The sequence below is a fragment of the Jaculus jaculus genome, chromosome 1 (genome assembly GCF_020740685.1).
Source record: "Jaculus jaculus isolate mJacJac1 chromosome 1, mJacJac1.mat.Y.cur, whole genome shotgun sequence".
Taxonomy (NCBI): Eukaryota; Metazoa; Chordata; class Mammalia; order Rodentia; family Dipodidae; genus Jaculus; species Jaculus jaculus.
Window position 1 is genome coordinate 131530057 of NC_059102.1, and position 71502 is coordinate 131601558.

Here is a 71502-nt window from a genome sequence, read left to right on the forward strand (position 1 = left end):
GGCACACCAGGACCTCCTGCAGCTGCAAACAAACTCTAGATACATTTTATTCGCCTGGCTTATGTGGGTAGTGGGGAATCAAACCTGGGCCAGCAGGTACTTTTTTTAAAAAAATATTTTTTGTTCATTTTTTATTTATTTATTTGAAAGTGACAGACACAGAGAGAAAGACAGATAGAAGGAGAGAGAGAGAATGGGCGCGCCAGGGCTTCCAGCCACTGCAAACGAACTCCAGATGTGTGTGCCCCCTTGTGCATCTAGCTAACGTGGGACCTGGGGAACCGAGCCTCAAACCAGGGTCCATAGGCTTCACAGGCGAGTGCTTAACCGCTAAGCCATCTCTCCAGCCCCCAGCAGGCATTTTTAAGCAAGTACCTTCAACAATTAAGCCATGTCCCAGGCCTCTGTTTAGTTTTTGTTATTGTCATTGCACATAGCTAGCTTAATTGAGTCTCTTTTCATGGGAAGGCATGGTTAGGTAGAAAAATGAGTATGTCTAATATTGTTGACACTTTTTCTCCTCAAACATTCTTAGAAGATGGTCTGTGAACACTTGACAGTCTCTGCTGTTCTGTACTTGCATAATTCCATTTCCTAAGCTCTTTGCTCGCAACTATATTGAGTTGTTACTGGGTAAAATGTGATACCATTTGGTTGGCCTTTGCAATATTTTAAGACTAGGACCCAAAGGCAAAACATACCTAAGGGAAACTCATACCCACAAGGGTGGACTATGCACACCTCAGCCCTTCAGGACACCTTTCCCACATATGGGCGATTTCCCCTGGGTCCCTCCTCTCCAAGAAACCAAGCCAGAAAACTCACTTTCCCACTATTAGAATGGGAGACAAGCTCTAGCAACCAAGAATGAAATAAACATGCAAGTACAGGGAGCAAGAAGCAGGTACCAAGAGAATTCATTTTCTGATAAGGGTAGCTACAGTAGGCTACCAGACCTTGGGGCCCTAATCATGGAGTTTTGGCATCACAGATACAGTTTGAGATGCCTGTGTCCTGTGGCAGTTACAGAAAGCTCTTCTCGGGATTAGAGGCATGCAGTCTCCAAGCCTGGTTCTCTGATCTAAGAGCCATGCAATCCTATAATAAATTCCTTCCTGCTGTCAAGGGCTAGAGAGAGTTCTGTTGTTTGCACTGAGAGCCCTGAATGAATGGCCCAGTAGAACAGTCAGAATTCACCAGAGAAACAAAAGCAACAGCATGTAAGTGTGTTGTGTGGTATATATGGGGGAGGGATATCTTTATCTTGTGGGGGATTGGTTCACACAGTTGTGGGCATTAGCAAGCTTGAAATCCAGAGGTAGGCTAGCAAGCCAAAAACTCATCAAGCATTGATTCTGCAAGTTATGAAGCCAAATTGTTTTTCAAAAACCCTCAATTTTTGTTTTCAAGGCCTTGTAACTGATTGGAACAGGCCTGGCCTCATTATCAAGGGTTATCTTTGGGGACTGGGGAGATGGTTCAGTGGATTAAGTGCTTACCCTGCAAGACTAGAGTTCAGATCTTCAGCACCTATATAAATGCTGGATGGGCATAGTGTCTGCCTGTAAGCCCAGAACTTGGGGGATGGAGATGGGATTTCATTGCAAGCTGGCTAGCTAGAAAGGATAATCAGTGAGCTCCAGGTTCAAGTGAGAAATCCACCCTCAGCAAATAAAGAGGAAAGCAATCTGGGAGAATACCAGTCAACCTCTGTCCTCCATACACACATGCATGCCCACCCTTACTCTCATGAACCCACACACATACATGCACACACACACACACACGAGCCAAATGATTCAAAAATACACCTAGATTAATGTTTGATAAAGTAACTGGTCCCAACAGCCTAGTCAAATTGACACATAAGACCTACTACATCATACCCACCAAACCAAAACTGCAGGAATGAGAGCTGATCCTTCACTGTGATGAAGCCTTCTTGGTACATCTGACATTTAGCATTGGAAAAAAATAAAGTGTTGGATACATACTAAGCAAACTCTATCTAATCTAAGCAGATGAACTCACAAGAGAAACTCCCCTTGGAACTCATCCGACCCGCCACCCCCACAGTCCTTCACCTGCCCCCAGCTGCCACCATCTTTTGGTTGGACCTCTATATCCTGCTTGTCCATTTTACTACCCATCAAGAAGATACTCTTGGGCTGAGGAGATGGCTTAGCAGTTAAGGCATTTGCCTGTGAAGCCTAAGGATCCAGGTTTGACTCCCTAGTGCCACAATAAGCACAAGGTGGCACATGCGTCTGGAGTTTATTTGCAGTGGCTAGAGTCCCTGACATGCCCCTTCTCTTTCCCTCTGTCTGCCTTTCTCTCTCGCAAATAAACAAATACATAAAATTAAAAATAAAGATACTCTTGAGTTCAAGTCAGAGGTCATGTCTCAGTAGAGCCCCACAAGAAGATATTCTTTCCTAAACCCTGGTCTGATTGTGCCTCCCCTGATGGAAAGTCTCCCCAGGGCCATCAGAGCCTTCAAGCCTGCAGCCATCAAGGTTTTGTTATAAACAACTGACACCAACTTTGATGTAAGCCGAGGGACTCCTGGTACAGCCCACAGCGTGGAAAGAAAAGCTAAAGTCTTGAGAAGGTCAGCAGTCCAGACTGCCTGGAGATCAGCAAAGCAAGAATTAATGGAGAGTCTTCTCAGAGCCCAGCTGTGGCGATGAGTCAGTCAGGCCTCTTTATCTCCATGGAACACTGCTCAGGGGTCACTTTTAAAGGGCAGGATGTCTGATTGCCTGGAATAGATTCACAGCTTCACCCCTTGGACAGGTTATGTTCCCAGTAGAATTAAGACTGAAATTAATAAGAAAGGACTAGAAATTGACAAAGACGGGAATACTGGGAAGGGGGAAATAGATACTTGCCTAGCAAAGATAGGACACAGCCAGTGCATGGTCCTGCTCAGCACCCAAAATGAACCTCCTATGTCAGAGCAAGAGGGAGCAAATAAGTGTTGCATTCTCTACATCCGGCAGGGTCAAGAAGAAACAGTGGGAGCATCCTTTAATCCACTAAGTCAAGACTTTCTGGCCTGCAGTAGGCCCAGTCTCAAAGATCCTTAGCCTGAATCCTCTGTTGTTTCTTGGCTACAGTTCTGGAAAAAGGCTAAGTCCAAAGTATGGACTCCAGAAGCTTTTCCTCAATGTCTCGCCTTCACCCTCTGTCTTGCCTATCCTCACCGGCCACAAGGCTGTGTGTGGCCAGAGAAAAGGAACCAGGCTGGGACTGGGAAATGAGGCTGACTGGCAGATCATCGCAGCTCCAACTCTGGTTTCAGGGGTGAATAAAGAGGACATAGTGAGTTGGTGAGAAGGGAAATCACATTCACTCTGCACTTACCTTATTTCATTTCTTTCTCATTTGTTGTCTTATCTGCCTGTAGTGAAATATGAGCTCCTTAGGCAAAGAAGCCTTCTCTGTATTGTTCACTCACTGCTGCATCCCCAAGTCCATCACCATAACCAGCACACAATAAGCATGGAAATAAGGCTGAATGAGGAACCAGCATATAAGGTGGAGGCTGCCCTCCCCTTCCCTCTACCCCGCCATCTGTCTTTGACTTTGGGCCACATGGGCAAGATCCAAAGTCAAACCAAGAGGGAGAAGAGCATGAGCCCACAGTCAGCCATCACTGTGTTCCAAGCTTGGTCATAGTACGAGTGGGGTAGGTGTGCCACTCGCTCCAGTGTTCAGTTCACTCAGTTTTGAAATAGGGTTTATGCCACCAACTTCACACTGTTGGTATGAAAATCAATGAGCATCAAGTATGCAAAGTTGAGACACTAGTGCACTCTTTTCCAGGTGCCCTCATCTCTATTGTCTACTCTTTAAGAGAGGATATACTGTTTTAATCAGTTGTTGGGAACTGAATGCTATACCTCCAGGCCTCAGGAGTTGGCCTACAAAGGCAGTATCTGAACCACAGGGAGAGATGATGCTTCAGAGGTAAAAACATATGAAAGCAAGGCCTTTGGGCTCCTGTTGCACACCTCACTTACAGCTAGGCAAAAAACACCACTTTAATGTTGCCTTTGCATGTAGAGATGAAACCAAAAGAGATATACAGGTAGGAGCATCACTGTGAGTTTGAGGCCAGCCTGGGACTACTTAGTAAATTCCAGGTCATACTGGGCTACAGCAAGACTCTATCTCCAAAAAACAAACAAACAAACAAACAAAAAAGATATATAGAAGGTGACTTTGGAAAGAGGATTTTATTAGCTTCATGAGAAACAGCTGCCAAAAGTCAAGACCTGGGTGTGGAAAGAGCTCTAGTGACTTCCAAGTAATGTTGTGGAAGATCCCACCATCTCTCTACATCCTTAGACCCAGGGTAAAAGTAGGGATCCCAAGAAGACTCCACTTCTTTGTCCCCCATAGTGCAGGCACAGATTCAGGCAGTGTGGTCTTGTTGGACTGGGTTTTTCTGCTCTGTATCCATCATACTGAGCAGGAAAATGAATCAAATCAAATAAAATAATTCTAGACCTTCAGGTCAGGACTGAGCTAGCCTCTGTTCTAGATCCTCAATATTCTGAATTATCAATCAGAATGCCAACATTCTGGAGGGTCCCTCAGATTCTATAAGGAAAAACAAGAACATCCTAACTGTTAAGAATATTTTTGCTAGGAGCTCTATATCCTAAAATGCCAACATTCCAAACCAACCAGAAATCTGATGTTCTATGTTTCCAGCCAAGAGCCATGTTCTGGAAGGTCAGATGAGAACCATTCCTAACATTCTGAAGAGTTAACAAAGAATTCAACATTCTAGAATGGCAAAAAAAAAAAAAATCACAATGTTCCAGAGAAGGGTGAGACCCAAAGTTCTAAGTGTCAACTCCAACCCTGACAACGTCACATGAGAAAACCAGTATCAAAGATTATCAACCTTGGGCCATAGCATTCTAGAAGGACAAGCACAAAGTTCCTCCCTCCAGAATGCTGCCCGGACTTCTGCCTACTCAGAGCTCTGTGGAGGGTCGTGCTACATCAGGCCTGTTGTCCTGGCTGGAATCCGGTACATGGAAGGAGACGTAGGGACAGGTCTTGGTGTTAAGACAGACCAGTTTCTTCAGCGTGGCTGTGTTGACGACGTTAAAGCCCGTCTCACCACCAAATGTACTTGGCCTCCAGTACTCTGGAGAACAGATGGGATTTCCTAGGAGACCCTTGAGGGAGAAGGGCGCCCCGATCTCTATCATACTCTCCCCAAAGATGGAGTTGGGCTGGCACTTTTCAAGAAGCAGCCCTGGGTAGAACTCCAAAGCGTCGATGTCTCCATATAACTCTTCCAACTCAGCTGCCATTTCCGTCTCTCCTATAAAGGGCAAAGTTACAGTCAGAGCCATGGTCTCATTACAGTCAATCAGGAGGAGGGGGGACTTTCTAGATCCAGATGTTTCAAGGTATAATAAAGACTACAGAAGAAAGATCTGGGCAACTGTGTCAAGGTCCTAAAATTGGGCCTTCCTGACACTGGAGGAAGGGGTCAGGAAGGAAAGCAGAAATGCAACTTCTACCTAGACTGAGTCTAGGGAAAGAGTGTGCCACTGAAAAGTGAGTTCAGGGGTTCAGATCTGACCCCAAACAGCCTGTGACCCCAAGCCATTTATCCCACCTCTTGAATTAATTCCCTGGCCATCACAACACACAGAACGCTGTCTATGCTATGTTGCTTCCCTCATGGGCAGATTCCAGGCCCTCTCTTGGTCCAAACCCATTTATTATCCTAGTACCCAAGGATATATATGCCCAAAGACATTCTGTAATAGTCTCCTCTCTCCCCTTATGAACTATTTGCCATAGGATATTGCAGAGTGACAAAAATTATCATTCCAAGATTATGGGGACTAGTCCACAAGGATATGCTCCACCACGTGACACCCATGTGGTCACAGATAATGACCAGGGAGAGGCAGACATGGAATTTCCGTACTCATGTCCTCAAATCCATCACCCATAGGGTACTGTGCAGACTGTTAATTCTGTTGTTATAGGACGATGACATGGCTGCCTGACATCTGGAGATCTTGAGAACAAGTGTGTGTGCTGATGCTGTGCACATGTGTGTACAGATCCTTGATCACCACACAGACCTACTGAAGCACAATTTCTAGAAGTATGAGATTTGGGGGGTATTTTGTTGGTTTTGTTTTGATTTGTTAATGGAATTAAAGTCAATGTCTCAAGCATGTTACCAGTGAGCAACATACCCAATCAGATTTGGTATTTTAATCAGCTTTTTAGTGACTTGTATGCATCTGGCCTACAAATGAGTGCTTAGGAACCAATAGATAGAATAAAACCCAACATCGTGAGCATGGAGACAAGATTCTACCCAGTTTAATGTCAGCCTCCCAGAGCTAACCAACACCTCTAATACAAGCCCTTACTCCAGCTGCATCTGTGACTGTCCTCCTGAATGACACCTACTTTCAGAATTCTTTGTCCTTCTACTCCTCTTGTCCCAAGGCTCTCCTCTCTCTCTTCTCTGCCTGGAAAGATCCTATATATCCCTCAAATGCAGTGAAAGATTACCTTCTCTTCCTAACTGGGTTACTTACCACACTCATCTTACAATACCCACAGTCACAGTGCTGGCTAGGCAAACTGTCCCATTTGTCTCCTTGCTATCTTCCTAACTTTACTGGACATCCCTCAGGGGCAGAGACTATGGCCATGAGGCATCTGCTCACCTGTGAGTTCCTGAAAAGAGGTGTAGGGCTTCATGCCAAATCTCTTGCGATATTCATTGAAGGGCTGCAGCCGCATCTCTCGAGACTCCCTGATGACATCCACAGCCACATGCAGCACGTGGTGATCGATGTTCCTACCCCCACCAATCTGACAAGAGATAAGCACAGATATTGGCCTGAAAATCAAATCAGACTGGCCCAGAGTCTGTGTTACATCCTAGAGGAAGGACTTCAGACCATGAGTCCTTTCTGAGATGAGACCGAGAAAGTGGTAAGTGACCAGCAGCCATGATACTGGGGTATGTCTTTAAATCTGCCATGTAATTCTTTTCTTAGAAGCCCTCAGAGTCTCAGCTTCCTCAATGTTAAAGTGTGCAGTAGGTCAAGAGGTCCTCTCTAGTGGCTCAACAGCTACACTGCTCCCCAGTCCTTTGAGTCACACCAACATGTGGTGGCGTTTTTAGTGAAGAAGTGGGGAGGGAAGTAACCTGGTGGGATAAAGAAGGGGTCGGGGCTGGGAGATAGCTCAGCAGGTCAGAACACTTGCTTTGTGAGCATAAAGACATGAAAGAGCCTGATTCTCCCTGGGTTCAATTCCCTAGCACCATGTAAGCAGCTGGACATATCCATGCATACCTATAACCCCAGTCCTGTGAGGAGAAGAGACAGAAGAATCAGTGAGGCTCACTGGTGAAGCAGTCTGACTGAAACACGCACATGAACGATAAGGCAATAAAGAACCTCATGTTCTCCTCTAGCATGTGCACACAGGGCACACACTTATGCGTATGTGTGTGTGTACATGCTCTCTCTCTCTCTATTTCACACACACACACACAGAGAGAAGGAGAAAATTACTCCAGAAAATATCCCAATTTGTAACACTTAAGGAACATTGGTCTAAAGAAAGCTCTACTTCTTTTGACAAAATAATAATGCTCAGAGAGATCCGTTTTGCTAGAACAAATATAATTTGGACAGAATGAAAAAGATAGTTGAGTGAAATCACTGCTTGAAGCCAAGCAAACTTACTCTAGCAGGTAGAAGCTAGTTCCAACCCCAGATCCACGAGGTGCAAGGTGTGGGTTGAATTGTGTCCCTCTAAGAGGTTCATTGCATTGCTAACCTGCAGCACCTGCAAATATGACCTGATTTGCCTCCCACTTGTTGATGGTTTAGTTTTCCAACTGTCCACCATCAATTATGACCCAATAATAGTTAACAAAAAAATCCAGAAATAAGCAATCTGTAGGTTTGAAATCAAATGCTATTTGGAGTAGCATAATGAAATATAATCTCACTGAATCCCACTCATGATAGGACTCACCCTGAGAGGGAGTACAGTTAGGGTGACTAGACCCCCTGAAAGTAAAAAAGGCGGGAAAGCCTATACTTGCTAGAAATCAAAGATGATCTGAATTGCTAGCTATAGTTTCAACCATTCACTAGTGGTCTTGGAAGGTGGATAAGGGAGAGTACTACTATAGTTTCCCCAGATGGATTGAGGTTAGATAAAGTTATACTTGATTAGGGTAGGCCCTAAGCCACCAAGTGGTGCCCTTTTTACATGAGACTAGAGACACAGGGAAAGTGCCACATGGCATGATGTTGCAGGCAAAGAACTGAGTAACCCAGCTACAAGTCAAGGAGTGCCAGCCACCAGAAGGAACTTAGAAAAAGGCATGGGACAGATCCTCTCGAAAGCCCTGAGAGAGAACATGGCTATGCTGATACCTGGATTTCAGACTTCTGGCCTCCAGAGCAGTGAAAGAGGTCCTGTGGTCTTAAGTCATTCAATGTGTGCTACTTTATGATAGCCACCCTAGCAAACAAACACAGGGACCTCAGGAAGATACTGCAGCTAAATTTGCATTTCCTCATATGCAAAGATGAGGACGGCAAAAGCATCTACCTGATACAGTTGTGGAAAAATAAATGAGATAAAGAATGCAAAGCAGTTGTCACAGTGCATGTCACATGGTAACTCCCCAGAGGGTAGCCATGAATGATGGTTATCAAAGAAAGCCCAATTCTGTTCCTTCTGAGTTCTGTTTTTTAACATCCTGACAGTTAAAACATTTCTGTTGCCAGTTTCAACACCCAGACTTTCCAAAGCATCATTATCTTTTATATATATATATATATATATATATATATATATATATATATATATATATATATATATATATAAAATTTTGGGGGGGGTAGGCAGTTTTCAAGGTAAGGTTTCACTTTAGTCCAGGCTGACCTAGAATTTACTATGTAGTCTCAGGGTAGTCTCAAACTCACAGTGATTCTCTTACCTCTGCCTTCTAAGTGATGGGATTAAAGGCATACGCCACCATGCCTGGCATTTTATTTATTTTCAAGTAGAGAGAGTTAGAGAGAGGAGAAACAGACAGACAAAAATGGGTGCACCAGGGCCTCCTGCCACCACAAACAAACTCCAGGTACATATGACACTTTGTTCATATGGCTTTATGTGGGTACTAGGGAATTGAACACAGATGGTTAGGTTTTGCAGGCAAGTGCCTTAAGTGCTGAGCAATCTCTCCAGCCCCACAGTCATTCTTAAAAGTGCTTACATAGGGCTAGGGGAGCTGGCTCAGTTAGTGAAAGTGCTTGTCACACAAGGAAAAGCACCAGAGTTCAGACCCCCAAAACCCACTAAAATGCCAAGCATGAGGGTGCATGCCTATAATCCCAGTGGCATGATGGGTAGAAAGATCAGTCAAATTGGTGAGCTATGGGTTCAGTGAGAGACTCTTACAACAGAAAAGGTAGAGAGCAATTAAAGAAGACACCCGACATTGGCCTGGCCTCCACACACTCATGCTGATTCACCCCCACACACGTGCATCTACACACACACACACACACACACACACACACACACACACACACACACACAAATGTCCATAGAGCTCCACACAAAGTCTGCTGTCTGTTCACGTCTGTGTCCCCACAAAGAGCAGAGGTCATAAACCAGCCATATATGCTGAGAGCAGTTTGAGATAATTCCAGTCAAATTCTCAGAAGGAAACGTAAACCCATGCAGCGCCACAGCTTCATGACAAGACTCGGGGATGAGGACTAACGAGAAGCAGAGGGCAGAGGATGAGAGGTCCAGCTGGGATGAAGGAATGGGAGCTGCCCACTCCGGAGAAGGAGAGTTTTCAGAGATAGTCAGCAAGGAATTTCAGGAAAACAGCACATATTTTATTGGCCACTGCCACTAAGACAGAGGGTATAAAGTGAGTGGCTTCAACAACAGAACCTTGGTTCTTTGGTTTATAGGTTAGGGTGTCCAGTGTTAGTTCCTTCTGAGTGAGCCCTGTCTCCTTGACTTCTCGATGGCTGGCTGCCTTTTCTTCTGTGTCTACATTGGTCTTCCTTCTCGGTGAGTCTGTGTCTTCATCTCCTCATCTTAATAGGACTAGGGTCCACCCTAATTTCCTATTTGTCCTTAATGGACTTTTTAGAGATATCTCCAAATGTAGTTATATTCTGAGACATCGGCTATTAGGATTGTAGCACATTAATTTGGGGAATGACACAATTCAGCCCATAACAATTATAACTCAAAAATTGTTTTGTGTAGGCACTTGCGTGTATATTACCATACCCTAAGGTCTTCCTGTCCCTCAAGTACCATGCCCTGTGACCCTAAGCTTTCTCCCATGTTGTTCTCTCTATCTGAAATTACCCGCCACCAACAGTGCATCTCTCCATGGGAAATGCCTGCTCACCCTTCCCATTTCTGTCCAGCTCTCTCTCCCTTACCCCTAACCCAACTGACTCAACTCTAGGTCACAGTTTCCAAAGCCCTGTGGCTTTCTGTACTATGACCCTCAGCATGCTCTTAGAATTCTAAGAACACCAGAAAAGCACTTGTTGTGGTCCCTCACACATGGCAAGTGTTCAAATGATGTTAGCTGCTGTATGACTTCTGTGGTATCAGTGCCAAAGGGGCAAGAAGTGAAGGACCACCTCAGTCTTTCTCACCACCATATCCCCCGCATCTGTAGTGATGCCTGTGTTATACTTGGAATCTGAAATGTTTCCTTGCTTCCCAAATGGCAGCCCTATTTTGGGAGGCTGTAGAACCTTTAAGAGGTGAAGCCTAGCTGAAGGAAGTGGGTCACTACAGGAAGCCTTGGAAGTTGATAGCTTAGCTCCTGATTCCAGTTCCACTGCTTCCTGGTCCACTGTGAGGTGAATAGCCTTAGCCCATGTTCCTGCCACCACACATAGAGCCATTCCACCTTGCCTTGGACTGAAACCCCTCTACACTGTGAGCCAAAATAAATCCTCTCCTCCCCCTTAAATTTGTTTTGTCAGGTATTTAGTAACAAATAAGTAACTAATACAGCCTGATATTATCATGTGAACAAAATAATTTATGGACTGATGCCTATAGCCACTCTATAGAAGTGACACTATACTTACTCTACCGATGAAGAAACTTGGGTTTGGGCTAGGTCTATTGGATCCTAGAGCCCACCATGCTGATCCCCACTCTCTGAAGGCATACCTGTCCAGCTCTCTGGTGAGAGAAGGCATCCACCAAGGCCTCAACACCATAGTCCACCAGCATGGAGGTGTTGAACAAGAACTGCTCATAGCTGTACTCATGTGTGCCCACTTTGAAGCTGTCAGGCATGAGCGGGTGCCAGTGGTAGAGCTGGTTGAACTCTATGGCGATACGGTTGCGGTACTGAAACTGGGCTCTGAATAGCAGTTCCGGATCAAACTTGAGCTGCAGGAAGTAGCCACTCAAATGTTGCACATACTCCTCGATGACAATCTTGATGGTCTCGCCTGTGGAAGGTGGAGACAGAAGTGGTGTCAGCAGAGCACAGTGACGTAGACATCCGGTGTGGGAAGCAGGCTGGTTCATGAAAAGTGCTTGCTTTCTGTCTCCTCGATGTTGCTGGTATTCATTTGACTTGGCCACTTCCACTTTGCCTCCTTGCAATGGGATGTGAAAACAACTGCCCCCAGATAGGAGCACTGCTGCTCCAAAGGGAAGCCCTAGACCCAGCTAAGCAGGACAGGCAAGGGAGCCATTCAAGATCTGTTCTCACAACTCTGTAATGGCCTCCCTTCCAGAGTTCATTAAAAGAGGCTGAAGGATCTGGGACAGCAAGGCACAAGCCTATAATCCCAGCACCTGGAAGGCCGAGGCAGGAGAATCACAAGTTTGAAGCCAGACTGGGCTACAATGCAAGACCTTGTCTCAAAAAAAAAATGTTTAGAGAGCACTGAACAGATGGCTCAGCAGGTAAGAGCACTTGCTATGCAAGCATGAGGACCTGAGTTCGATCCCCAGCACCCACATAAAAAGCCAAGCACAGCTGTGCATGCCTGTAACTCCAGCACTGAAAGGGATGGAGAAAGAGGGATCAGTGGGGCTCCTAGGTCAGCCAGGCTAACCGAAAACTAGAGCCCCAGGTACAGTAAGAGACTGGGTCTCAGGGAAATAAGACAGAAGGGTGACAGAGGAGGACACCTGACATCTTCCTCTGCACACATGCACATGCACACGGGGCACACACACACCACACACAAAATAAAAGGTTGCAGAAAGATAGAAGAGCAAGGAACTTAGTGAGGGCTGTTGTTACACCGAACCTTCTGCGAGTGCAGGGCCTTCAAAGAGTCTACGTGACCACAAGGACAGCAGGTGGGCCGAGCCCCTAAACACCTTTTCCAGTGTGTAAGCACTGGAGCCTACGCCAAGTCACTCAGTCTCTGAGGCTCACATTCCTGATCTGTAAACTGTGTTTACATTAACAACCATATTGAGCTCAAATACTAAAGTACAGGTCTCATGAGTGATCTATTCCCCACCCTGACGTACTTGCACAAAGCAAAAGACCAAGTGGAGGCTGGCAACCCCTTCCCGCTCAGGAAAACCTCCCTTCCCTCAGTGAGGTGAAAGTAGCATGAACCCTGACTTAATTCTAATCTCCTGTTGAGTGGCCCTGGAAAATTCACTGACCTCTCTGAATGTTATTTTTTAATATTTTATTTTTATTTATTGATTAATTTGACAGAGAAAGAGGGAGAGACAGGGAGAGAATGGACAGGGCACATTAGGGCCTCAAGCCAGTACAAATGAACTCCAGACTCATGTGCAGGCTAACGTGGGTCCCGGGGAATCGAACCTGGGTCCTTTGGCTTTGCAGGCAAATGCCTTCACCACTAAGCCATCCCTCCAGCCCTCTTGTTTTTTTCTTTTTAATCTTAGCTTTCACGAGGATAACCGCACCAGGTTCATAAGACTGCAGAGTAAGATGCAGTGCTGGACAGGCATCACCTAGAAGGTCTGACTTTGGCCATGGCTTCTTCACCAGCCAGTGTGCTGGGTGGCTTCCAGCCACAGACATACACTTCTCTGGTCAACATCTGTGCAGTACAGCCTTCAGAAGCAGCCCCTCTTTCTTCTCCAGGCTATTCTTACCCCAGAGCCTGGCTCTTCTGGGCTCCAGTGACTCTGACACCGTAATTGGGACGAGCTATGTCCAGTGGTGCCGGGAGGTGGTGACTCACACAGAACATGGTCTGGGCAGAGGTGTCAGGGTCCAAGCTCCCAGGCAGGAAGCCATCTGACATTTTAAATTGTACACCCGCCCCCGTAGGGGACACAAAAATATCCTATCCCTGAGTCACCTGGAAGCTACCAAAACTCCACACAGGCAGAGCCGGGAAAATGGGAGCATTCCTGAGGACCCAACAAGCTGGGGGTCAACACTGAAGTACTGGGGACATCAGGGTGCACGTGGGTGCAACACGCCAGGGAAACTGAGACTTCAGGTGACCAGTTAAATGTACTGAGACCCCCAGGCTTCCCTATTCTGAAGTCCTACTATGTGCTGGGCACCTTCCCAAGCAAATCCTTCCACTGTCCATTTTCGCCCTGGAGTAGATTCTGAGTCTGAAGCTGAGGCCTGAAGGGGTCTGTCTGAGATCTCAACTGTAAGCACAGTAGCCAGGGTCCTAGCCCGCCTCCCCGCTTCTGGGGACGGCCCCTCACCTATGAGGATGAGGCGGGTGGTCTGGAAGAGCTGCTCGTCGTCCCAGGTGGGATGCTCCGCCTTCAGCAGGTCGCACACCCGGTTGTGCTCCCGCAGCCAGATGGTGGCGTACAGCACCAGCCCCGGAAGCAGCCCAAACACCTCCTGGCCCACAGCCATCTGGTTACGCGGCGGGACGCCCGGCGGGTAGCGCATCAACACCTGAGCCTCTTCCACCGAGGGCGGATACACCTCTCCGTTCAGCACCTGTGGGGATGGGGCGCCTGGCAACTCGGGGACCCGAGAGAACCCGTAGCTCACTCCCACCGTCCCCCTGCTTCTGTTCTGCCGAAGGCCCTAGTCCTGAGATTCCCCCACCTCCTCGAGGTCTCTACAGTCACTCCCCTCCCTCCACCTCTGTCACTGCTGTCCTGGCCCATCCCACCCTCGCACCTTCCCCAAGCGCTCCACGCCTACTTTTGCCTAGTGCAATCCTAAAAAAAAAAAAAACTCAAATCTATCAAACACTAGCTTGAAACCCTTTCAAGTCCCCTCTGGGCTCTTGGCAGACGTCAGTCTTTGGCCCCTGCAAAGAGCTCCCCGCCCTCGTCTGGAAATCATTCTAACTCCATCCCTAACTAGGGTTAGCCAGGCCTGCCGCTCTTACCCAAGTCACCCCAGCTGCTTCTCACCCCTAAAATTCGCCCTCTCTAAGTCCTCCATCTCAAGAGCCTCGCCCCTTCTGGCTTCCCTAACTCTTTTTTTTTTTTTCCTTTCCTTTCCTTTCTTTCTTTCTTTCTTTTTTTTTTTTTTTTCTTTGTTTTGTTTTGTTTTAATTTGTGAGAAGAGACACGGGGAGAGAACGCTTGCCTGGTACTCCAGCCCCTGCAAATGAACTCCATATGCATTCCCCACTTTGTGCATCCGGTTTTAGGTGGGTACGGGGGAAACTGAACCCGAGCCAACAGACTTTGCAAGCCAGCGCCTTTATGGGCTGAGCCATCTCCCCAGCCACCCTCGTTTTGAAGTTATTTTTATTTATTTACAAGAGAGGCACAGCGTGCATGGATGCATAAGGGCCTCCTGCCACTGCAAACAAACTCCAAACATATGTGCCACTTTGTGCATCTGGCTTTATGTGAGTACTGGGGAATTGAACCCAGGCCATCAGGCTTTGCAAGCAAGTGCCTTTAACCACTAAGTCACCGCCCCAGCCCCCTCCCCATTTTCCATGAAACTCTCCACAACCTTCCTGGGGAAGCTGATGGGGACTCCAGCCAGTCTACTGACACCCACAGCTTCTGCTTGGTGGCAGTTCTCACCGCAGTAACTAGCTCTCTGGTAGTTTCTTTATCTGTTCGTTAAATATACACTGATTAACTAGATGGCTAATACTTAGTCCTTAAAAATAAAACAGTGACCTTTCTTTCAGCTTCATTTGCTTAGATTTGCACAATCCAATATGGTAGCCACTAGCCACATGTGGTCATTGAGCACTAGAAATTTCACTGTGTGAAGAACTCAATTTAATTTATTTTGATCTTACTTGACCTAACTTGATTTTTTTCTCTTTACATTTTTGGCTTGCGTGTTTAGTATGTGTGGCGTGTGTCGTATGTGATGCACAGTATATGCATGTGCATGGATACTTCAGTTACTAGAAAACCTTTAAGGCTACTTAGAATAACTTTGGCATGTGAGTCTACCTATTCAGTTATAAATTCTATGAAATCTAAATACAGATTAGCTATCTCCAATGAAAATTTAGCATCTGAATTATACATGCATCAGATTTCAAAGATTTTGTATGAAAAAAATATGAGACCTTTTTGTTTGTTGTGTGTCAGGGGACAGCATGTGCGTGCAAGCACATGTGGTGTGTCTATGTGTGTGCTCATGAGTGTGTGGAGGCTGCACGGCTATCTAGGGTATTATCCTCCAGAAGAACACCATGAACCTCTTTTTGTGACAGGGTCTGTCATTGGCCTAAAGTTCACCAACTGGACTAGACTGACTGGCCAGTACCTCCACCTCCTCAGCATCAGGATTACTAGTGCACACTGCCATGCCCTGCATTTTTACATGGGCACTTGGGATTGAACTCAGAACTACATGCTGTGTGGCAATGTGTTACCCACTGAACAATATTCTTAGGCTACAATATCTTATTAATAATTTGTATTGATTACATGTTGAAATAATAATGTCCTGGATGTACTGAATTAAGGATATTATTAAAAATCCACCTCACCTATTTCTTTTTTTAATATTGTGTTTATTTATTTCAGAGTGTGTGTTTGAGTATGGGTGTGCCCAGGCCTCTTGCCACCACAAAGGAACTCCAGATGCATGCGCCACTCTGTGAAAGTGGCTTTACATAGGTGCTGGGCAATCAGACTCTGACTGTCAGGCTTTGCAAGCAATCACCTTTAACTGCTGAGGCATCTCTCCAGCTGCATACCTTTTTTCATTTTGCCTTTGTTTAGTGTGGCCATTAGAAAGTTTGAACTATGTATGTGGCTCACATTATATTTCTGTTCAACAGCACTGGCTTAGAAAAGAACCTTCATGGACCTCACACCTATGGCCGCTGTTGGGCTATATAGTCCCTTGAGGGCAGAGCCCATAACTATGATGGTCACTCTCCATCACTTGTACAAACACATCATGTTGCCCAATCCAAACTGTAGAGTAACTATTTACTCTTTCTTCCTGGCTACATCTCCATTCCTGTGGCTGTCCCATTCCTGCACTCCAGCCATCTTTCCTGGAGAGACTATCGGTGGCCCTTCCCAACGCCCTACCCAGCACTACCTGATACTTGAGTTTCCCATCCTTAAAAAGGCGCAGGTGATACTGACGATCCAGATTATCTCCATAAATGTGGCCCAGATCTACCTGAGGACAGACAGAGGTCCACTCAGATTATCCGAGTTCTGCCCCTACTGGTGATGGCCTGCAGGCCAGTCCTGAGCTCCTCATAGGTACTCACCCCATGGCCCAGGGCCTTGGTGAAGCCAGGACCCATCTTTCCAGAAGTTTTGAAGAACTGGTGGGTGAAGTGTTGTGCAAAGAAGGCAAACATGAGGTTGGTGCCCTGCGGGGCAGGGATGAACTTCCTCCTGAGCAGTAATCGGTCAGCCAGGATCTGGGCATCTGGCAGCTGCTTTTTCCCTGTGGGAAAGAGCAGTCACTGCCTGTGTCTTCCTTCCCTGGGGTCCCTTGGACTCTGAGAAGTCCCCAAACTGGCCCAAGCAGAAAGCCCATCACATCCTCCTCAGGACCACCATGTACCCCTACACACGTTAGCCTGTGTGCCTTCTCTACCAAAAGATATAAAAGTATCTACCATGGAAATGGTATGATATTTGCAATTTGCTTCAAATTTCTCTACTAAGAGCCAGGCATGGTGGTGCATTCCTATAATCCCAGCATTTTGGAGACTGAGGCAGGAAAATCTCTAATTCAACGCCAACTTGGGCTATATAAAGAGACTCTGTCTCAAAAAAAAAAAAAATTAAATAGTGAAAACTGTTCACCATTCAAGCCTTAGTACCTGAGTATGAACCCCAGACCCCATGTAAAAAGCCAGAAGCCATAGGGGCTTCTGTAATCCCAGACCACTGATAGCAAAATGGGACACCAGATAGGATGATTTCCTGGAAGTGCATGGAAAATGCAGCGAAGAACATGAATAGCAGAGTGAGATACAGAGAGACACCTTGCTTCAAATGAGGTGGCAAGGCAAGGACTGACCCAAAAGTTGTCGCTGACCTCACACATACCATGGCGCATGCATGCCCACACTCATACACACATAAATTAATTTTTCTAATTTTAAAATAGATCCTAGTATTTTGAAGGTTTTTGTTTTAAATATTTTTATTTATTTATGAGGAGATAAGAGAATATAGGTACACCCTCTTGCCATTGCATCTGGTTTTGCATGGGAATTGAACCTGAGGCAGAATGCTTTGTAAGCAAATGCCTTTAACCACTCAGCCATTTCCCCATCCATAAGATACATTTTAAAATAAAATAACAAAATAAAAAAGGAAAAGAAAAAAAAAGTAAAATGAGATAAAGTAGGATGGTAAACTGTGTGTGAATGTTGAAATTGGAATGAGACTATATGGTTCATTATCCATTATCCTCATTCTTCTCAACTTTTATGTATACTTGCAATTTTTCCATAATGAAAAAAAAAGGGCTGGAGAGATGGCTTAGCAATTAAGGCACTTTGCCTGCAAAGCCAAAGGACCCGGGTTCGATACCCTATGATCCACATGAGCCAGATGCACAAGGTGGCACATATGTCTGGAATTTGTTTGCAGTGGCTAAAGGCCCTGGCACACCCATTCTCTCATATTCTCTCTCTGTCTCTCTGATAAATAAATAGAACTAAAATAAAATAATTAAAAATTTTAATATAAATTCCATGGCCCTGGAGAAAAATAGCCTTATTTTCAAGTGGCAATGACATTTTCTTTTATGTTGTTTATTAGAGAAAGAGGCACATAGAAAAAGAGAGAGAATGGGCATGTCAGGGCCTCCAGCCACTGCAAATGAACTGCAGACACATGTGCCACCTTGTACAACTGGCTTATGTAGGTACTGGGGAATCAAACCTGGGCCCTTTGGCTTTACAGGCAAGTGCCTTAACCATTAAGCCATTTCTCCAGCCCACAATGCCATTTTCTATGTGAACAGAAATAAGTCATCTCAGGTCTAGGAACCTCAGTTTCTTCATCTGTAAAATAGGACAATGTTACCTATTTCATGCAGTAGGTCAGAGGTTTGTGTGACATGATGGGAATGTGACAGAGAACTGGTAAATCTTTTCAACCAAGAGAATTAGCAATCCTGCAAGCCAGATAGTAAATATTGCAGGTGTCACAGACCTGTAAGCCCCTGCCACATCCGTTTAGTGTTGCTTTCATAGCAGAAAGGCAGTCATAGGCAACAAATATACAAATGAATGTGACTATGTTCCAGGAAAACCTTATTTACAAAACCAAGGAGTGGGCTCTTGTGCAGTAATGCCTATTTTAAATAAGGACAATATTTCTACATCTGGGGTAGAGGAGACAGATCAGCAGGTAAGAGCATTTACTGCACAAGAGCCTGATTCTTCACCCTGAGTTCAATTCCCAGAACCCCCCACAAACAGCTTGCTGTAGGTACACATGGCTGTAACCGCAGTCCTGAGGGGAGCAGAGACTGGAAAATTGCTAGGGCTCACTAGTCAGCCAGTCTGAGTCTCTGCCTCAAGGAAACACATGGATGAGAGATAGAAGAGGACACTGGATGTTCTCCTCTGGCCTGTGCACACATGCACATGGGGAACATGCATCTGCACAGACAGGAGCATACACCACATGCATGTGCCACACCATATATTCTACGAAAATATAGGAGCAATAGGATTTTCTGTGTTTGGGTAAGAGGATCCCTTCGCCATGCCTCCTGTGAGACCCAGTGTTGAGGATTCAAGGTCAGTAGAAACTCTTTAAATTGAACTGGCCAGATGGACACCTCTGGCAGGAAGTAACATCAAGCACCTTGGGAGAAAGCAGAGGGTGGCCTGTACCCCACTATCTGGAGTCATCACTCACTGACGTTGGACCAACTGTTGGTTCTACAGTTTTGGAAAGACCCAGATAATGTGGTGGAGTTGAGCATGCTTTGAGAAGAGTAACAACCATGTAAGTGAAAACTTCAGTGGAGACCCAAGCATGGACCTCAAAACACGTGCAAGCTTGGGAACCTGCAAAACCACAGCCATGGAGTGGTACAGGATGGATGTTCAACAGCGACACCACGAGGCGGAAACTGAAACAGTAGCAGTGTCCTCTCCTGTCCTCTCTGAATCGATGGTGATCATCCCCCCCCACCCACCAAACCAAGTTTCTGGACAGTATGGGGTGGGGTGGGGAGAAGGCCTTAGCAGGAATGCCCCTTCCACTAAGACCAAGTGGGTCTTGGGATGACAGAAAAAAAAAAATGTGACCTTCCATGTACCTACCAGGTGAAGGGTAGCAAGCTACTTACATAAGTAAAAAACAAACTCAGAGTTAGCACCCAATACACATTCCTTCTCTCCTGATTTCACCTTGCAAATCGCTCCCATCCAGCAGCATCTCCAACAGTAGACGACGTTCAAGCGAACAGGTACCAGGGAAACAGGATGGAAAGGCTAGTTGATCTCTGACTACCCATTCCTTCTTCCTCCTATCTTTTTTTGTTTTGTTTTTGTTTTTGAACAGGGTCTCCCAGTGTGACCCAGCCTGACGTCTAACTTGAGATCACCCTGCCTCGGCCTTGGTACTAGAATTACAGTCATGTAGCACCGTGCCCAGCTCTGCCTTTGACTTTCTCCGAGACCTCAGACAAGATCCTTTGCTGCTTCTTCTGTCCTCATCCCTGGTTCTGGACATGAAATCTGTCTTGACTTGGTTCACCCGTCGGTAAAATGGATCAACACTTGCTCTTCTGCTTGTTTTTGCCTAAAGAAGAGAACTGAGCACCTCCTGTGACCCCTGGAAGCGCCTCCCCCTACTCCTTACCTTTGGTCCCCATAGGTGTAGGGCAGCCTTGGGGCACAGAGGGCAGAACGCGAGTGTAGTAGCTCACGTTGGAGAAGGACTCCCAGCTGATGTAGTCATGTGCTAAGTTGTAGGTGGGAGGGCTGGGGATGCGGTTGGATCGCACTGCCGAGCAAAAATAACAGTGACAAGGTTTTTCCCGCTCCTCTTGCACCTCCCTTTCCCGTCCCCTCCTGGGTCAGAGCTTGTTTTATCTGGCGTCACAGAGTCTCCCCATCGCCTGCGTTTATTAAATACCAAGATCTGGCAGGATTTCTTGCTCCCCACATGCCCTGCCCCACACCCACCTGTGAGTACCAGGCGCATAAGCATCTCTCGGATGAAGGTGGCATTCACAAATTCCCAGAACCAGCGCCCGTGGGTGAGCAGGAAATGGACGAACGTGGGGCTGGGCCGCAGAGAATTCCGCAGCCAGGTCCAGAGCTCGGCTGCAGGGATGGTGGGAGCCGCTCAGTCTGGCAGCAGGGCCAGAGCTAGCTAGGGTGGGAAGGGCCCCCAGAGAGCACCTCGGGAGGGGTGGCCAGGATCTCAAGAGAGGGCAGAGGACAGGGAACATGGCAAAGACACGTGGATCAGAAGCAGGAGTTCACGTGGGAGCCTGGGCAGGGTCAGTGCCTTCCGATAAAGAAGGAGAGGGGGTCATGGGTAGAGAGATCAGGAAATGGAGCCTAGAGGAAGAGGCAGGGGAGCAGGAGAGGAAAGCGGCTAGAAACTGGGCTCACGGATGGTACAGTTGGGGCCCGAGTAGCCCGTGCGAGTGCAGTCACACTGGTAGCGGTCGAGGCCGAAGCGGACACAGACACCCTGGTTCTGACACGGGTAGTAACAACAGGGGTTGACTGTAGGGGGGAGAAACAGGCATCAGAGACACCCCCACACCCCTGGAGCAGCCTCCTGATCCCAGCCAGCCTCTGACATTGAAGAGGGGACCAAGAGGCAGCTCTTCTTAAATGAGGGGGGGTAGGGGGAACCCCTCTTGGTCCTTTAGAGTTCCCCTAAGGGCCACCCTCACTTCCACAACCACAGGCATAAAACCCTCTGGCATTCCCCATGCCCTGCCCTGGATCTTGAGCCTAGCCCACACCGGGCCCCTAGGGGAAGTCACCCCTCCCTCCCCGCTGCCACCAAAGAGGGCAGAGGAAGAGTCCAGGCTCCAAACTGTGACGCTGAGGCTAGGAACTCCGTGATAAGACACTGAACTTCTGAGCGCTCACTTCCTGCCTCATGAGGGCCCAGTGGCAAGGGCGAGGCTTGTGGGGTTCAGAAAGGGGACTGGATGCCAGGCATGGTGGACAATGACGGTAAGTTCAAGGCCACCCTGAGACCACATAGTTAATTCAAGCTCAGCCTGGACCAGAGTAAGAACTTACCTCAAAAACCAAAAAAATAAAAATAAAAGGGGAGGACTGGATGGGGGAGGTTTTCTACCAGATGAACTCCTGAATGCTAAGCACCTGGGTACTAGGAACGTGGAATCTGTTACCATCCCTCCATTTCTGCAGAAGGAAGGAAATAGTAGGTACAAATGGGGAAACTGAGACCAGAAAAATGGGAACCAGACTGGTCACCAGACAGTGGTCAGGCCAGATGGATTGTCCATCCTTTCACTCCCCACCCCCCAACCTTACAAGCTCAACAATCAATTCCAGGAAAGAAGTTTTCCAGAACCCTGTGGAAAGACTGTGGATGGCAGCAAGAAAGAGGCGGACTCCAAAGTCTCAGCTACCCTCAGAGGCCCAGACTTGACTAAAGTCTGGATGGGATCTGAACCCTAAAGTCCTGAGGAAAGTTATGGAACAAGGGAACAGAAGTATGGCTGGAAAAAATATCCCAAAATGGTCCATGGGTTCTGCATTGTGCCCTCCTGTCTCCTTCAGTTCCCTCCACAAGGAAGTCCCTCTCTTTGTCTAACCCCAATCCCTCTTACCTGGTACCACCCTTTATTCAATCTGCATGGCATCAGTGACTTTTTAGTAGCAAAGTCAGACACTCAACTCATTCAAATCCAGCCCCTCTTTCACACCCTGCTTAGTGAGGAAACTGAGGCTCAGGGAGAAGTAGAAAGTTGGCCAAGGACACAGAGCAGAGCCAGGCAAATCTTGGATCCTGGAATAAGGTTTCTTTCCTGGCCTTCCATAGAAAATGCCAGAATCCCTTCTATAAGTATATGCCTTTTTACTGAGCTCAGAGCCAACTAAATCTGTATTCTCTATGGGACTGATGATCAAGGGTCAGCCTGGGATGAACCAGTCAATCCTCACAGGAAGGAGATCCGGATCTCCAGCCTGTGACCTCACTTCACAGCAGAAGCCCCACCCCTGACACACACACACACACACACATGCATGCATAAGCACGCACACACATGCATACGCACGCACACAAGCAGTCCCCTCCACAGAGGCCCCCATAGCCACCATTACCACCACACCCAAGCAAAAATCTCAAGAATTATGCAAATAGTTTTGCTTAAGAACTAGGGATTCCTGACAGCCCCACAGTGACATCTATGTGGCCTGGGCAGGAGGCGTAGGAGGGCGGGGTGAGAGGAAGAAGGCTGGACAAAAGGTCTTATCAGGCTGCCACAGGCAGACCTGGCAGGCAGAACCCAGGGAAGGGGCCTGGCAGGACCTCATTCCTCTTCCCCCATAGCCACAGATCCAGAGAGACCAAGGAGGCTAAGGGTCTGGCCTCCAGTTGGCCAGGATTCCAGCCACCCTCCCTGCCCCCTCCTCCCCCAAAACTGGGTCTCTGATCATTAGTCACTCCTACCCCATTGAGCTCAGCTCCCAACCCTGGCGAAAGGCTCCCTTGTACCAACAGCACAGTCCTGCTACTTAGTGGGCATAAGAGGAATGCCCAAGCTTTCTCAGGCCTCCAGTCCCCCAGCACTACCTCACCATGGGTTCCCCCCCCACCAAGAGGTTGCCATGGCCTCTCCTTCAATCCCAAAGACCTTCCCCCAACTTCCTTATGTGTCTCTTCCTAACCCTCCTGACTCTCACCATTATTCCCCAAGATGCCCTCCCTCCTGCTACCTCACCTTCACCCTGGGAGAAGGCCACACCTTCCCCTGTGTTCATCTCCCCACACAGACTGGGCCCACAGTCTGGTCTCTGTCCAAGTCCTAGGGAGACCCAGGCACTAAGGCAACCATGTGGTCGACACAGCTTAACACATGTCTGTGGAATTAATAAGCTGATGTGAGGAGACTGGCCACTCCCTGCTTGGCTATCAGATGCCTTCATTTGGCCAGCCTCCCTCAGAGACTAGTCAGTCACAAGGCCTCCTGCTGTAGCCTGGAGTTCTCCCTCTGGCTGGTCAGGAGCTACAAGCTGGACTCTAGTGGCTGTCCATACCACACCCTACCCCTACCCAAAGAGGCTGCTCCCTCGTTCCCTCCCAACCAGACTTCATCCAGCTACCCCTCCCCTGTGCTCTTCCAATAAACACCAGCTGTCCCAAGGCAGGAAAAATCCTGGGTGAGGACAGCAGCCATCCCAGGAGCCCCAGGATGTCAGGATGGGCATAAAGGAGACTGGGCGCTACTCGCCGATGGCTATGATGACCAGGCTGGGAGAGCTGGGGCTGTTGCTGACCAAGTCTGTGACCTTGCATTCCCACTACTCAGTTGTCTCCATAACAACTGGAGGGTGGGCCAGCTTCCCATTAAGCCATGAGGAACTCAGGCTCAGAAGAGGCAAGGAGAGTTACTGAACCCCACAGCTTCAATGTGGCAGAAGCAACACTTGAGCCTCATTCCATACCTCTATCTTCCCCCCCTTCTAGAGATATCCCTATTCAGCCATGATTGTATAGTGGTTGGTACTCTGCATGTGTGAGATATCCCAGCCTGGATTTGGGGGAAGGATCAGAAAAGAATCACTTTGATTCCCACCCACCCCCCCAAACATACACAACATGATGCTTCATGGTGGTGTCTGCAAACTAAACTTTGAAACTCTTGAGTGAATGAAACTAAGACCTTGAGATGACCATCTCCGGCTACAGCCAGACCTCCAGGAGCTATTCATCCAGAAAGGCTTCCCTTCAGTCTAACTTCAATCCAGCGTGCTTTCATGCTAACCCAGCTCTGCTCAGCAGACAATAGCCCTCTACTGAGACATCCTGTTTTCCTTGATGAAATAAGGAGCCATCTGGAAAGGGACTGGGAGGTATGGGCACTAGGTCTAATTGATTTTGAATGGTCCATACCCTACACAAGCCAAGCACCAAGTAGGAACTCAAAAGAGATGACTTCAAAAATGACTTTCGAGCTGGAGAGGTGGTTTAGTGGCTAAGGTGCTTGCCTGCAAAGGCTGATGACCCTGGTTTGATTCCCCAGTACCCACATAAACCTAGATGCACAAGGTGGCACACAGGTCTGGAGTTCATTTGCAATGGCTGGAGGTCCTGGTGCACACATTCTCTCTGTCTCACTTCTTTGCATCTGTCTCTCTGCTTGCAAATAAATAAATAAAAATATTTTTTTAAATGACTCTTCTCTGCCAGGTGTAGTGGTGCACACCTTTAATCCTAGCACTCAGGAGGCAGAGGTAGGAGGACCACAATGAGTTCAAGGCCAGCCTGAGACTGCATAGTGAATTCCAGGTCAACCTGGGCTAGAGTGAGACCCTATCTCAGGAAAAAAAAAAAAAAAAAGAAAGAAAGAAAACCACTCATGCTGGAGAGATGGCTCAGCAGCAGTGAAGGCACTTGCTTGCAAAGTCTAACAATTTGGGTTCAGTTCCCCAGATCCCACGTAAAGCCAGTTGCACAAAGTGGCACATGCATCTGCAGTTTGCTTGCAGTGGCTGGAGGCCCTGGCGTGCCTATTCTTTCCCTCTCTCTCTCTCTCTCTCTCTCTCTTTCTCTCTCTCTCTCTCTCTCTGTCTTTCTCTCCTTTCAAATAAATAAATAAAGATATTTTAAAAAATAACTCTCCGGGGCTGGAGAGATGGCTTAGCGGTTAAGCGCTTGCCTGTGAAGCCTAAGGACCCCGGTTCGAGGCTCGGTTCCCCAGGTCCCACGTTAGCCAGACGCACAAGGGGGCGCACGCGTCTGGAGTTCGTTTGCAGTGGCTGGAAGCCCTGGCGCGCCCATTCTCTCTCTTTCCCTCTACCTGTCTTTCTCTCTGTGTCTGTCGCTTTCAAATAAATAAAAAATAATTAAAAAAAATTAAAAAAATAACTCTCGGGCTTAGCGGTTAAATGCTTGCCTGTGAAGCCTAAGGACCCCGGTTTGAGGCTCGGTTCCCCAGGTCCCACGTTACCCAGATGCACAAGGGGGCGCACGCGTCTGGAGTTCGTTTGCAGAGGCTGGAAGCCCTGGCGCGCCCATTCTCTCTCTCTCCCTCTATCTGTCCTTCTCTCTGTGTCTGTCACTCTCAAAAAAAAAAAAAAAAACTCTCACTGGCTACATCCTGGAGCAAGTCCCTTCTATACCCTTGTAACCTTGCTTTCCTGTCCATCACTCTGAGAGGGTGCAGGGGTGGCTCAACAGAGGCTTCTATATTTCATCCTGTTCCTTTCTCCCTCCTCTAGAGGAAGCAGCTATCTTCCCGTTGTTACTATCAGTGAGACCCTCCTGCTGTCAACAGACAACTCTACAACTTGCTCTTACCCAGTGCTTGAGGTCAGCTGATCAACGCCTACACTGCCTGCTAAAGGCCAACAGGCCTGCATTCCCACAGATGACCACTTTCAAAAACTACCTGGGCCAGGCATGGTGGCACACGCCTTTAATCCCAGCACCCGGGAGGCAGAAGTAGGAGGATCACCCAGAATTTGAGGTCACCCTGAGACTACATAGTAAATTCCACATCAGCCTGACCCTACCTCAAATAAATAAATAAATAAATAACTATAGTTCCAAAACCTCTGCATGAATTTGGGCAAGAAGTCCTCTGACCCAAAACTTGGGAGTTTGGACTCCAAGCTGAGCATGACAGGGAACAGGTTCAGCTGGGAACACCACGCCCTTCAGGGTGAGGAGGCGGCAAGCAGAAGAGAAGAGAAGATGCTGCAACAAATCTCCTAAGAATAATATTTAGAGAAGTTCCAGGGCCCGGCAGCCAGAGGCCTGAGAAGCTTCGACAGCCTGCAGGCGACTGCATTCCAGGAGCCTCCATAGCAGCCCACACGCTGGCATGGCTGGGGAGGAAGCCCCCTTCCCACTCACCCACCCAGCTGAGGCTGGATAGGAGACAGTGGCACATGCTCAATTGCAACCAACACGCTGGGGTTAGCTGACCTCAGGCTTTCCCATCTGGCATGCAACTCTCCTCACCAGGTCATGCCCTTGTCCTAGCTAGGGAGGGGACGCTGAACCAAACTCAGGGGAGGGAGGAGATGCACTCAGCAACAAAGAACAGCCCTGCACCCCAAGCTGGACCCCATCTCCTGCTCCAAGGGAGGCAGAAACCATCCACCAAGCTGTCTTTGGGTCTCCTATGAATCTGCTGGGAGGCAAAACAGTCTTTGGCATTCAGGTAGCTGCCCAGGCTATCTGGGCCTCGGTTTCCTCACAGACATAGAATAATAAGGCAGCTCAAACCTTCTGCCCTGCACTAACCTATCCTCTGTCCTTTTTATTTATTTATTTTTTTGAGGTAAGTTCTCACTGTAGCCCAGGCTGACCTGGAATTCACTATGTAGTCTCAGGCTGGCCTTGAACTCATAACAATCCTCCTATCTCTGTCTCCCCGGTGCTGGGATCAAAGGCGTGCACCACCATGCCCAGCCTCTGCCCTTTTCTTAACCTTTTTCAGGAGCCCCAGACTGGCTTCTCAGCTCCAGTCTCAATTCTCAATCCCAAATCATCATCATCCATCCATCCTCATTCTCTTGCTCCCAGTGGCACGAGACCCATGCCCGAGACCCTCTGGCCCTGCACGCACAGGCTCTGTTCTCCACTACCCGCCACTTGCTTCCTGGGATCTCAGAGACCAACCTCTCATTGTTTAGAACCTCTCAGCTCAAGGCTACTGCTTCCTATGAGAAAGACCCTCATTGCTCCAAAGGAAAGCCAGTGTTTCCTCCTCTTGCCACATCCTTCAAGGTTAGGTTAAAATGCTGCCACCTCCAAGAACCCTCCATGATTCCTCACGTAGGAGGCACCTCACTTCCTGAGCTCTACACACCCCTGTGCTTCCCTTACTCTCAGCCATGCCTTTCAATTCCCTTATATGACCAGCTAGTTTGCATTTCTCTCCACCGTCAGAGTCCTCCAGGCTCTGAATCTCCAAGCTGCAGCAAAAGACTGGCATAAAACAAACTCTTAGAATGGAAAAAAAAAAATCCACTTTAGTCCATGTACTACAAAAGCCAACAGGAAAGACAAAATGACCAAGACCATGACTTACTGTGCAGCTCCTGTCACCAAGCATACCCTGTCTCTCTGGATAAGGAGGGCCAAATCCAGGAGCTAAAGGGGATAAACTTGAACACTGTGGATGGCTGAACTGAGCCTTGCCTTCCAAGCAGAACTCCATGCCCTCACTACAGGATTCAGCGGCAAGGAAGATAGGTGGGGCAGACTAGGTGTATTCAGAGGCCTGGGTGGAGTTGAATGGGGCCTCAGAGGAGAAACTGGGCTCATCTTGGGACTGACAAGGTAGGTCACTGAGGCTGCATGGTCGGCCTTGGCTCAGCCACCCACTCACACTGCATAGTCTCAGACAGGTGGGCTTAGGCCTCTCAGAGCCTCAAAGTCTCCCTCTAAGAAATGGGTCTAACACATCTCCATGTGGTGAACACCAAAGAAGTAGGTGCCTGCAGCGGACCTTGGTAAACTGTAATGTGAAGACCATGTAAGTGTTCCTCCTCTTCTCCCTACAGAGCAGTTTTTGCTGTTTGCAAAGTCTTTCCTAAGGTATCCCCATCCATGCTAGGACTTCCCCAAATACCTGTCACTCAAAGCCTCTCCTCCAAGAAACCTGTGCTGATAAGTAATTAATGCTTCTCTCTTCTTCGAGCCCCTCTCTCCGTGTTTCTGGGCCCTGTTTTCACAAATAGGAAATGGGGGCTCAGAGAAGCCTGGCCCACACAGTGCCCAGGCTGTGCATGCAGAAAGAGAGAAAGAGAAGCTGGGGGATATGAATTCATTCCTTCCTGGAACCTGGTAAGGCATGGGGGAGGGAGGGTGAAAGTGCAGGGGACCCTGCTTTCCCCATCAAGCTGGGTGATGGAACCTGAGGGAGCTCACGGCCCCTTGCCAGTATGGGGTAAGGAAAACTTTGCAGAGTTCCTGGAGTCATGGAGTCCTGCGTTCAAATCCTGAGCCTACGTGCACATGGGGTCTACTGAGCCTGTTTCCTCTTCTGCTCTAGGGAGGCCTCACAAGTGAGGGTTAAACCCTGGGAAAGTAAACGTGTTTCCACGTCCCTTCCCAGAATGGCCAGCGCCCCTGGGTCTCCACCTGCGGGAGCCTTCTTCACCAGGGACGGGAGTCAGAAAGGGAGAGGCTAGAGACAGCGAACTCGCTGGCCAGCCCTGGTGCCTGCTGTTTCCTTCCAAAGAAGCCCCCACAGGAAATCGCTGCGTTCTTGGAGTTAGAGGCTGTGCCTAGCTTGGGGCCCAGAACAGGTGAGAGAGCAAGAGCTGTACTTGCTCCCCCTGCTGGCTCCGGATCCCAGTCAATTGTCCCAACCCCTAGCCAAGACCACAACCCCGGGGATCTCCAAAGAGCCCCCATCCCCTCCCATCAACAGCCTCAGCACCCCACTTCCAGGCACTACGGGCAGAAACGGGAAGCCAGGTCCACTGGAGGGGACAGGAGGGCGTTAGACCAGGGCAGGGCGTAGGACCTGGGGTCCCAGTGGGTACCAAAGGGGCCGCCTACCCGGGATGGGCGTCCCGGGATCTGCAGGCAGGACCGAGGGCTGCAAGAGCAGGGACAGGAGCAACGGGAACCGGAGCGAGACACCCCTTCCTGCAGAGAGAGAGGGGAGGCTGAGCTTGTCGTTCAAGACTCCTCCTGGGGGGGGCACCAACATTCCGGGGGAAGGGGCGCAGGGTCACTGAGCCCGGACTCACGGCTCATGGCGCGGGGCGGCATGGAAGCTGGACGCGATCGGCCTGCTCCAGGGGTGCGACTCCAGCACTGGCCCCGAGCTGGCCAGCCCGACCCCTCCCACTCATGCCACGGCTCCACCTCCTCCCCGCCCTCCAGCTGTCACCTCGCCGCCGCCTGCTTACTTCCTCTAGTCCAGCGGCAGCCAAGACGTTTCTTTAATTATTGCATGATGGCTGCTAAGGCTGTTTTTCACGCTAGACCCTTGAGGCACTTGACCTTTTAAAATGCAGCGGTGCCAGAAATGAGTCCATTTAGAAGATAGGAAGACTGAGGCTCACAGAGGCTGTGCAAAGCTGGGGACCCCCAGGACTTGGGGACCACAGAACTGAGGCTGGAAGAGTCTGATCTGACACACAGCCTGCAGATTCAGGGGAGAAAGGAGGCCAGGCCTGTGCTTGTGCTTCTGCGTGTGAAACTCCCTACTCCTCAGGTAAACCAACAGGGGGAGCTGACTTCCCTGTGGCCTAGACTCTGACCACTGAACCATTCTGTTACCATTCTGTCCCCTGTGAACTATGAAGACCCAGGGTTCAAACCCAGACTCCACAGCTTGCCATCTGGGTCACCTTGGACAAGATACTTGTTTAGTTTCTTTGGTCCCCAGTATCAATGACCTGGGTAAATCTACAAAAACCATTCCGGGCTCTTGTAAGATTCAAGGAGGCAGAGCACTCAAATCTCACCTGTAGTAGATACTCGGTCATGGAGAGACTTTTTTTTCCCCCCAAAGATCTCCTAACTCACATTCCAAGGCTGACTAGGCCCCATGTTACAGCTGGATGGCCACCTGCCAAATTTATAGGATCCAGGCAACTGGCTCCTCTTGTTCCCATCTGGGGAAACTGAGGTTAGAAGGAGCAAGAGAAAGAACAAAGGTCACACAGTTTCTTGGTCCTCTTACTCACTGGCTGTCTCCCTCAGTTTCCCCAACATACCCAGCTACCTTGTGCCCCACACTCACATGGGAAGGCCTGGCAGAAGGGCCCATAGATCCTGTGTTGGCTCCCAGGCATTTCTGGGTACACAGAGGAAACTGTGCCAGGTGGGAAAGGCAGATCTGCCCAGGTGCCTCTCTTGCCTTCACTCCCGAGCTGCCATGCTCCTCTGGGACAGAAGCCAGCTCTTTTAGGGAGACAAAGCAAGCTAGGGCAGACCAGCGGAGAGACTGGGGCCTGGGGTGCTTTGGTTTTACCCACATCCCCAGTTTCAGTAACTCCTGGTTACCTCCCAAGCAGGCCAAAGGAAACATGACTCAAGCAATTATCAGGAAAAAGGATGGGGTCAAAGAGGAGAGCTAGAGGCCAGATGCCCAGAGGAAAAGAAACTTTCTACTGATGGAGAAGGGAGAAAGAAGCTAGTATAAAGTAGTGCCCTCTATCCCAGGCAGTTACCATGCCTAGACCTCAACTAGTACCCAGAACAACAAAGACCAGTTTGGTCCTAGCAAGAAGGCAAGAGCCTTAGCCTGGAAGTCAAGAAAAGTGAGTGGGAGTCTCACTTGTTCATTGCTGTAACCATGGTCAGGTCCATGGGCCTGTCCGGGCATCTGCTTCCCATCTGAACACTGCGATGACCAGATTAGATGGTTGGTGAGGGCTGGTCCTGTTATGGAGACCAAATAAGCCCTGGCTGTGACCAACTTTGCCATCTCAAGGTGGATACAATGAAGAATGGTGCCATGCAAAGTGGATTCAATGGAAGATGGGAGGACAGGGCCAAGATACCAGTCAAGATGCCTGTTTAGACCTTCAGGAACCTAGCAAGACTAAGAAAATGAAGTAGAGGAAGAGGTAGAGGAGAGAGGTGATGAGCAAAGTACCATTGGCACTCATCTCATAAGGACACCCGAAATTCTCACTCGAAGCCCAAGATAACTCTCAGTGATGGGGAGCCAACTGCACTAAGTGAAGTTTGAGTTTGGTTCGCCATGCAGCTGGATACATAGCAAAGACATATAGGCCAGACCTTGCCTTGGGTTCATGGCCCAAGGCCAGCTCTCCCTATCCCTCTGCTCCAAAGCCAATGAACTAACCTTCACAATAGCAAGCTTCCCCCCATCTGCTTGTGTGCCCTGACATGCCTGCCTTTGTTCTGTCCTGTTGGCAGCTCCTAGCCTTTCCTGGTCACAGCAGTGCTGCTGAATCATGCTGGACCTCTTTTCTTGGTCTTTTCTTTCTTTGTCTTGGTCACCCTGGTCTTCCCAAGGCTATGCATAAGGTCTGACCAGTTATGACATCCAAAGATGCCGGCTGCTCAAAGGAGTGGATGGGGCGGCTGGATGAGATGGCTGCACTGGCATGAGGACCCGTTCAATCCCCACCACACACATAAAGACGCCTGGCAGGGTTGTACACGTCTGTAGCCCAGGCACTGAGAGGGACAGGCATGGGGGAAATCACCGAGGATCCCTAGTCAAGCTAGACTAACCTAAAGTGTTGAGCTCCGGGTTCAGTGAGAGACTCTGTCTCAAGGAAATCAGGCAGAGGAGCAATAGAGGAAGACACTGTGATGGTTAAGTTTGTGTCAACTTGATCTGTTTAGGAATCCACAGACATTCCTCATAAATAGGTCTCTGAGGTTGTTTCCTGGAAGGATTAACTAAAGAAGGAATCCTTCCCCCAGGGTGAGCCCCTCCCCCAGAGTGGGCGGCCCCTGTCGGAGGAGGGAGGCTTTATCAAAAACAGCTCTGGGAAGAAAGGTGTTCCTCTCCCCTCCCACCTGACTGCCGGTGCTGCTTGCTGCTTGCTGTTTGCTGCTTTCCAGTGTGGACTGAAGAGCAGTGTCTCTCCAGGACACCTCCAGGCCTTCAGTGCTGGAACGGGACTGCTGAGGCATCCAGCCTCGTGGACTGAGCAGCTACCAGGTTCCTTGACTCTCAGGCCCATAATCAGCTATTGTTGGACTGTAGTAAAGTAATCCAATAAATTCCCATGTAATACAATTCATTCTATCAGTTCTGTTCCTCTAGAGAACCCTGACTAATACAGTCAATGCTGTCCTCCGACCTCTTCACATGGTGCACAGGGCATGCGTGTCTGTGCGCACATACACTGTGCATACTACACACTCACTAAAAAATAAACAAATGAACCAGTGCCCACGTGTATAAGTGAATGCAGAAAACAACATACAAGTGAGTGAGGGGCCAGGCTCATCTAGAGTAACAGTCTATCCAGCGGCTGTGGTAACCTTCAGAATTGTTATTACTTGCCTGTTTCCCTGCTAGGCCCATTGATTAGCACTCCTGACAATCCTACATGTTCAACTCTACCACAGGCCTGAGCTCCCACCACACAAGGCAGCGAGAACTCCCATCCCCACACCCTACTGGTGACAAGGAGTGAGGTTTTCTCTCTCTGAGGCGCCCGCTCCAGTCATATGCTCTTCTACCTAGCTGGGGCCCACATCTGAATGCCCCTGGAGAGGGCTCACCCTGGGGGCCCCACCCAATATTTGGAAATCCAGAGCTGACTCCTACCTGAATCACTCATGGGCCCAGCCCCACCCCGCCCCACCTCTGCAGACAAGCTCTCAGCCAGATAGAAAAGTGTTGGCATCAACCCAGCAACTCTCCAAATCCCACGTCCAAACCTCTGCTTCTAGCTCTCACTATAACCTTAGACAATCAACTACCTTGTGTGGGCCTCAGTTTCCCCATCTTTGAATGAGGTGAATAAATCCATGTCTGCAAGTATTATTGTGGGGTCAACATGAGATGGTCTATGTGAATATCCCCAGCCTCCAGTGGGAGTTCAGCGTTGGTTCTCCATTGCCCCTCCCTTCCATTCCTGACGTGAGCAGGAAGGTTCCATGGAAAGTTCTCTTCCTATCCTCTGTACTTGCTCAGTGCCCGGCTCCCACTTAACACTGGCTGTGATAATAATAATAGTCTCTGGAGTTTTTACTGTGTACTCATCAAGGGGATGAGGGTTTTACATACATTATCATACAAGGCTTTCTCCACAGCCCTGTGGAGTCCATATTGTCATCTTCATTTACAGACAAAGAAACCGAAGCCCAGAATTAGAGCAGTCTGCTCAAGGTTGCACCAAGAAGAAACAGAAAACTCTGTCAGGTTGATGGAGGGGCCTCTAACTGAGCAACACAATGCAGTCCAGTTGGGAAGTGAAGGACTAAGAGTCACACTAAATGTTATATCTCTTTCTTGTGGAAAACTTCATAACAGCTCTGAGAAGAAAGCATTGGGATGTCCAGAATGCAAAAGGAGAAGCTGAGGCCCAAAGATTCCTCTAGATTGTGAGTGCAGTGAGGAAGGAGAAGAGGAGAAGGAGCTGTAGCCATTGCTGAAGCCCTTTGTAAGTAGGAGGCTTTGGGACATTGTCTCCTTTGTGACTCACAACAGTCCCATGAGTTAGATTTTCTGCTATAAATGAGAAAGCTAGGGGACCTGCTTTAAAAAAAAAAAAAAAGCCACAGGTTATATAGGTGGTGGTGGGATTTGAGCCCTGATTTGTTTACAACACCTCATGTTTAATTCTGTGTTATATCACATCACTGGCTCTCTTGGATCTCCCAGCCCTAAGCCTTTAAAACAAACGCCCAAATCCTGGCAGGACTGGGCCAAGACGAAAGATAAACAAGCAGGAGACTGGTAAGTGGAGAGTCCCCACGTTCATGTGGGGAGTTTCCACTGCAGGGTCCTCTGTCCTACAGACCTCACCACTGAACAGCTGGAGCCATCTGACTGGCACAGGATGATGACCTAGAGGTCACACGATTGGTGCCTCCATGAGCCATGTAATCTACAGAGCATCAGACAACAACTGTGACTAAGGGAGCGAGGGACAATTCTCTGCCTAAGGGCTGACAGCTGCTCAGGAGGTTTCTGGGACTGTAAAGGGTCTCTCTCTCTCACACACACACACATACACACACTAGTGGAAGGAACAAGAACTGTTCCCACAGCCTTCCTTTAGCATGTGAATCACCCTCCTAACTCTGCTTAGATCCTTCTGTAGATTCTGTGGATCCCAGACCCTAACTTCCAGCTCTAAAGAGCAGGTTGTCACAGAAAGGGCCATGAACGGAGACCCAGAAGGTCTGATTTCTTGTAACTGGACTCCCTGAAGTCCCAGTGAAAGCCCCTCTTTGGCTTCAGTTTTGGTACTCATTGAAGAAGCCTCGTGAATGAGGACTGCTGAAGGTGAGAAGCATGGATTGTGCATCAGGTAGATCTGAGTTTGGGGCCCAGCTTCAGAGTTCTAGCTATGTGTCTGAGCTATCACTTGCCATCTCTGAGCCTCGGGTTCCTCCTCAGGAACTGAGGACAATAATAACCATGGTGGGGGGGTCCCAGAATCACTTAGTATAATTCACAACCTCCTGGAAGCACTTGGGAACTAATCATTACTGTGCAACCATTATAATTAATAATTACACAATTAATTCCATTTTGTCACTGTGGTCCTAGATATCAGGCCAGCAGGGGTGGGGTGGAGTTCTAGGATATCTTAGAAAGAATTTCAGAGAGAATGGCTACAAGCTCATGCTAGCTCAGTGTGTCAGAAATACTTTAGTTATGTTATGACAAAACAAACATAGGGCAGGAGAGATGGCTTAGCAGTTATAAGGTACTTGCCTGAAAAGCCAAAGGACCCTGGTTTAATTCCCCAGGGCCCATGTAAGCCAGATGCACAAAGTGGTGCGTGCACCTGGAGTTGGTTTGCAGTGGCTGGAAGCCCTGATGAACCCATCCTCTCTATCTGCCTCTCTTTTTCTCTCTCTCTCAAATGAATAAATATGTAAAATATTTTGTAAAAAGACCCAAACATGGGCTGGAGAGATGGCTTAGCGGCTAAGGCATTTGCTTGCAAAGCCAAAGGACCTTAGTTCGAGCCCCAGGACCCACGTTAGCCAGATGCACAAGGGGACAATCGCATCTGGAGTTCGTTTTCAGTGGCTGGAAGCCCATTCTCTCTCTCCCTTTTTCTCCCTCTCTCTCAAAAAATAAATTTTTAAAAAATTAAAAAGAACCAAACATGAGAGCTTTCAATCAAAAAAGAGAATGGGGTGTTTTATTTTGCCCTCAAAAGCCAGGAAGTGGGCTGGAGAGATGGCTTAGCAGTTATGTGCTTGCCTGTGAAGCCTAAGGACCCTGGTTCGAGGCTCGGTTCCCCAGGTCCCACGTTGGCCAGATGCACAAGGGGGCGCACGCGTCTGGAGTTCGTTTGCAGAGGCGCCCGTTCTCTCTCTCGCCCTCTATCTGTCTTTCTCTCTGTGTCTGTCACTCTCAAATAAATAAATAAATAATGAACAAAAAATATTAAAAAAAAAAAAAAAGCCAGGAAGTGCAGAAGAGTCAAGCATGCTCAGTGATGTCATCAGGAGTCAGCTCTTTCTATCCCTCTGCTTGTTCCTCTGCACGTGCACTGTATTTCTGTCACCCCTCGGGCTCCTGTTCCAAGCAGACATGCTGAGAGGGAAGCTGGTAGCTCATAGAGCCCCGGGTCCATCTCTTTTGCCTTACTGTGCTACATGACCTTACCCTGCTGTGAGGGAGGTTAGGAAATTGAGCTTTTGTAATAGGCAGGTAAGAGACAAGGTGCTGAGACAGGGCCAGAGTCTACCAGACACACCAGGGAAGAGTCTTTCTGATATGGGCTGTGGGTTTCTAATGTGTGGCTCCTCTGGAGAATTCAAGGACAAGTAGATGCTGCAAACTCTGAGCCTTTTCCAGACTGAGACACAGTCAGGCGCTCCTAAGAAAAGACCCCATCCAGCAGCCAGCAGGTGACAGGATCAGATCTTTCCTCTGGCCTCTTATAAAATTAAAGTGATCAAATAAGAAACAGCTGTGCCTTAGTGCAAGGGCACACCATCCTTTGCAAGCTCGCGCCCTATGGGCTGGGAAAGTAGAACCCAGGAATTCACTCTTCCAAACAACTCTCTTCAGTACTCACGCCAAAGCCACACAAGTCTACTTTCTGGAACCTTTAGATGAATTGACTCATCCTGCCCATGGAATGTGTCCCTGCTTTAATGCTTTGCTAATAATTTACTGCCACTTAACCGTATACAGCCTGGAAAACATCCTCACTTACACCAGCTCCTCATTTGATGTGTGCAACAAGTCTTCACCTTCGGATAGGGAGCCTCTGAATATGCCAGGATTATTCCCAATGCAATGGGCAGGTTTCACTTTGGCAAAAGAAGGTAGCCTCAAGATGAAAATCTGGGCACAGAGATGGCTGCACCCAGATACCTGCAGCTCTCTCTTCTCTTACCTCATCACCCTGTTCCTCCTGCCAGCTTCACTCTCAGACAGGTGCTGCCAAAGTGCATTACTGGGGAGGTCAGCATCTCCAGCTCCGTGGTAGCCTTGTGCCTAATCCCTTACGGAATCCTGACAGCCCCAGTGAAAGTTCCCAGCACTCACTCTTCAGCCTTAGCTGCTGTAGCTGTCTTTAAATCAACCTCTGTGACCAGGATGGAATGTTCTCATTCTGACTGGCCAGACCTACTCTGTGTGCCCACATGACAGAATGGGAACATGGTGTTCCCTCCGGCCCCCGAAAAAAAGAACTTGAATGCAATTATCAAAGGAGGAGGGGCCTGGTGTGGTAGTGCGAGTCTTTAATCCCAGCATTTGGGAGGCAGTGGTAGGAGGATCGCTGTGAGTTCAAGGCCGGCCTGAGACTACATGGTGAATTTCAAGTCAGCTTGTTCTAGTGCAAGATCCTACCTTAAAAAAGAGGGAGAGAGAGAGAGGAAAGCAATGTAGGGCAGGCAGGAACAACTGAGGTCTACTCATGCTATTTCTCCATCAGATAAGAAGGAAGCAAGGCGCAGAGAAGCAAAGTAGCTTTTGCCTGCAGCCCCAACACTGGTAGGCGAAGGAAGCTGACCCTGCCTTTGGCCTTGATCTGGAATGGAGAAAAGGGCCACGTGGGGAGGAGCACTCCTGGATGGCCAGAGTCCAGCCTCTTGCATGATTTTCAGGGATTCTGGAAGCCAGGAAGCACTTCTCTCTACCCCCTGCCATGAGTTTGAGCAGAAAAGTATTCTCATGTTTGCAGAGCAGCCAAGGCCAGCAGGCACTACTGGGCACTGCACACGTTACATAGCGCCTCCAACTGTGTTTTTCAGAGGTGAGGGCTGAGGCTCAAAGTGGTGGTTGGACTCATCCAAGGCCCCAGTCTTCAAATGGCAACAATGGGACTCATCCCAGGCCAGGAATGACTCCCAGGCTTTCTTGAGTGGTTTCTTCGTAGGGCACTATCAACATTTTATGAAGGAATGTCCTACACAGGACAAAAAGGTTCTGGTAAGTTAACAGGAAGCTCATTTATGGCAACAGCTAGAACATGGCCATTTACATGTTCAACCTCCACCCCTGCCACCTCTGCCCTGGGAACAGAGCCACCCTGAGCACCCCAGTTCCTTTCTGTGTGCCCAATGAAAGCACTTAGCAAACATGTGCTACATGAGTGAATGAAGTACTCCAGGGCCATACTCAGATATGAATTCCAGCCCAACTACAGACTAACTCCATGGCACTGAGCACGTCACTTGACTTCCTTGGGTCTCAGTTTTCCATCTTAAAGTGGAGACAATGTGAGGAGCATCCTCATAGGGTTGTTATGAGGATGGAGTTCATTCTTCTTTTCTTTGAGACAAGGTCTTTTGTAGCCCAGTCTGGCTTCAAGCTTGCAATGTGTTCAAGAATGACCTTGAACTTCTGATCCTCCTGCCTCTACCTCCTGGGTGCTGGGATTATAGGCCTGTGACACCACATCTAGTTTATGCAGTGCTGGGGATGGAACACGGGGCTTCATGCATGCTAAATGAGCACTCTACCAGGCCCCTAAGTGAGTTCATTCTTGTAAAGTGCTAAGGACGCTGTCTGAGGCTTAATAAGTACTGAATCAGTATTTGTGAAATAAATTAACAAATGAGTGAATGAATGGGGTGTGTGTGTATTTGCATTTGTAAGTTATAAAGTCCTTACTGCTCTTTGTATTCATTATTTTCTGATCTCTCTCTCCATTGCCCTGCAAGACATTATTCATCTTGAGAACTCAGGCAAAGAGAGGTGAATTGATTCAGGTAGGAGTTTTGAAGTACAGCTCCAGGATTGTACACTCTGGCTTGTAGGTATTTTCCACCCTCTGCAAATAGGCAATTAAAACTTTCAGTGTAAACCAGACGTGAGGGTGCATGCCTTTAATCCCAGCACTTGGGAGGTAGGAGGATTGCCATGAGTTTGAGGCTATCCTGAGACTACATAGTGAGTTCCAGTTCAGCCTGGGCTAGAGAGAGACCTTACCTTGAAAAACAAACTTTTTTTCAGTATGTATAGAGTATGTATGTTGTGATATGGGGATGTGTGTAAGTGTATCCATGTGTGTGCATACAGTAAATGTGATATGTGTAGTGTATGTGTATGTGTGTGTGCATGCGCACACACAAATGTGCAGATTCTATGTTCACACATATAGAGAACAGAGAACTTCAGGTGTCCACTTCTTTCTGCTCATTTGCCATTTTCCTGAGGCAGTGTCTCTCACTGAACCCAGATCTGTTGTTTTTGCCACTTTTCTTTTTCATTCATCAAGCCCCAGCGATTCCCTGGTCTGGGCCCCTCACCACCACATCTCCTGTAGCCTGGTGTTACAGAGGTGTGCGGCCATGCCTAACAGTTTTACAGAGATGCTGAGATCCCTCAGCAGTCTCAGGCCCTCTCAGACAGTCACGCTTGTGCTAGAAGTGCTTTTAACTGCGGAGTCCAACGAGGCAAGGTCTAAACCAAGAATGAAAAGGTGCATGAGGAGTCTAAGGATCCCAGCCTCTCAGAGCACCTGGACATGGAGGGACCATCCTAACCCGCAGCTGCAAGGAGCTGGACTCCTTGCAGCCAACCTAGAGCTCTTTCCAAAGCCTCCCAGTGTGTGCGTGCGGAGTGGGGGTGAGTCACCAAGTCATCAGGAAAGGAAGCACAGCCATCCAGCCAGAACCACAGGACCACAAGGAAGACAGGGTGGTAAGCCATCTGCTCATAGATGCAACTCTCTGAAGAGGGGAGTACTGACTGGGTATACCCCAGCACCTCACACTTAGACACCCCTCCCCCAAGCCACCCTCTGGACAGAAACTGGGTATCTCATCAGGTCCCCCAACACACACAAGTGACCTACCTCACTACTCTGATCCTGTTCTGCTCTGCTCCACCCATCCTGTAAGATGGTATCCTATCCAGTGCCAGATGAGCCCTGGAGACTCTCTATTCTCTTAAGGAACTGGAAAGTATGACTCAGCAAGAGAAAACAAAGGATAGTGGAGGAGCCTAGGAAGCTCCTTGCAAGGACTGCCCAGCCTAGATCCCTGGGAGGGTCTATTTCCAAACACTGAAAGACCTGGCCTGCCACTGCCTACCTGAGTGGATAGGCTTCTTGGTGAGGCCTCTGTAAGCAGATAAAAGATGCTTGTCCTTTTTCTTCTCACCTCTCCTGTGACTCTTCTGTGTGTGCACGCATGCACTACAGATGCCCACAGCCCATGTGCACTGTGTGGAGCCAGGGGAAGATGTCCAGTGTCCTCCTCAGTTACTCTTCTGCCTTATGTTCCTGAGATAGTGTCTTCCTGTTTTTTTTGGTTAGGCTGATCAGGGAGCCTGTGGTGGTTTGATTCATGTGTCCCCCGTAAACTTAGGTGTTCTGAATGCTAGGTTCCCAGCTGATGGATATTTGGGAATTAATGCCTCCTGGAGGGAGTGTATTGTTGGGGGCAGGCTTATGGGCTTTATAGCCAGTTTCCCATTGCCAGTGCTTGGCACACCCTCCTGTTGCTGTGGTCCACCTTATGTTGGCCAGAGGGTAATGTCCACCCTCTGCTCATGCCATCGTTTTCCCCTGCCATCGTGGAGCTTCCCCTCAAGCCTGTAAGCCAAAATAAATCTCTTTTTCCCAGAAGCTGCTCTTGGTTGGGTGATTTCTACCAACAATGCAAACCGGACTGCAACAGAGCCCCAAGTGATTCTCCTGTCTCCACTCCACTCAGCTGGGGTCATAGGCATGCATAGCCAAGCCCAGTTTTTCACATGAGTGCCTGGTATTGAACTCAGGTCTTCAGGCTTCCACTCTTTCTCACTGAACCATTTCCCAACCCCTCCTGCTGCTCTCTATGCCACCTTGTCACAGTGCAGTCCCTGACACACACTTCCCTCTTCCAGTCCATCCTGCTCCCTCTGCTGCTTCTCTCCCGCTCACCTTCTCTGCCCATCCAAGCCCCTTCGGTCTTCTTTTATTCTTTGCCATAAAAGGAAGTACCTAAGCTTCGAGCTGTGTGACCTTGGCATTGTTGCTTAAATTCCTTGGGCTATGGTTTCTCTACTATACAGCGAACATATTTGAGAAGGATTTAACACAACTGTGGATGCAAAAACTACTAAGCACATAGTGGGTGCTCAATAGATATGACATTCCCTTTACTTAACAGAGAAGGCCTTCTGACTTCCACTCTCCCTTTTCATTCTCCTTTAAAAAGAGAATTATAGCCTGGTGCGTTGCACACACCTTTAATCCCAGCACTCTGGAGGCAGATGTACAAGGATCACTGTGAGCTCGAGGCCAGCCTGGGACTACAGGGCAGAGTAAGTTCCAGGTCAGCCTGGACTAGAGTAAGACCTTACCTTGGAAAAAAAAATATCTGATGATATTTGTCAGCACAGGACGGCTCTTCTGTAGCAGTAAAGATTCCAGGAAATCTTAATTCTCAGATTGATCATGCCCTAGCCTAGGAGGGGCCTAAGGAGCACCTATGGATATCCACTCAAATTTCACACACATATGCATACACACCTGCAAGGAAGATTTTTTTTTAAGAGAATGAAGGGTGAGGTACAGGAGTTCCAGTCCTAAAGAAAGCTTGATGGACAGAAGCGGGGACAGCGCAACATGGGCACTCTGCAGGGCATAGCAGAGCCGGCCTCCAGCTACAGGGAGTGGCATGCTCTTTTCCATCATGTCCACCTTGTTCTGCCTCAATTTCTCCTCTCCTCCCAAGTTTCTTCTTTTTCTTCTTCTCTTCCTCCTTTTGTATCTCTATTGTTATCTCACAGGCAGTGGCTCTTTGCTCTCTGCTTGTCTCTATTTCTAGCACTATCTCCTTCATCCTCCAAACTTCACTGGCAAGTATCTTCCGAACACATACTTCCATCCCTCCACCCTTTCCCAGCCAAGGGAACAGCAGGCCATACCAGGTTACTGGAAAAGCCCTTCAAGGCTGCTGCACTATGCTTGAGACCTCCTGAGCCCAGGAGCTACAGCTATGAGCCTGGCCCAGAAGTCAACACTATGCATGCAAAGCTGAAAAGGACTGAAACCACTTCTCATTTATGGATGGAAAAACAGACCCAGAGGTTTGCCCGAAGTCATTTGGGGTTTGTAGAATGAGAGGGAAGCTCGGATGCTGGAGTCCCCAGAATCTGAACCCAGAGGAGACAGATGTGTGTAACAGGGGTGGGCTATGAGAGATGGGTATTAATAGCGTAGTGCCAACCCCTGCCCAGCCAAAGCCTTCTCCACAAACAAGGACATGATCAGTCTTGCCAAGGCTTTTGAAGCAATGCCTCTCTGTCCTCCCCATCTGACTTTCTCTTCTCTTCTCTTCTCTTCTCTTCTCTTCTCTTCTCTTCTCTTCTCTTCTCTTCTCTTCTCTCTTTCATACACACACACACACACACACACACACTTGTTCTCTGGAGAGTGGAAGGAGAGATGACAGGATGTCTTCTGTGTGCTTCTTTGGTGACAATCATCCAGCACAGACCCCAATCCTCCTCCCTCTCAAAGTGGAAAGCCTATACACATTCTGTGGCGGTGGGAGTGGGTGTGTGGGTGTATGCATGTCCATATGTGTGGGGTATGTTTGCATGTGGAGGCCAGTGGTCAACTAGCAGTTATCTTTCTCAGTTACTCTCTACTGTTTGGTTTTTTCTTTTTTGTTTTTTCAAGGTAGGGGCTCACTCACTCTAGCCCCGGCTGACCTGGAATTCATTCTATGCTCTCAGACTAGCCTTGAAATGATGGTGCCCCTCTATCTCAGGCTTCTGAGTGCTGGGATTAAAGGTGTGCACCACCACGCCTAGCTCCATCTTATTTTTTTAATTAATTTGCAAGCAGACACAAACACACACACACAGGGGTGGGGGAGGATGGGTGTGCCAGGGTCGCTGCAAATAAACTCCAGGTGCATGCACCCATTTGTGCACCTGGCTTTACATGGGTCCTGGGGAATCAAACTGAGGTTACTAGGCTCTGCAGGCAAGTGCCTTAGTCGCTAAGCCATCTCTCCAGCCCTCCGCTTTATTTTTTGAGACAGGGCCTTGCACTAATCCTGGAGCTGCACAGATTTGGCTGCACTAGCCAGCCAGCAAGCCCTAGATACCCTCTTGGCTTATCCTCCCCAGTGCTGAAATTACAGGCACATGCCACTAAGCCCAGATTTTACATGAGTGCAGGGGATATGAACTCGGGTCCTGGTGATTGCATGACAAGCATTTTCCTAAGGCCCCCAGACACACCTCTGCAAGCACAAGAAGGATTTTCCCCAGCCCAGATAGGAGAAAGGAGCCAAGCTAGGGTGGCCTCCTACAGCAGAGCTGGCTGCCTATGCAGGATAGGGTTGGAGTTTGCCACACTCAATCTAGAATCCAGCCACCGAGCCCTTGGCTAGAACTCCTTGCCCAGCCAGGTACAAACACCAAGACTGTCCTGAGCAGGGTGAGCCTCTGGGCAGAGGGCCAGGACTGCATTCCTCTTGCCCCACCCACCACCAGCCTCTTGGACAGCCCAGACTCCAGCAGAACTGGACCAGGGCAGGAAAAGGGCCCCTTATGCTCCACTAGCAGTCACTGGGGCTCAGCCTCACTTTGTCCTCCCTGGACTTCCGGCAAGGACAACCACACTACTGCTCTGGAGACGCCTCCCTGGGCAGCTCCGAGTTCCTGGGATGGTGCTGGCCAGTCTAGGCCTTCCTTAGAATTCTAGGATGTCTCAAAATAAAAAAGCAGAAGAGAAGGTTGCGGTCTGTGTGGTGAGAGAAGCTGAGAGGGTGGGGGGAGGAGCTAGGCTCAAGCCTGTGAACAGACATCACCAGGCCCCATCCTGACCTGGCCTGGAGAACCCTCCCTACCTGCCCTTGAGTCCTGTCTCTCTGTAGAAAGGGCTTCTAGAGCCGGGCGGGGTGGCGCACGCCTTTAATCCCAGCATTTGGGAGGCAGAGGTAGGAGGATCACCATGAGTTCAAGGCCATTCTGAGATTACATAGTGAATTCCAGGTCAGCCTGGACTACAATGAGACCCTACCTCGAAACACCACACACACAATAAATAAATTAATTAATTAATAATAATAATAATTTTATAGAAAGAAAGGATAAAAAAGAAAGGGCTTCTAATCACCACACCTACACCACCATTCAACATACTGAGAGATTAAGGCCCATGGGGTGAGGGGAGTTAACCAAAGACACACAGCAAAGGAGCTGAACTGAAGGCTCCTGGCCTCCAGACTCAGACCTGTCCCCAGCAGGCTTTCAGGGTGGAGTTTATTTGGGGTCCTGATTTCTATCCCATTCCCCTGTGGGGTCAAATTCAGGTGGGCCTCTTCTGGAGCACCATCTTTCTCAGAACCAGTACTCAGCCTAAGAACCCAAGAGGGACCCCTGAACCCCAGGGCCCTCCCAGCAGTCTTGGGAAGGTTAAGCCTCCCTTCCCTCTCTCCTTCCTCTCTCCTCCCTCTGCTCCTCCAGTGACCTCTGCCTGGGGCAGCTCTTCCTTCCCCTTTCCCTGGCCCCCTCTCTCCGCAGGCCTGAGTCCAGCAGAGATAGAGGCATGCAGGAAGGGAGAGTTCCCACCCCAGTCTCCCCAGCTGGACCTCAAGACACCTCAGGTCTTTGTCCTTGTGGCAAATAGAGCTTAATGGCTCCCACCTCAGCATTTAGCTTCCATTCTTGAAAAGTCATTGGGTAAAATAAACTCAAATCTGCTTTCCTGGTTTTTCTGGCCCACAGCATATCAATTCTTCTTCCCTGTAGTCCATCAGAGACAGGTAAGCTGCCACCATGCTCCCTGGCAACAAAACTATCACCAATGGCCTCAAGGGTGGATCCCTCTTCTGGGAGCTTGAACCTGCCTGGCCCTTTCTGACTGTGTGACATTGGGCAGTTCCTTACATGGAGGTAAATACATACACACAAGGACTTAAAATAAAAAAGAGAGGACATGGGCAACCTTGGCCCAGAACTTGGCATTCAGCAAGTAGCAACCAATGGTCAATACGCAAGCAGGCTCAGATCCTCTCTGTGGGTCTAATCTAGTTTCTAAGTGCCGTCCTGTAATGGGGAGTTCAATTTAAACTTACGGACTACTCCCTGGTGCTTACTTTGGGCTGAGCATTAGGGATGAGGAAGAAGACAGCTGCTCCCTTGTCCCAAAGAGCCCACACTCTGATGGGGAAAGGAGGCATTGACCACTGACGAGGTCACAACTAGGGTATAAGAGGCAGAAGCACACGTAGCACCTAACTCAGTCCCAAAGCTCTTTCCAGAGAAAACGTGCTCTTCCCATGGAGACAGCATGTGCCCAGAGGCAAGGAGGACCTGGGAGCAGCAGGTGGCGACTGTGTATGATATAGCAGATAGGACTCTGAGAACATAAGTCAAGCTACATTCTAAATACATCTGCGTGCTTGTGGGTTTGGCCTTACCCTGGGCTTCTGGGAAATAAATTCTAGAGTGTATTTGCCTGGGGACCTTGGGTTAGACTGGGTACTCTAACAAATGTGACTTCACATGGGCTGGCCATACATTTTCTTCAGATGGGGGCTGGCCATGTTAAAAAAAAAAAAAAAAAAAAAAAGACCAAGCATATGACTTAAGTTGTGGGACTTTGGATCAAGCCACATCAGTCAGTGTGGAGACTGACAGAGATGGCATGTGAACAGCCAATTGACTCACTGTTTATGCCACCTGAGAGAGCACTGTGTCTCATCACATCGGCAGGTAGAGGGCACTGGAAGCCTTCCACTGGAAGAAGTTCCTCAAGACTGCCTTTGCACCCTTTCTTTCAGCAAACCTTCACCGGTATCCTTCCTGAAACACACCATGCTGGAGCACGCCAGCTCTGGAGGCATTCTGTGAGTCTTTCCAGTAGATTTCCAAACCTAAGGGTGGCTTAGGGAAGTTCCTGAACTTAAAGTAGACTGGGTGTCACCTTGCCTGGGTGCCTCTGACCTTATAGTTGCCCCCAACTTAGCACAACTTTTTTTTTTTTTTTTTGAGGCAGGGTCTCATTCTAGGCCAGGCTGACCTAGAAGTCACTCTGTAGTCCCAGGCTGGCCTCAAATTCATAGTGATCCTCCTACTTCTGCCTCCAGAATGCTGGGATTGAAGGTGTGTGCCACCATGCCTGGCTCATACAACTTATTTTATTGAATCTTTGTGTGTGTTTCGGGGAGGGGGGACTCAAAGGTCAAAGGATAACCTCAAGTGTCAGTTTCCTCCTTGCCTGTCACCTTGTTTCAGGCAGAGTCCTCTTGTTTGCTGTTGCACAGGCCAGGCTAGCTGACCTGCAGGCAAGCTTCCAGGCATCCTCCTGATTCCACTTCCTGTCTCACCTCAGGTGCTCTGAGATTATAGACCCACTACTGCCTCCAGCTTTATCTGGGCTCTAAGCATCCAAACTCAGTTCCTCAAGCTCACAAACAAGTGCATTACCCACTGAACCATCTTTCCAGCCCAACACATGTTTTTGTTTGCATGTGTATGTGTGTGCGTGATATATATGCATGTGTGTGTGGGAGAGGCGCACATGTATATGCTGGCACACTTGCATGTGTGTGCACTTACATGTAAGGACCAGAGGTTGATGTTAGGTATTGTGGTGGTTTGGTTCAGGTGTCCCCCATAAACTTAGGTGTTCTGAATGCTAGGTTCCCAGCTGATGGAGATTTGAGAATTAACACCTCCTAGAGGGAGTGTATTGTTGGGGGCGGGCTTATGGTGTTATAGCCAGTTTCCCCTTGCCAGTATTTGGCACAATCTCCCGTTCCTATTGTCCACCTGATGTGGGGCCAGGGGGTGATGTCCACCCTCTGCTCATGCCATCGTTTCTCCTGCCATTGCGGAGCTTCCCCCTGAGTCTGTAAGCCAAAATAAATCTCTTTTCCCCACAAATTGCTCTTGGGCTGTTGGATGATTTCTACCAGCAATGCAAACCTGACTGCAACAGGTATCTTCTTTAGTCATTCTCCACCTTATTTTTGGAGACAGGATTTCTTGTTGAGCCAAAAGCTCACCAATTCAGCTAGCTAGTTAGTGAGCCCCAGAAATCTTCCTGTCTCTGCCTCTCCAGAGCTGGGATTGCAGGAATACACCACTAGGCCCAGATTTCATGCGGGTGCGAAGGATGTGAACTAGGGTTCTCATGCTTGCATAGCAAGCACTTTACTCCCTGAGCCATCTTCTCAGCCACAGCTGCAACAGAGCTGATCTTGGAGATAGAAAGCAGGGAACACAATCCAGGTCCAAGGTAGATAGGTCAGGACTTGGGAATAGACTAGTATTGGGGTGTAATCAGGGTGCTGAGTCCATAAATACAAGAGAAAAACGGACTTGATGCAATTCATATCACAACTGATGGTTTCAGAGTCTCTAAGGGGTCAGTGCCCCGCAACAGGGCTGCCCCCCTGCACAGGATGCCTTGCGGGGACCATCAACGGCCTGAGCAGTGCTGCAGAGTGGCCGTCAGGTGGCAGCATAGGCCATCTTTTCCAGAGCTGATCTGAAAAGAGAAAGGAGATGGGAAAAGGGAGCTCCTCCCTCACTGCTGAGGATGCAGATTCTCTAGAAACCCCACTTGAGCCTCAGCCCATGGTCCTGCCTGGTGGAGGAGGCAGAAATCCTGGGATCTAAACACTGCTGGGCCTGGAGCCTGTGCCTCCTCTGTAAGGCCTGGGCTGGGAGTTGCATTTCTTCCTTGGCTTTCCTCTCCTACAAGCTGTGGCTTCTTAACAGATTTTGGAAGGCAACATCTTTGTTTTAAACAAAATCATAAGAGCTAACCCCCCCCCACACACACACCCTAACCCCTCCTATCTTAAGTGAAACCCTCCTAACATCATGCTGTGGGGACCTTCAAGAACCCTTCTCCTATGCTTGTGATAGAGTCACGCCTCTTCCTACACCAACCACCCTGGCACCTCAGCCCCCAGCAGGTATCAAGCATCCACTGTGGACAAGCACCTTGAACAAGTGAATCCAGAGTGCCTCTAGGGTGGGGACAATGCCTACCTACCCCCCCCCCCCACCACCACCCTAAGCAGTGTGTCCAGCTGGGAGCTGGCTGAGCAGACCAAAGCCTAGTATAAAATGAAAATGGGCAGTCCCTTGTTCAAATACCACCATAAATTCCAAGATGGCAACGTTAGATCATTAAAACAAGGTCAGGACAGACCCAGGAAGCAGCTCCTGACATCTGAATGTTGGGTGAGTGTCTCCCACATGTCGGGCACAATTCTGGGTCCTCAATCAGACATGAGCAAGGCACCCAAAATCCAGCCAAACTGCACTTAAGGATGAGGCTTTGTCAGCCAAGAAGGCAGCTGCCTTCTTCACTCATGTGCCCTTTCTGCTCATCAAGCTAGAGTCCGGGGGGGGGGACTCCACAAAGTCACATAAAAGGTGCCAGCAGACACACTGCTTGTGTCCCTGCCATGCAACTGTGCTTCTAGGCTGCACTGGGTGAAGAGAGAGGAATGAAAACCACTCCCAAGAAGTTGCAGGAGAGATTAGCACGAAGGATAGCGCACCCTGGTATGAGGAGTGAGGAAAGGAATAGATGGACACACACATTAGACCAGCTATTTAAGGAAGGGCGTGGCAGGGCCATGGCACCGAAAGATGCGAAGAAGTCCTCAAACTGGAGCTTCCAAACTATATTCTTAGGGATCAGCAAAAGTGTCCTAAGGACTACACCAAAGACGTGGGAAAGAGCAGGCACCCAGCAGTCGTACCTCTCTCACGCCCTTTTTCTGCACACCACCTGGCCTTCCCAGGTCAGCTTTTGTTGGAAGAATTTGGCTAGCTCAGGAAGGGCAAGATACTGGCCCAGTGTCACACAGCAGGACCACCAGAAAGAGGAGTAATCAGAACTCTGAGGTCAGAGGTCAGCCAGGAGTGGGGGGAGGGGAGAGCCCAAAACAGTCAAATATAAATGGAATAATAGGTATCAGAAACTGGAATTTTAGACCCAAAAGTTGAGATTGTGATGAACTGGAGGCTCGAGGTCAGATGGTAAATCTCAGCTATAAGCAGAGAGAGTCAAGGTTAAGTTCCAAGCGCAGAGGTCAACGATTCCTTGCTCTGGTAATATAGCCGGTATATGCTGGACACCTACTACGTGGGGCACAGTTCTGGAAAGATGAAGAGCCTGTGCCTCCTGGCACTTGGGATACTTGGGGGAAAGAGGTAAATGCTCGTATAAGAAAGATAACAGAGCTAGAGGTAAGAAAAAGAACCCGGCTGAGCTAAACAGAGGGAATGTCCGTAGGTGGGCTGGTTCCTATACTGGTATAGGAGGACCTCTCTGAGGAGGTGATATTTGAGCCGCTCTCTGGCTGGGCCTGGAACAGTTGCGGAGCTGCCGGCCTGAAAGCCTGCAGATCCACTCTGCAAGGAGAGGCTGGCTGCGGTGGGGCAGGAAGTCTGGTCCCCTGTAACCGTATCCCCAGGAAGGAGGAAGCCAGGACGGCTCTTTCAGCAGTCCTATTCATCAAGGCTGGGCTCTAACCCCAGGCAGCACCAGGGGCTCCTCAGCAGTCTACCTTAGTTCAGTCGTCTGGGGAGTAGGCAGTGAGGGAGAGAGGGAGGGAGGACAGCCCAGAGAGGGTCCTGGATTCCCTTCCAGACAATAAATGCTTCCAGGTTCCCAGGAGCATTCTGCGGGTCACAGCCGCATCTGATCTCAATTACCCCCGGTGTAGAGTTCCCTGGTGGGGGGCAGAGGTAGGGGGGGAAGCAGTTCCTCCGTAATCAGAATCTCCTGGTCCAGTTAGTGAGGGCACCTCAGAACAGGTCCCCAAGATGTGAGGATGCAAGAAGAAGGTTGTCCCCTACCCCCACCCCCCAGATCCGAAGTGGAGACCAGGGCTCTACTTTCCAACCCTCTTGCTGTATAACTTTTAGCGGTTCACTTGATCTCTCTGGGCCACAATCAGCACAGCAAAGATTCCACCCCTCTGGGACTCAGTTTCTTCTTACCAACCTCCAGAGAGGAAGTGAGGATTCAGTGCGCTACAATGTGCAGCCAGATCACCCAAGTAGGAGACAGAGAGAGAGAGAGAGAGACCCCTGGGATTCTGAAATTTCTGTATTGAGCAAGCGGTTGTGATTGGTGACCTTGAGCCATTCTCACAGGCCTGTCTCTCCAGCCTCAAACTAGTAGGTAAAATCCCTCCCAGAAGAGGGTCTTTCAGACTCTACTGTGAGCAGACCCTTTTGCACCAAGAGGCCTCGCTGGAGCTCTATGCGAGTAGATTGCCTTCGGCTGGTAAAACGCCCCCTGAAGGCCGGTTCTGCCACCTGCACCTGGTCTCCAACGATGCCTAGAGCCGCGGCGTGGGTGGGCTGCAAGAGACATGTGACTTATAGACGGGAGTGGACCGGAGGCACAGGCCTCGCCGTGCTGGGCTCACCGGCGAAGCAGGATTCGAACCCGGGCCCCGTTGAACGTGGGGCGGGGTCGCTGCACGGTCAGGGGCCGCCCGACTGGAGCGGATGCCAGGGTCGGCCGGGCGCGGGGCCCGCTGGGCCGGCCGGCCGCGCCGCGGACGCTGCTTTCTCCTTTTATGTCCGCGCGGGCCGGGAACTCCCCGCGGGGCCGCAGCCCGCGAACAATGCGCCGCTTCCTGCCCGCCCTGCGGCTGCCCGCCCGCCGGGAAATGCGCCGAGCCCGGCCCGCTGCGCGGGTACACCGGGTCGCGCCCCGGGAGACCGCCAGGACCACCGGGCAGCAGTGCGAGGCGACCGGCGATGTCCTGCGCGGCTGCTGGGAGGCGCCCATCTCCTCGCCACGCAGGAGCGCCCGAGTGTTCAGGCATCCACCATCCACCGTGCCCACACAGGCCGTGGGTTGTCGCACCCCCACCCTCGAGAAATGCTCGTATCTGTGCCCTGCAGGCATACATTTTCTACATACCGCCCGAGCCCCACCCAGCTGCCTCGCAAGACAACAGCCACTTGTTGATTCAGCAAATGCTGCTTGGGCCTTTGCAACCTGCCAGGCCCTGAAGCTAGACACTGCTACTCATGGAGCAGAGAAAAGCACCCACCGACCGACCCCTAGCCTCCGGTTCTACCGAGGAAAACAGGGGCCTCACCAGTCAGCGATCACTAGATCACGCCTTACGTTATTTACATGTTATGGAGAACAATAAAGAGGGGACAAGGATGGAGAATAAATGACTAATGACCGGTATTTTGACTTAAGATGACTCAAGATATTTTAACTTAAAAGATGACAGACAGCCCATGAATTACAAATAACCAGACACATCTCCAAAGTAGACACACCATGCCACCAAGTCCAGGCATTACACAGACGCTGCATGCGTAATCACCTACGGGCACGCCTGCATGCTCGGTGAACAGAATGTGTGCGCTGCACAAGAACCCGGTGAATATTACGCAGGCATGATATGTGCACATGGGGTATATCAAACAGCTTCAGGAAAATGTGAGGGGAATATGAATGAGGCATATCTGTGTATGGGAGACACGAGGGAGTGCTTGCACGGTGTGTGCAGTACAGAACACATTTACGCACGGTTTAGGATCCACATGTGCATGGCACCGTAATCGTGGGCTATGGGCAGAGCACTTCCGGTCCGTGCCTGCCCTTTAAAAAACGTCTATCATTATTCTGTCTAGACTCAGGTGTCGCATATCTCAAGTGCATGGTTACGAATTTCAGAAGTCCCATGTCAGTATAGTGAGTACATCCCAAAGACATCATAATTTATTGATTTGTATTGTAAGTTTCATGTGAAATATATCATAATAATGGGCTGGAGAGATAGCTCAGGGGTTAAAGTGTTTACCACACAAGCATTAGGACCTAAATTCAAATACCCAGGACCCAAGCAAAAATGTATGGCATGATGGTGTGGCCCTGTAATCCCAGCCCTGGAGGGGTGGAGGCAGGTTATCCCTGGGGCTACTAGCTAGTCTATCTGAATCAGTGAGCTCTAGGCTCAGAGAGAGACTGTGTCTCTATGAAATAAGGTAGAGAGCAACTGAGGAAGACCCCCCGATGTAGACCTCTGTCCTCTATACGCATGCATGCATGGACACACGCGTGCCACACATACACACACGTGCAATATATAAATATATACATGCCTATAATGTGCATATAGATCACAGACTATGTAAATGTGTTCTATACTGTACACACCATGCAAACACACCTTCATGTCTCCATTCATAAATACAGTTCACTCATATTTCCCTCACACTCTCTTTGAAGCTGTTTGATATAACCCATGTGCACCTATCATGCACTAGTAACATTTACTTCTTTCTTGTGTCCGACTCCATGCTGGGTGGATTATGTCACTCAGTGTTTAGGACGCACCTATGCAGTAGGTACTTGCAGTTAGTGTGGCGGTGAAGACTCAAGCTGCAGTCAGATCACCTGGGTTTGAATCCTGCTTCACAGTGACGTAGCCTGCTGAAAGTGTCCGTGTCTCCATCTGTAAAATGAGGGCAAGAATTGTGCACAGTACAGCTCTGGATGAAGTAAGTGCTTAGTAAATGTTAGCTGTGACTCAAAAGCCTATGGTTGGAAAGGTCAAAAGCTCTTGAAGGAAAGCGACTACTGTTTGTCTAAATGGGTATCTTGTACCCATCAAATACCCTCTAAATATTTATATTTATGTCCATAGACTGGTACTGCTCTCAGCTTTGGTCAGCGATGTTTCTTTTTGCAGATGGTGATGACTACTGAAGAGAATCAAAACTTATAAAAATGCTGAAAATAAGCACTCTTGAGTGCTCAGTGCTAAATGAAACATCTCCATCATGCTGTCTAGGGCTGAGGAAACATTGCAGAACAGGGGGCAGAAAAGAATGCAAGAGCCAGAGGATGGGGAGGAGTGCTCTGCAATGTCCATGTCCAGATATGAAGTGACCATTGCATTCATGATCTCACAGAGACTGTTGTTGCCTGAATAAGGCCTGTAGAGTCCATGATGGATGATGGAGGAGGGGGAAAGACATCAAAATAGAGGAAGCAGGGCTGGAGAGATGGCTTCATGATTAAAATCACTTGCTTACAAAGCCTGACGGCCCACGTAAAGCCAGATGCACAAAATGGCACATGTGCCTGGAGGTTTTTGTCTTTTTTTTTTTTCCTCACAGTGGCTGGAGGCCCTGGCACATCCATTCTCTTTCTCTCTCTCCCTCTCTCATAAATAAATGTATAAAATTTAAAAAGGTTAGCTAGCTGTGATTAGTACTTATCTTACAAATAAAACGATTGAGTGACTTACCTATAATCACATAACCTGTCAGTGGAGGAGGTTGGCCTTGATCACAAGTCTGTATGACCACAGGCTTTTGAAACACACCTGGTCCACCACAGCTCATGCCACCCAATCACACAGTGGAGACAAATCCCTCTCTCTCTCTCTCTTTCACACACACACACCAGGCACATTCTATGTTCTTATCTTTAAAACATGCATCACACAGCTCCCTGAGACTTACCACATACATGTAAACTCATTCAACAGCTATATACCTAATCCTTACCCACCACCTGCTACCTGGCTAGTGCTGAGGGGACAGAGGTGGACAGGCAAGGCAGACTCGATCCATGTTTCCATGGGACTTACACCTCCATGAACACACACCAGAGGACCTGTACAAACAGGGCCATAGTGTGTGCACATGTCTCATATGAACATATGCCACAGGTATGTGATCATCCCATGTGCCTCACTGGCGCATCAGCTGCAACCCCAGACGCTCCACATGCAGTGTGCACACAAACGTCCATGTTCCCACACTCCCACTGCACTGTGTCACACTCACCCTGCCAGGGCGCATGTTCCTATGGCATCTACTACTACCTGAGGACACAAACCCAGCATGTACCTGACTCATGTACCTGTTGCCCTGCCGGTCCCATTCTGGGTGGGTCTGGCATGGGAAAGTGGTGGGGGGAGTCTTTGAGGGGTGGCCTGAACCCCAGTCACAGGGGACGTCATCAGTGATGACCAGGAAATTATAGCCGACACCCAACCAAAGTGGCCTCTTCATGGGCCTCTCCCGGACTTGGCCTGACAGTTTAAATGTTCAAATTCCACTGCCAGGACCCCAGCTCCCCCACTCGGGTCTCAGCCCAGCCCTGGCCTGCTGTCATAATTAGACTCACATTTTCATTACATTGAGATTAGACAGGTCCCCTCTGGCTGGCCGGAGGACACTCGCAGCTGCACGGGAACCATCCCCTGCTCAAACGCATTTACCTGATTATGGAGTTTATTTTATAGCAATTGCTCTGCAGCCCTGGAGGCCTCCCTCGCCCCGCCCCTGCACCCCAGAGGCCTCTAATAAGCCGGGCAAGTGGTTTCTGCCTAATGTACTGAAGCCACCTCCCCCAGGCCTGTGATCCTGGAAGTCCTTTGTGTGTACCCAGTCCCCTTTTTAAAAACTCACTTAAGAAATTTTTGGAGGGAAGGAAAAGCATCCCAAGAATCTTCTCCTAGGGTGCACATGGAGGTCCCTAAGGGACGGGGTCTTCCTTCCAAAGCTGTGTTTCATTTATTCATTCAACAAACACACGCTCAGTTTTTTGTTTGTTTGTTTGGTTAGTTGGTTGGTTTTTTGAGGTAGGGTCTTGCTCTAGCCCAGGCTGACCTGCAATTCACTATGTACTTTCAGGGTGGCCTCTTGGTGATTCTCCTACCTCTACCTCCCAAGTGCTGGGATTGAAGGCATGCGCCACCACACCTGGCTCACACTCGGTATTTTATTTTATTTCACACTCAGTTTTTGAGCTGAAGCAATACCATTGCTGGGCAAGGGAATTTATTCACACCATACAACTCTGTGCCAGGGAAGACTACACATGTAGCCACTGCTCTCTAGGAGATCAGTCTGGTGGGAGACTCCCAGTTTTAACAGTAGCCCATGTAGTGTGCATTGGTTGGACCATTTGACTTGCAGGAAAGAGAAAGTAGAAAGAAAGAAAGGAATAAAGAAAGGGAGGAAAGAAAGAGAAGGAAGAAAGGAAGGAAGGAAAGAAGGAAGCAAGCGAGGAAGGAAGGAAGGAAAAGAAAGAGAGAGGGAGGGAAGGAGGGAAAAAGAGAGAGAAGGAGGGAGGGAGAGGAGGAGGAAGGAAGAAAGGTAGAAAAAAGGAAACACAGAGAGAGAGAGAGAGAAGAAAGGGAGGAGGAAAGCCCACCCCAGAGAGAAGACACAATGAACGCTGCAGGCTGCAGGGAGAGGACCTAGTGTAAATGAAAGAGAACAGAACACTGAAGCTAGAATTTAGGGTCCAGGAGGACGAAGTAAGACCCAAGAAACGTGTAAGGCAGGAGGACTCTGATCAGACAGGGCCTTAAATACTAGGCTAAATTATTTGTACTTTGACCTCAGGACATAAGAACCACGGGAAGGTCTTGAACAAGGAAGTAAGGGAAGGACTTGTATAGCATGTGTCTAGCACATTTGAAATGTATGCCAAGCATGGAGTTGAATGTCCTTCATGTAGTAACTTAGCTTTTCCACACAGTCAGCCCTATGAGACCAGTACTTTAAGCCCACAATCCATACCCTCTACAACGCTGAGATTCAAACGTGTCAGTCACCAAAAGGCTTTTCCTTGGTTTTATGCTAAAACGGACCTGATGTAAGGAGAGGCTGTTTGGGAGTCTGCATTTCACTCCCTGTCGTGCCTACTGAATGTTTGGTTGAAGATACGAGTGGGTTTGCTTATGAGAAGTCCCAGAGGGAAGCGGGACAGCACACAGACCGGCTCTTTAGAAACACAAAGATTCTGAATCCCATCTGACGCCACAGATTCTAGGGGAGAGACTCGGTACATACTTTGCAACCTTAGTGTACAGATGAGGATGTTGCTGAGCTGGATTCAGTGCCCATTCTGGGGCACACAGGCTGGCAGTCAGAGTCTGAGCTTGACACACGTGGCCTCTCTTGGCTTTTGATACATTGAACTGAGGTCTGGGCCTACCTGATCTGAGGATACAGGGCCCCAGGAGGTCAGAGAAGGAACCAGTATTGTCCAGTGCCCATATGCACGTGGCCCTGTGCTGGCCTGACCTTCAGCTGTACCCAGCTTCTGAGCATTGCTAGGCCCACTTCATACCTAGGGTACACCAGGATCAGAAATAAGTGGTGGGCTTGGTCAAAGCCCTGTGGCAAGAGGGCACAGAACTGGGATGGGTGCAAAGCAGTTATCACTGGGACTTTGCTGGGGATCAATAAGGTGGAGGCACTAGCTGGGGCAAGTGGGCCCTAGGCAATAGGCCCTAGGCAAAGCCAGACCCAGATCAGGAGTCCCAGGCCCTCAAGCAGCACCTCCATATTTCTCAGGCCCTGGGTGACAGACCTGCCCCACCCTCCACTGCCAACCCAGTTCCTCCTCGAGGCTGTTTCTTCAGAAAGCTTTTCTGAGTAAGGCTTACAGCTTCTGATATTCAGCTCTCCCATTCTGTGATGTCTTTTTTTACTTCCTTTGACTCACAAAACCTATTTCTAAGCCACTTAAGGCCTTCCTGACCCAGAGGTCCTCCCTTTGGAAGGCTCAGTAGGCACTGAAGGATTGAGTACCAATTCTGAGCCAACTAGACCAGGCATTGAATACTCGCCTGGACAGCTACTAACTGTGAGGCCCAGGACAAGTTCTTCTCTCCTCTGGGCCTCAGTTTGCCCATCTGTAACATGAGTCTAATGGGCTGGTGTAAAGAGGGTTACAGTGATGTCTGTGGAATGCCTCAGCACGGGGCCTCCTCCTGGGTGAGCTGCTGTTGCTGAGGTCACTTTTAGCTGATGGAGTACTGTTGACACCCAGATAGGTCCTCTGATAATTCTTCCTGAAACACAGGATGCCCAATTTAAAACAAAGTCCTAGGCCGGGTGTGGTGGCACATGCCTGTAATCCTAGGTAGAGATACAAGGATCGCTGTGAGTTCGAGGCCACACTGAGACTACAGAGTGCTCTGCTTCCCAGGCTTTCTCCCTGGCCCTCACAGCCTGGTCCCTTTGCCAGGCTATACCCACTCCTTTGCTCACAGTGGCATTTGCTGCTAGAGCTGGCCTCTGCCTGGCATGGTGGTCTAAATCCAGGGCTGCCTCTGATCTGAGCTCTGACTCCTGGAAGGAGAAGATGAAGCTGGGCTGGGTTTTTGATTCTCTGAGACCTTCCTGCAGTGGCCTATATCCTGGCCAGCCATCTTTGTCTCCTAGTTAAAAATAGCAGGGAATCAGCCAGCAGTCATTCATCACAGATTTGACCACAGACAGTGGAGGGCCTGGGACTCAGAGAGAAACATGTGAATGCACAAGTTATTGGGGATCTATCAGGGATGTGACCACATCTATTGTCATCATTCTGGGCATGATGGAACTCTTGACATGAACAGAGCCACTGCCAGCCACAGCAGTCTAGCCTGTTTTCAGCCTGGGAAATGGGGCTGGGAGGGTTCAAGGTCCCCACTGACTCAGCAAGCAGATTAAGGTCACCCAGCCTTGGCCCTTGTCTTTAGCAAGTCCCAAGCCTTCTGTGTTTAAGGCAACATCTTCCCCTGGAAGCTCCCCTCCTGTGTCTCCCACCTTTAGGCTTTCTTGGCCTAATGAACTTGTTTCCAACCAGCTGACCCACTTGGCAAGTTTCCTCACCCTGGCACAGAAGGTTGCTCACCAATTGCCTGCCTTCTGACCCTCAGCTGTGGCACACGCTGAGTAGAGGCTGAGAGGTCCATGCCAAATCACAGGTCTGCCACTTGCGAGCTGGGCCATCACAGGCAAGCGATTTAATCCCTCTGAACCCATTCCCTCCTCTGTACGGTGCAGACAACATGCTTTCCTTGCAGAGCCATCATGGGGATTTACTGAAAAGCACTTGTTAGGAATAAATGGATGCATACAGAATGGATGAACTATAGAATGTAGGTATGCAAACATGATTGCTTGAAGAGAGAATGCTAGGGGCCAGGAATGGCATGAGCAAGGCTGTGGAGATAAACTCTGGACCACAAGTACACAGTACAGACGCAGTCAAGCATCCTAAGAGGAAGTGTCAGGCAGGAGATGGTACAGGGACTTCCTCCTGCGGGTCTGGAATCCACATTCAAGGACTTTGTGTTATAATATTTATTTAGTTAGTTAGTTAGCTAGTTATTAAGGGAAAGAATGGGTATACTCAGGCCTCTAACCACTACAAACAAACTCCAAATGCATGTGTCACCATGTACATCTGGTTTATGTGAGTTCTGGGGAATTGAACCTGGGTCAATTCCAAAAGTAAAAGTGAGGGATGTCCTTGAGCCGTAAAGTTGAATCCATTTTTTTCCCTTGTCATTTTCTGCCTAAAGGAGTCCTTGAAGCCTCCACTTTGCTATAGGCTAGGGATGTAAGGGAGAATCTGGCTTTTCTTTACTTCTTGCTTTCTTTGAAGAGATCACTCCTCTTCCTGAAAGCCTGACAGCAACTGGGCACCTGATATCAGAGCTGAACTAACCAGCTCAGTCTCCATTCAGTAACTTCCCCTAAAAGATCCCAATCTAGGGTTCTAGGTGGGCTTTCTCAGTTTTAGAAATCTCTGCATTCCTTCCTTCTCTTAAATTCTATAATCTCTATAATGAAATCTCTCTAAACATCACCATCAGCGGTCTGTGAATATCATTTGTTGAAATTCACAAAACAAGAACCCAGAAGCCACTAATTCAGTGGAAGTTTGTGTGACCATAAATGTCTGGCACCCTAGCTCCTGAACTATTGTCCATCCTAGAGCTGAGAAAGGCTCCTTTGCTATCCCTGGGGAGGAGAAGCTGCATCCCTAAAGATGTGATTTGAGCTCTCATGCCCCAGTCATGAGGCTGAGCAAGCAGAGACATGTTGTGAAATCCAGAGCCTGGGGCGAGGGTAGTAGGTGGACAGATGCTCCCAGGGGTACAGAAAACCCTCTCTCATCATGGAGTTCTGTGGGGAGGGAGCTCCTGTCTTCCAGGGGTGGTTAAGCAGAGGCTACCAAGCATCCATAAAGGATAGGTTAGGAGCCGTCTGAGGCCCAATTCTGAGAATATCCTACCCCTTCATTAGGAGAGTTCTAGAAATCCAGAAAGTGACACCAAGGGCAGCCGTGTAGGCTTCAAAAACAAACAAACAAACAACAGAAACCTGTCTTAGGCTAGCTTTTGACTTCTGCTGATTGCCCTCCTACCCATAGCTCAAGCCGTCCAGAAACAGTGATAGTGCCTGTGACAGGAAGGATAGCAAGCAGCACAGGCAGTTAGCAATGACATGGGTCACTGCTGCCAGGAATGCACTGCAGGGCTCACCACTTGTTAAGACAGTGAGACGCATGCTCAGGCCAGTTAACCCAGTTGCAAGCTAGCCATTCTCTGGCCAGAGAAAAGCTCATGCTCCACTCTGAGTAGCCCTGTGCCTCAGTTTATCCAGAGGAACATCATCCAGATGGGAAGTCCTGGAGGCTGTCCGTCAAGAGGGGAGGGGGAGCTCCTTGAGGCCCCTCTCCCAAAGCCTGAGCAATCAAGGCTGCTGTCTCCCAGGGCTGGAGAGAGTGCCCAACTCCTCCCAGCCCCTCTCCTAGGCTGCAAACCCAGCTCATTTGCATGTGGATCGTGCCTGCCACCATGGGTGCTGGGGTCAATTGAAACTCAAGAAAAGAGAAGAAATTTATGCAAAACTGTTGATTGCATTTGTATGTAATGAAATCATCCAATATTCATCTGACTATAGAATCTAATCTGAGAAGAGAACTGAAGGACATGAGTGTCACTGCAAAACCGTAATGAGCCACTGTAGTGATTAAAAAAGCTCTTGAGCCTTCTGAAAATCCAGGCAGAAATAGCGTCTAATCAACTCTGAATATAGGAGGCGAGATTGGGCTGGTGCGCTGCGCACAGCCCGCCCGGGCGCTGGGGGTGCATGGTAAACCCTGGCGGCCACGATCTGTGGGTGCCAATCGCCTGGCCACAATCAGCCAAGGCCTCGGTGCACAAAGCAATCTATCTCTGCCTCTTGCCAGTAGAAAGAACCCAATCACAGCTGTTGTGAAGAGCAGCCCAAGGCTTCCGCACTGCTTCACAAACTGAGCCAAAGCAGCTTCTGGGTGCTCTGTTCCACCCAGAAGGGTTTGAGAATCTAGGACGGCCACACCTTGACGTGTATGGGCTCCAGCCAGCCTCAAGCAGAGGAGTGCAGAGTCTCTTAGAAGCCTTGGTCATTTCCAAGAAGCACTCCCAAGCCACCTCATCTAAGCCACCCTGAAACAGTGATGGTGCCACCCTCCTTTCCCTAGCCTGTTACTCAGTCTTTTGTTTTCCTTTATAGTTATGCTTAGCATTATGTAATTTTCTTTTCTTTTCTTTTTTTTTTTTTTTTGTTCTATCTTTGCTTGGTTTTGGTATCAGGGTGATGCTGGCTTCATAGAAAGAGTTTGGTAGAATTCCTTCTTTTTCTATTTTATGGAAAAGCTTAAGAAGCAATGGTGTTATGGTTTGACCTGTTGAATGACTGTCTCTCCCAGACACACTGTGAGCCCCATGAGGGAAGGGACTGTGTGATGGTGGAGCCTGAGGAACCAGCCAGCCATATAGCATGGACAGAGATGCTTAAGTGCTTGAAAAGTAGATAAACGCATTCCAACAAGAAGTCAAATGTATTTGTTCATTCAGCAAACCCTTGCTGAATATACAGTGTGTGTCTGGCTCAGTTCCAAGCACCGAGCATGCTATAATGAATAAAACAGTTCCTGCTTCTCAGAGCTCACAGTCTGGTCAGGAGGCAGATATTAAAAATGCTACACAGGTCGGGTGTGGTGGTGCAAGCCTTTAATCCCAGCACTCCGGAGGCAGAGGTAGGAGGATCGCCATGATTTCGAGGCCACCCTGAGACTACATAGTGAATTCCAGGTCAGCCTGAGCTAGAGTGAGACCTTACCTCGAAAAAAAATTATAAAAATGCTACACAATTAAGCTGGATGTGGTAGCGCACCCCTTTAATCCCAGGAGGCTGAGGTAGGAGGATCACTGTGTGAGTTCGAGGCCAGCCTGAGACTACATAGTGAATTCCAGGTCTGCCTGGGCTAGAGGGAGACCCTACCTTGAAGAAAGAAAGAAACAAAGAGAGAAAGAGAAAAAATAAATTCTACACAGGGCCAAAAAGGATAGTGTGATGCTGGGAACATTCCAGAAGCAGTGGGAGCATGTCAGGGGGTACTAACCCAGCTAGGGGAGGACAAGGAAGAACTACCCAAAGGCAGCAGAGTCAGCAAGATCACTGAAGTCTGGAGTGCCCCAGGTTGTGGAATAGACTGTACAAAGTAGGTGTGCGGACCTGAGAAATGCCAGTGTGACTGGAGTCAGAGCAAAGGAGAGGCAAACTGAGAAGGGCCCAGAGCCACAGCTCAGGTGAGATCTTCCCACTAAGACCTTGGGTTAAGAATTCTGAATTAGGGCTAGAGAGATGACTTAGCAGCTAAGTCACTTGCCTGCGAAGCCTAAGGACCCAGGTTCAATTCCCCAGCACCCATGTAAACCAGAAACACAAGGTGGTGCATGTGTCTGGAGTTTGTCTGCAATGGGTGGAGACCCTGGCACACCCATTCTCTCTATCTGCCTCTCTCTTTCTCCCTCTCTCTATCAAATAAATAAATAAATTATTGTTTAAGCCAGGTGTGGTGGTGCATGCCTTTAATCCCAGCACTTGGGAGGCAGAGGTAGGAGGATCACCATAAGTTAGAGGCCCTGGGCTAGAGTGAAACCCTACCTCAAAAAATCAAAATAAATAAATAATAAAAATTATATATGTGTGTGTGTGTGTGTGTGTGTGTGTGTGTGTGTGTGTGTCTGTGTGTATTCTGAATCACCACTCCACTCCGTGGCATATATCCTAAAGACTCTACTCATACTTCAGAGATAACTTGTTCATCCATGTTTATTGCTGTTCTATTCACCATAACTAGGAACTGAAACGAGCCAAGATGCCCTTCAACTGATGAGCGGCTAATGAAGATGTGGTACATTTACACAACGGAGTTTTATTTAGCTGTAAAAAAGAATGAAATTAGGAAACTTTTAGGGAAATTGATGAATCTGGAAAAGATTATACTAAGTGAGGTAATCCAGGTTCAGAAGGTCAAACCACATGTTCTCTCTCACATGTGGATCCTAGTTTCAAATGTTTAGATTTGTATGTGAATTGAAATAAAAGTCAATAGTAGAGACCAGGAAGCTAGAAAGGGTATATGAGGGAGGGAAGAGGGGGGAGGGTAGATATGTAGAGGGGCAGAATACTGGGGATGGGGAAGAAGAACGGTCTAAGGGGCGTATATGGAGGAGAGGAAGGGGTGGGAGGAGGGTTAATCAAAATTTAAGATGTTATGAATAAGTCATATGGAAATATACTTCTTTGCTAGCTAATAATACACACACACACATATGTATATAAATGTAAATATATATGTGTGTGTGTAAAAAAAGAGTTTGGGCAGAAGTATCCTGTGGAGGAAATAAAGTACCTAGAAGCCACTGATTCTTATTAGAAAAATTTCAGAGCTCAAGAGATGGTTTAGTGGTTAAGGCACTTGCTTGAAAAGCTAAAGGACCCAGGTTTGATTCCCCAGGACCCATGTAATCCAGATGCACAAGGTGGCACATGGATCTGGAGTTCATTTGCAGTAGCTAGAGGCCCTGGCGTGCCCATTCTCTCCCTCTCTCTCTCATCTATCTGCCTCTCTCAAATAAATAAAATTAAAATTAAATAATTTTTAAAAGAAAAATTTCAGTGCTAGGGTTAAGATACTTTCTAGTGAGTTGTTAGCCAGGAAGGTCCCTGATGCCCCCAAAACATTACAGGCTATTGCCAAGGCTCTTGGTTGCCCACTAGAACTAGATGGTAAGACTCTATTGTTGAAGACTCCACATGCTTGGGCTGCAGCTCACTGAGAAATCAAGCTGGAGCTGAGCTGGAAGCCTTCATCTTGTTGGCCTGCTGTCAGTACACTGGAGAGAGCTATGCAGCCTGTTGGGGGAGAAAAGCCATTAACAGGTTAACCAGCAATGGCTCCTGCAATCTTTATGGCTGGCTATCCAGGCCAAATGTATCAACTGGTACAATGATGGCATGACTGTTTTGGGGGAAAACAACTGCTCTCTGATTGGACTTGAAGTTTGCTTCATAGGAGGGAATTCCTGCCTTGTACTGAAAACCTAATCAAAAGCTTGGAAGATCATAAGTCCTGGGGGGAAACTACTACTGTTGTCCAGCTAAGTGGTTATATTATGCCCACCAAATTGCCCTCTAAATGCTTATGTTTATGCCCATATATTAATGCTACTCTCACTTTTGGTTAGAGAAGCTTCTCTTTAAGATGGTGGTAACCACTGGAGTGACTCAAAACTCACCAAAGTGCTGAGAAGTGACAGTGGAGTGTTGTGCACTAAATGAAACATCTCTATCACATCCTCCAAGGCTCAGGGACCATTGTGGAAAGGTGGCAGAAAGAATGTAAGAGCCAAAGGAAGGGGAGGAGTGCTTACAATACTGTCTTCCAGACACAAAGTGACTTGATATTCATGACCTCATAGTGGCTGATATTACAGGATCTATATAACAGGAGGGAAAAAAATGATGACATCAAAATAGGAAAGAGACTAGTTAGAAAGAAATTTAGAAAAAAGTATTCTGAATTAATGGAAATGTGGTACATAATCACAGTGGTATTTTATTCAACCATAATGAAAAATGAAATTTTCAGGATAAATGGATGGAATTGGAAAATATTGAGATAACCCAGGAGCAGAAAGGAAAAGAAAAAAAGCCCTGAATGTTTTCTCTTATATAAATATCCTAGCTTAGGAGCTGAAGAGATGGCTTAGCAGTTAGGGGACACATCCTAGCTTAGAATCTTTATACATGTGAATTTATGTGGAAATGAGTGTGTACACATGCCAGGAAACTAGAAAGGAGGCCATTACTGGGGGGAAAGGGGGCTTCAAGAAAGAGGAGTTGGGAAGGTAATAGATCTTAAGTTATTTGAAAGTCAAAGGGTATGGGGAGTGAAAGGGAATAGGGGCAGAAAGATGGGGGCAGAGGAGGGTCTAAGACTAAGCATATGCATTAATAAAGAATTACTGGGCTGGAGAGATGGCTCAACAGCTAAAAGTGCTTTCTTGCAAACTCTGATGGGGCAGGTTTGACTCTCCAGAATCTATGTAAACCCATATGTACAAAGTGGTGCATTCATCTGGAGTTCATTTACAGTGGCAGGAGGACCTGGCACACTCATACTCAGATTCATTCATTCTCTCTCCCCTCGCCTCTTTATCTGTCTTTCTCTGTCTCAAATAAATGAATAAAAATATTTTTTTCAAAGAGAATTGTTAAAAGACAAAACAACAACAGAAAGAACTCTGGATATTTTCCTGTGAATGACAGAAAGCCTCTTTCAGGGAGGAACAAGATTTGCATTTTGAAGAGCTCACAGAATGAGTTGGGACAAATTAGGGGGCTGTTCAGATCTAGAGAAACGGAGATGGGTTCGAAGGCTATTTGGTTCTCCAGCATGGGAGCCACTGGAGCTTTAATTAGCAGGGCCCCATCAGGCCAAAGGCAATGTCTTATGAGGGCTGTTCCGAAAGGAGGGATAGAGCAGAGGGAGAGAAAACAGATAGGAGTCAGAAACTAGATGGCAGGCCAGGGTTCCCTCATTCCTGCATTCAGCATTCCAGGTATCCTCATGGGGCAGCTGCTCTTCTCCACATTCTATTTTCCAATCTGCTCTGGTACTGGACACCAAGCTGCTATTACACAGGGCTTCTTCTAAGTTGGAATCAATCAGTTCTGAGAAGCCAGGACACTGAGGATGACGTGGCTACTTTTTTCAGCAAGGACTTTGACATCAAAGGGCCCTTGTGAGTCATTTGCATTTTCTAAACTCTAAGTTCATTACTACAGGAAGGGAGCTTAACTAGATGACCTTAACAGCCCTTCCCCCTTCCCTGCTCTCACAACCCTGGATTTTATATCCCACAAAGGCATAAAGGCACCTCTAAGTATACTGGCTTTAACCCCCTTCCCCCAATGTGGGGCTGGGGAGATGGCTCAATGGAACAAGCATGAGGACTGAGTTCAGGTCCCTGGTACCTACACAGAATGCCAGGTACGGTGGTGCTCCTGTCATCCCAAAGCTGAGGAAGTAGAGAAGGATCCCTGGACTTGCTGGCTAGCTAATTGTACTGAATAGGTGAGCTCTAGGTGAATGACCCTGTCTCAAAAAATAAGGTGGAGAGCAATGGAGGATGACATTTGATGTTGACCTCTGCAGTCCACACACAAGTACCCTCTCACACACATATGAATATGTACACACACACATACATACATTTAAAAACAGTTTGAAGTCTGATCAGCCAAGACTGAGACTACCAGGCACCAAAGAGTTGGGGACAGGAAGCAGTCAGGAAATCTGAGGTTCAAGTCCCACTTCAACACTTTTTGCTGTGGATAGACAAGATCTTACCTCCTTCGCTGCCTCACTAATCCCTTTTTGTATACAAGGAGTTTTCTGTAAGAAGGAGGCCTGCCTTTCCCAGTTTCTAGCCTCACCCTCACCCTCACCTGACAGATCAGACATGAGCTCCAAGTCCAGCACTAACTACCTGCCTGTGACCTTGAACAAGATAGCCAGTCTTTTGTTTATTGATTTATTTATTTTAAGGCGACATAGAGACAGAGAGAGAAAAAAAAAGAGAATGGGCACACCAGGGCCTCCATCCATTACAAATGAATTCCAGGTGCATGTGCCACCTTGTGTAGCTGGCTTATATGCTTCCTGGGGAATATGAGCCTTGAACCAGGGTCCTTAGGCTTCACAGGCAAGAGCTTAACTGCTAAGCCATCTCTCCAGCCTGACAGCCAGTCTTTTGGTCTCATCTAGCTAGCTTTTCTTTATCTGTAAACTGGGGGCATGAGCTCTAAGCCAGAGGGCTGATATGAGAATTAGATTGGATCTGTGACTCTGTAAATGTGGAGGAGGAGAAGGCTGATTTATTGTTCCCTCTCCACAGTGGCCTTATTTTTACCAGCAACTGGGGGTTGATTGAATTTGAGGGCTCAAAGTTGATGGCCTTGTTAACAGTGTTGCCACAACCAACCAGCTAAGTCACAATGGTAGGGCTCCCTAGCCACAGAACATGTTGCCTCTTCCTCCCCGAGCCATCTTGAATAGCAACTGTACACCATCCCCATTCTAGAAGCAATGCTTTCAATTCTGAGTCCACCCTCCCAACTCTACCCCCACACACTGAGTTGATGAGGCAACGGATCTGAGATGCCATCAGAGCCTTCCTGGTTACTTAGCAGTGGTAGGTGGGAGAGCTAGGTTCCGTCTCAGACACCTCTGGGTGGCATCCTTGACTTTGCCCTGTGCAGGAAGGAGGTCGTACTGACACAACGCAGATGCAGATACTTTAAGAGACCCCTACTAGCAAGTCCAAGGCTAAGTGGGTAAGCAAGAACAGTGACTTGTTCCCCAAGTTATGGCCTTGGGTCCTATCCTGTGCTTCCAAGGCTCAGAGCACATAGGCTGGGTCATGTGGCATGAAACCTTCCCTCTCCCCCCTTGAGTAAGATAACTCCCTGTTTTGAAACTGAAGCCCCTTTCTCTCTGGCACCAGTTACCCTGCTATGTTCCTCCACGGTGTAAATAACTCTCATAATAAAGCTCCAATTCCTAAAGGGCATTTGGTCTCCATGCCTCTTGTGGAACCAGACTGCTCTAATACCTACACCACTTGCTCTCTGGGGGCTAATCATCTAGTGGGGGAGAAAATTTATGAACCCCATTATGGGAAAGTACAGCCAGAAAGTGCAGAGAGCCCTGAGAACTTGGTGCCAGGTAATAGGGAGAACTACATGGGAATGGTGATTAGGGTAATGGAAGACATCCTCCTGGGGAAGGTATTTGGGATAGCTCTGTCCCTCTCAGGGGAAAATTTAAAAGATAGGAAAAACAAAAACAAAGAAAAAATAAACCTAAAACAAAACAAAACAGAAAACAATGTTGGGTATGGTGATGCACACCTGAAATATCAGTACTGAGGAAAGTGATGACAGATTTAAGAGTTCAAGGCCAGGGCTGGACAGATGGCTCAGTGGGGAAGAGTGCTTACCATAAGCATGAGGGCCTGTGACCATTTAAGACCTCTTGAAGTCTTTTTATTTATTTATTTAGTTTTTCAAGGTAGGGTCTTGCTCTAGCCCGGGCTGACCTGGAATTCACTATGTAGTTGCAAGGTGGCCTCGAACTCATGACAACGCTCCTACCTCTAGCTCCTGAGTGTTGGGATTAAAAGTGTATGCCACCACGCCCAGCTGAGACTCTTGAAGTCTTTAGATTTCCCAGAACCCTTATAAGCAGCTGACATGGCTATACCCATCTGTAACCCCAGTCCTTTGGGGAGCAGAGATCTAAGAAGCCCTGGGGCTCATGAAAATCACAGCTCCATGTACAGAAAGAGAAGGAAATACATGGATGAGTGAGAGAGGAAGGACACCAGATGTTCTCCCCTGGCCTCCATGTAAGCACAGAGGTGAGCACAGATAAATGATGAACACATACATGTGTACACTACACTACACACCCCCCCACACACACACAGAGAAAGAGAGAGAGAGAGAGAGAGAGAGAGAGAGAGAGAGAGAGAGAGAGAGAGGGAGGGAGGGAGGGAGGGAGGGAGGGAGGGAGGGAGGGAGGGAGAGAGAGAGAGAGAGAGAGAGAGAGAGAGAGAGAGAGAGAGAGAGAGGGTTAGTTCATAGCCAGCTTAGACTATATAGGGTAAACTCTACTTCAAAATACTAAAACAAAGCCAAAAAAAAGAGAAAAAAAAATCAGAAAACACAGCAACAGGCACCCCTACTTTCACAGCCCCAAAGTAAGTCTACATACACACACACACACACACACACACACAAACACATGTGTATGTGAAGACTTTTAGGGTATACCCTAAGCCTTCTTCCTGTTCCACATGGCAATTACCATTATGAATTTATTAAGTATTCTTCATAACTGTCCTCATTTTAAATTTTATACTGTAAAACAAGAATATTTTTAAAAAGAATTGCTGTTGGTGCCATTCTGATATATGTCAGTGGTGCCACATGGAACATGTGACTGCGTTCGCTCTTTCCACTGCCCTTGGATTTCCTGGGCTCTATTGTGACTGAAACCTATGGCCCTGGCTCATCAGGGCATCCATGTTCCATGTTTATCCATCGCTCAAAGGGTGGTGTCTCCATAGATGTTTGTAATCACCAGCAATGTTCCAGCTAGGGGAAGGGGAAGGGTTTAAGTTGGGAAAGTTGTGCGGCCGCTGGGTGCTGGCATGGGCCCAGGCTTATCCTGGGGAGACCCATGCCCCAGGTCAGGAGTCTGCAGTGGATACACTGGATATCAGGGATTGTGGGGACAGAAGCCCAATAATTCCACTTCTCCACTCCCCCTGGGGATGCCTCTGTTGCTCTTTCCATTAATTGTCTGTCTAATGACCAGCTGAAGTCAAGTACCCATTGTTCTAGGGCTTTCTCCCTGGGGGGGATGTGTGACCGTCTTTCCTTCCCTGTCTTCCTTGGGAGGGCATCCTTATCTAGTCCAGGCAGACTGCCTGCCTGCTGACGGGGCTTCCTCTGTCCCCCACCCTGCCATCCAAATCCCCATCCCCTGCGTGCAAGCTTCCCCACTCCACCCCCACCTCCCCAGCTCTGCTGTGCTCCCCTCCTGCCTCCCTCAATCTGCAGCCTATGGGTATGCTTTTTCTTTCTCTTTTTCTTTTCTGTCTTCTATAAAAATGTTTTCCCTGGCACTCTCTCTCTTTCTTCTATGGCCTTCTGTAGTACTTAGCCCCGCATCAGTCTCTGTGCATGTCAGGGTCTGTGCAGATGCCTCTATCCAGCCTCTTCACATGAGATGTTCCTGCTGCATCGTTGCTGACCCTGCCCTGTCTCTCTTCTCTTGCTGGGCGCCTGTCTCCAGCTGGAGATCTCTGTTCAAATCTGTAAACATGTGCTGACACCTTTCTGGGTTTGTCAGATTCTGCCTTCTCCCTCCCTCAGGCCTTGTGTGCAGCCCTGTTTCTTCTGCCTCTCTCCTCTCTCTGACTCACCTCCCTGCACCTGTCCCTCCTCCCTTGCCTGGCTCTAAACCCTCCTGATTGACTATTGTCCTGTTTCCAACCTCTGTCTCGCCCTCACCTCGAGCTCACCCGTGGGGGTCCCTTACACCCACACGAGTCAAAACCCCTCCCTCTATTCCTTTTCTCCCTAGTTACAGCTCCAGCTTCCCTTGGATGACAGCCTCAGTAGGCGTGAGGTCCCATCACTCTCAGACTCCAGGAGTCAGGCATCTGTAAAGTTAAAAATAAACAGATAAATCAATAAAAACCTACAGAATACATAAGATCCAACAGAAGTAATAAATAAATATAGCAAGTGAAGAAATAAAAAATAAAATAAATGAGAACAAAGTGACCAATTCTTCATTTTTTTATTTTAAAAAAGGTCTTGCAGTTATTATTTATTTGCAAGGCAGGAGGGAGGGAGAAAAGGGGGGGGGGAGACAGAGAGAGAATGGGTGTACCAGGGTCTCTTGCTCCTGTAAACAAACTCCAGTTGATTGTACCACTTTTGGCATCTGGTTTTACATGGGTACTAGGGAATTGAGCCCAGGCCGTGAGGCTTTCAAGCAACCACCTTTAACCACTGAGCCATCTCTCCAGCCCATCTTAATTTTTTAAAAAATATTTATTTGAGAGAGAAAGAGGGAGAGAGAGAGGGAGAATGGGCATGCCGGGGCTGCTGCAGATGAACTCCAGACGCATGTACCACTTTGTGTATCTGGCTTACACACGTCCTGAGGAATTGAACCTGGGTCATTTGCCTTTGCAAGCAAGTTCCTTAACCACCAAGCCAGCTCTTCAGCCTACTGCCTTTACTTTTCATTGTTGTTGTTTTTTAGTTTGTTCACCTTTATTTTTTTTATTTAATTAATTTTATTTATTATTATTATTATTATTTTCGAAGTAAGGTCTCACTCTAGCCGAGGCTGACCTGGAACTCATCATGTAGTCTCATGGTGGACTCAAACTCACGGCCATCCTCCTACCTCTGCCTCCCAGGTGCTGGGGTTAAAGGCGTGTGCCACCACGACCAGCTCGTCTTTAGTTTTTTAAACGAGGGTCTGTTTTCTTTAGAAACACTAACTTACCAAACACCTAAACATCAAAAACAAAAGCAAAAAAAAATAAGACCTAGGAATACACAACAGTCCTTAATTGGAATTTTAAATTAAATTTAAACAAAGTCTAAAAATTGCTATATTGCCTTCATTTTACTTATTTTGCTCCAGACGAGAGAAGATGTCAGGGACCACACAGGTTCTGTGGCCCATTTGAAAAACACTGATCTTGTTCAGTGTCCCTGGCATTCAGAGCAGTCAAGTAGCCTTTATTGATAGTAGAAAGCATAAAACTGGGCCAGGACCTGGCAGCTCTCACTGTCTACTCAGCACCTCCTAAGACCCTTTCTAGCTGCAGCAGTCTCTCAGTTTACTTATGGAGGTGCCTAGCTGGGGGTCAGGTGTCAGACCCCCTGAGTTCCCAGTCTTCCTCTGTGTGCCTTTGACCCAGTAAATGAACTTCTGTGCTTCCATCCTCATTTGGAAAATAAGCAAAATAAGAACTAGCTCCTAGAGTTTCCTGACCCAGAGTCAAGACCATTATTAGTATCTTGGAAAGGAGCTATATTTTCTTGTGGCCAGAGCCTGGAAAGGCAAGAAGGGAATTGTGCTCTGCCCTTCTACTTGGCCAGGAGCCAGCCTGGGACAGGGGCACCACTGTATAGGGAAACTCTAGGGTCTCGGGACTTCAGCTGAGCTGCCTTGGAGTTGACCATCCCAGCATGCTTGATATCCCAAGCCCAGGGACAGTGACACTCCCAGTGAAGCAAAGTGGAAGCTCCTAGGCAGTGCCGTTGGCTGCAGAGACCAGCCACAGAAAGCCTGGGTAGAGAAGAGGATGGAGTGGGGACACCATGTGATACTTTGTGGAGCCATGCAGAATTGAGGCAGGCTTAGCTGAAGGTCCTGGCAAAGCAGGCAAGAGGAATTACAGACCTTGGGTTATTGAAAGAAATGGAACACCAGTCCTGTGTGCACCAAGTATCATGTTGAGCAGGGGATTCAAACCCTGTAGGAACAGAGACGTCTAACCACTTCAGAGGTAAGGCCAAGTGTTCAGGTCTTGAGGTCTGCCTGGGATATACACCTCATCTGTCCTCTACCAAGACTGTGCCCTGAAAGGAGAGTTGCTTTGAAGAGAGAAGTGACAGGACCTAGTGACTTACTGGATGGTTAAAAGTGGCTCATGGACTGGGGAGATGGCTCAGCTGTTAAGGCATTGCCTGCAAAGTCTAATGACCTGGGTTCAATTCCCCAGTACCCATGTAAAGCCAGATGCACAAAGTGGCATGTGTCGAGTTTGTTTGCAGTGGTTAGAGACCCTGGTGTGCTGGCACATGAGTGGGTGGTGATGCCTGCCCTCTGCCCTCAGGTAAGGACACATGGAAGGAAGGGCAGGCTGGACAGTTTTCCAGGAGGGATGAGCTGAATGTGAGGTGCATGAAGCATATCCAAGTGGAGACACTGAACAGGGAAATGCAAGTGTAAAGGCAGGAGGAACATTAAGGTAAACCAGTAAGAGAGTTGATGCTGCCCGGAGGGACTGGGACTAAGA

General features: G+C 48.4%; 1 protein-coding gene across 3 annotated transcripts; it reads right to left on the bottom strand.

Moving 5' to 3' along the window:
- Positions 1 to 4222: 4222 nt before the first annotated feature.
- On the bottom strand, positions 4223 to 29458 carry Ptgs1 (prostaglandin-endoperoxide synthase 1). 3 transcript variants are annotated; one of them, XM_004662770.2, is made up of 11 exons: positions 29385 to 29458; positions 29191 to 29280; positions 21072 to 21188; positions 20637 to 20777; positions 20311 to 20454; positions 16737 to 16918; positions 16559 to 16642; positions 13765 to 14011; positions 11260 to 11546; positions 6726 to 6873; positions 4223 to 5347 (listed from the first exon to the last, which is right to left on the bottom strand). In XM_004662770.2, the coding sequence occupies exons 1-11, from the start codon at positions 29404 to 29406 to the stop codon at positions 4992 to 4994; spliced, it is 1818 nt and encodes a 605-aa protein (XP_004662827.2). In that variant the 5' UTR covers positions 29407 to 29458; the 3' UTR covers positions 4223 to 4991. The 3 variants fall into 3 exon arrangements, with proteins under 3 accessions (XP_004662827.2, XP_045012039.1, XP_045012027.1); XM_045156104.1 differs by lacking the exon at positions 16559 to 16642; XM_045156092.1 differs by lacking the exons at positions 29191 to 29280; positions 29385 to 29458 and adding an exon at positions 23393 to 23503.
- Positions 29459 to 71502: the final 42044 nt, after the last annotated feature.

Coding starts and splice junctions, on each gene's coding strand:
- Ptgs1 (XM_004662770.2), bottom strand. CDS start 29,406: ATGCCGCCCCGCGCCATGAGCC. Junction 20,455..20,636: donor TATGCGCCTGGTACTCACAG/GTGGGTGTGGGG, acceptor TTTGCTCGGCAG/TGCGATCCAACCGCATCCCC. Junction 6,874..11,259: donor CTCACCAGAGAGCTGGACAG/GTATGCCTTCAG, acceptor ATCTCTTGTCAG/ATTGGTGGGGGTAGGAACAT.